The 72,089-nt window shown below is 35.2% G+C and overlaps 1 protein-coding gene and 3 pseudogenes across 1 annotated transcript; all 4 read left to right on the top strand.

Moving 5' to 3' along the window:
• Positions 1–34,936: 34,936 nt before the first annotated feature.
• On the top strand, positions 34,937–35,876 carry LOC105179163 (adenylate isopentenyltransferase 5, chloroplastic pseudogene; annotated as a pseudogene).
• A 3,789-nt stretch (positions 35,877–39,665) lies between these two features.
• Positions 39,666–40,424, top strand: LOC105179161 (adenylate isopentenyltransferase 5, chloroplastic pseudogene; annotated as a pseudogene).
• Positions 40,425–51,108: 10,684 nt separating this feature from the next.
• On the top strand, positions 51,109–51,540 carry LOC105179160 (adenylate isopentenyltransferase 5, chloroplastic pseudogene; annotated as a pseudogene).
• Positions 51,541–51,555: 15 nt separating this feature from the next.
• Positions 51,556–53,449, top strand: LOC148786622 (adenylate isopentenyltransferase 5, chloroplastic-like). Its single transcript, XM_088886198.1, has 2 exons — positions 51,556–51,731; positions 53,128–53,449. Exons 1-2 carry the CDS (start codon positions 51,556–51,558, stop codon positions 53,447–53,449), a joined length of 498 nt encoding a protein of 165 aa, XP_088742324.1.
• The last annotated feature ends 18,640 nt before the right edge of the window (positions 53,450–72,089 follow it).

The raw sequence follows: 72,089 nt of genomic DNA on the forward strand, positions 1-72,089 counted from the left end.
ATCGTTTGTCTTAGCCTTCTACTCCTTTACAGCAGCTGCAAACCATTTGCATATTTGAGCTTTACAATTGGTATCCAATACCCAAGAAGTGTAGTAATAGTCTTGTTAAGACTCAATAACAAATTATACCTTGATTATAGAGGATGAACTCTCTCTCTTCTATTGCCCCTTTTCATGGAAATTAATGCAAACATCTTTTGGAATCCATGACCGCAGAACCGCCTTCCTCTTCCCTTCGCCCATGTCCAGCTGGGCAATAGGAGCGCTCTGAGCGCTTGCAATAGCTGATTCTGTCTTACCCTTCTCCCTCTTACAGCGTCTGGCCCATTTGCCTTTCGCTTCTAAGGTGGAAGCCTCCTTTACCAATACCGATGGCACAGACTTTTCAATCGTTGCCTCGTATTAGACAAACATGTTTATCAACTCATGAAGGTCTTTCTTAAGTCCAGTCATGTTATAGTTCATGATAAACGGGTCAAAGAAAGGAGGAAGAGACTGAAGGATCACTTCAACATACGTCTCTTTTTCAAGATCAGCTTTGAGGTCCTTGAGCTTCTCCACAAGGGATAGCATCTTCACCCCATGCTCTCGTACAGAAGACCCTTCAATCATCTTGACATCGAAAAATACTTTTGTCTTAGTATATCAGATATGCAGGTCCGATAGCCGCATAAACCTGACTTATGCGGAGCATTATTACTTGGACATCATCATGCCTATTGTACTATTTCCGGATGTCATTGGTCATTGACCCCAGTATGTTACTGCGAACATGTCGGTTGTCCTCATGCCACTACTAGAATGTCAAACGTTCTTTGCATGTGGACCCTTTCGACAAATTTCGAGAAGAGACCTATCTAGAACATAGTTTTGGTTCTCAAAATCTAAGACAATCCTAAGATTTCATAGCTAATCATTTGTAGTTTGTTCCATTATATTTATTAGTCTCAAGAATTGCAGTGAGTGGATTCTTAGACATTAGCATCAAATGTAAACAAAAATTTAGTAGATTATTGTAATATTATATATCAAGTTTAAAACTTGGTCTTCAGTCATTAACCCGTCCCAATACTTTTTCAAAAAGCCACCATTCTCAAGTAGGATTTTCGAAAAATCATTCCTAGTGGGCTTGGAGTCCACAAATGCAATTGTCTATGCCCTGCTTTTACGATTCACACGGTAAAAAGGATTTTTGGGAGCTAACCTGTATCATTCTCATCCAATGAGATCCCCAAGTTATTTTGCCTTGCCTCTTCACGTGATCCTGAGAACTCTAAGTGAATCACACTACTCAGCGTTAGGCCCGACCCATCAACCAAATGAGTATCTCAACTGCTGCCCCCCACGACTCGTGAGACAGGGAAACAGGGTTATATTCCATTCGTTCACAAAAATAGTGTAGCTTTATTTCATTTCAAACATGCCAAGACTCGTGAGACCATGAATGAGTGGAAGTAGCATCCACACCACATTGCTGTGGATGGTAGGCTTGGATTTAATCAAACCATTTGAATTTTAATCCATTATGTGCCAAATATTTAACTTGGCCATCTAAGTAAGAGTTAAGTTTGTTGTAATCGAGACATCGTCATTATGAGTGGAAGTAGCATCCACACCACATTGCTGTGGATGGTCAAATATTTAACTTGGCCACCTAAGTAAGAGTTAAGTTTGTTGTAACCGATACATCGTCATTATAAGATTTTGCATGCATCAGTTTTAATCACTGACTAGAAATAGTTGCATTCCAAACACATCATACTCCGAATATTAAAACATACAGCACATGCAAAACAAGCCTAGCGCGCCCCTGTTGGATGATCACAAGAGCAATTCTTAGTGACCCATTAAGCCCGTAATGAGTCTATGGTCAATATAGAGTGTGGCCCTAACTATTACAAAATAGTAACCCATTATCATTTTAAGGGGCCTTCCTCTTCGATCTTCTTCCGTCGTGAGTTTCCCCGAGCATAGTCCAACGGGCCTAGGCCTTCCTCTCCTTGAAACCTTACATTTATTCAAAATGAATGAACCTCACAATGCTAACTAATCTCATTACAACTGAATTTGAAAATCCCAATCAAAAGTTGTGGGGAGTACAAAAGGAGGAAGAAATCAAGCCTTATTATTTCAAGACTAAAAACGAAGGACGAAATTAAAATAATGAGGCGCGCAGGCCTTACCCAACATAACATAAACCATACATTCCGCCAATGGGCTTTGTTATCATCCCCATTGTTTATCCAATAAACAAACACATTTATATCAAATATAAAAATGTTATCCAAATAAATACAATCCATGTATTTAACAATCGATATCCAATATCTAATACCCAAAAATATAATTAAATGCAAAAAATAACATACTAATAATGCAATTAGAAAATGAATATCAACCATACATCCAACTTATAATTTATTTTGTTTGTTTGGAAACTATTTTCAAATTAATTAAGGCACAATTTAATTTTAAATTGTAGAAAACAGGAAAATTCAATTTTTCGTAAAAACAGCACAAAACAGTCCAGCCGTTCGGACAGCAGACAGCCATCTGTTGCTGGCCGCACACACGCACGTGACCATGCCGACACGCTGCGCGAGCGCTACCCTGCCGGCAAGCACGCGAGCGGGCGCACGCCCTACTAGCCAGTGACCGGCTGGCAGGGCAGCAACGGCAATACAACTCCGTTTTACAATTTTTATTTTTTTTTTAATTTCTGCAATTAAAAACCTAAAATAAAACCATGCATTTACACCTGGGGGAACAAGAGCTCTCAAAGCGCTTGTAGCGGCATTTGCCTTACACTTCTTCCTCTTCCAACATATGGCCCTTTCCTTTCGCTTTAGAGGTCGAAGCTTCCCCGACCAACACCGACGTGTCAGACTTTATGGTCGTTGCCTCGTATTGGACCAACATGTTAGTCAACTTGTTTATGGTCTTCGCAAGCCCATTCATGTTGTATTTTACTACAAACGAGTTGTAAGAGGGAGGAAGTGACTGGAGGATCACGTCAATATATGTGTCTTTATCAAGTCCAGCTTGAAGATCCCATACTCTTGCACAAAGGATCCCTCAGTCATCTTGGTGCCGAGAAATGCTTTTGTGTCGGCATATCTGATATGCCTATCCAGAATCGTATAAACCTCTTTCATGCGGAGCATTATGGATGCGGCATCATCATGCCTATTCGTACTGTTTCCTGGATATCATTTATCATCGATGCCAGTACGATGCTGCGGACCATCCGATTGTCCTCATGCCACCTTTCAAACGTCACACGTTCTTCAGATGTGGACCCCTCCAAGAAGGTCCTAGGAAGAGACTTATCCAGAATGTAAGTCTGGTTCTCGAAATCGAGGACAATCCTCAGATTTCTAAGCTAATTGTTGTAGTTCATTCCATTAAATTTGTTTGTCTCCAAAATCATGGTTAATGGATTCTTAGACATCTACATTCAGAATGTAAAGCAGAAATTAGCAATTGATTGCAATATGAATACAAGTTAAGATTTGGTCTTTAGTCATTAATCGCTCCTACTATTTCTTAAAAATCCCACCACTTTTAAGTGGAGTTTCGAAAAACCAATTCCTAGTGGGCTTGGGATCCACAAACACAATTCTCCATGTCCCGCTTGTACGATTCACAAGAAAAAAGTTTTGTGGGAGGTAACCGTTACCATTCTCGTCCAATGAGATTCCCAAGATATTTTGACCTCGCCTTTTCATATGATCCTGAGGAATCCAAGTGAATCACATTACTTAGGCCCAACCCATCAACCAAATGAATATCTCCACTGTCGGCCCCCATGACTTGTGAGACAGGGAAAGAGGAACATTTTTGTTTGTTCACTATAATACTGTAGCTTTTTTCTATCCCAAATGTGCCACGACTCGTGATACCACAAAAGGGTAGAAGTAGCATCCACTACATTATCATCGATGGAAGGCTTCGAATTATCAAACCATTTGATTTAATTCTATTTTTGGCCTAATATTTACTTGGACCATCCAAGTCAGAGTTCAAGTTAGTTGTGATAGAGACCTCATCATTATAACTTTTTACATGACAACTTTTAATGAACGAGTATAAACACATTCCAAGCACATCATACGTTAAAAATAAAAATATTTACCACATGCAAAAAAATATCCTAGGACGCCCCTGTTAGGTGATAACAAGCCCAATCCTAGTTAACCCACTAAGCCCCAGTGAGTCTATGGTCAATCTATGGTGTGGCCTAACTATTACAAAATAGTAATTCATTGTCATTCTAATGGGTCTTCCTCTTTGTTCTTCTTCCATCGTGAGCTCCATCCAATAGGCCTAGGCTTACATTTATGGTGTTCTTCTCCTTTGAAGCTTACATTTATTCAAAATCAATAAAACCTCACATTGATTTCTTACTACACTCATTACAATTGAAAATGAAAACCCCAATCAGAAGTTGGAGGAGTACAGAAGGAGGAGAAAGCAATCCTTATTATTCCAAGCTAAAAAACGAAAGAAGGAATTAGAGTAAGGAGACATGTAGGCCTCACCCAACACAAAATAAACCATACATTCGGCCAATGGACTTTGTGATCATCTTCATTATTTATCCAATAAACAATAATGAACACATTTATATCAAATATAAGCATGTTAAACAAATAAAGACAATCCATGTATTTAACAGTTGATATCCAATATCAAATACCAAACAAAACATAATTATATTCAGAAAATAACATACTAATAATGCGATTAAAAATGGATATCATCCAAACATCCAATATACAAATTTTCTTTTGTTTGTTTGAAAACCATTTCTAAATTAATTTAAGGCACAATTTAATTTTAGAAAATCCAAGTTAACTAAAATTAAAATTTGTCAAAATTAATAATTTAAGAAAAAGACAGAAAATAGGAAAATACAATTTTTCGAAAAAAAAACGGCACAAAACAACACACCCGTACGAAACAGTAGACGACTGTCTATTGCTGGCAACATGCGCACGCGCCCCTGCCTTGCACACCCCGCGTGTTGGTCATGTGCCTGTGCGCTGCTGCCCTGTCATTCACGCCAGCGGGCCAGCACGCCAAGAAGTAGTCTGCATGCTCTCGGCCGGCAGGGCAGCAACGACTGTAGTGCTTCATTTTTCAATTTTTTTTTTGAATTTCTGCAATTAAAAACTAAAATAAAATCATGCATTTACAAAAAATCCAATTTTAAAAAATGCATAGATATCCATAATTCAAAAGCAAAATTAATACATATTTTCTAAATATATAATCATGCTTTAAAGCCATAAAACATACTTTCCAAAAGTGAATTAAACACGTTTGTTCATGCTCAACACATAATAACATGCTAATCTTAAACCACAACACCGGACCGGGTTCTGATACCACTGAAAGAATCGGTATGGCCCGAGAATGCAATGGAAGCGTGAAATAAAAAATTTTAAAAATCGGTTCAAAGGGGTGTTCGCTTTGAAATTCTCGGGCGTTCGGTGTTTGTTAAAGGCATAATAATAACCATGTAAACGTGCTAGATATGTGGCTAGAGGATGAAACAAAAAGTGCAGAAACATAATATTAAACTTTACCTTTTGTTTCTTTAGAAAACTGCAACATGAGTTGTTTCTTTCATGTTCTCCCATTCCATTCACTTGAGAATTCAAACTAGAATTCCTCTAAGTTGTCCACACCTCAAAATGAAAAGGTAAAGTTTTTGTTCTATTTCTTGATAGAACAAAGAACCAAGAAGTAAACCAACTCCAAACACAACACTATTGATTATTGCTTTTGGATTATTTTGTGTTCTACTTTGAATCCTATTCAAAATAGAACCAAAAGGAGAATATTTTTTAGAGAAAATTTATGGCTTTTGTGGTGGTTATGATGGATATGTGTGTGGTTTTGTATATCACAGACAATTAAATTCAAAATTCAACAACTACTAAGTTTGCCTCCAAGGCAACCTATACAACCATATTCATATAACCTCCAACCAAGATGAAATAACTCCCATCATGTTCATTATGGTGAACAGTTTCAACTCCTTAACTTGCTAAACCACCCTCAAATGGGCTTGGACTTCAAATATGCATCAGGCTCGATTTAATCAAATTAAATAAAGCCCAACCAAAGTCCATTGATTCATTTAGTCCAATTCAATAAATTTAAGCCCAAATACTAATTAATTGATCCAATAAATTAATTAAGTCAAACCCAATAAATTAATCCAATTAATTAATTTTTGAGCCATCAATCAAATGGATTGCTAAATAAATGATCCAATCATTTGTATATATTCTCTTTGAATTAATTTAAATTAATTCATTTCTTCTTAAATTAATTCCAAATCAATTCCACCAATTCCATAGTGGTATGTGTGTGACTCTTTAGGTTCACCTTCACCTAGATTTAGGCTTGTGTCCAACATAATGATTAATTAAATCCAATGTAATTAATTTATTTCCAATTAACTATTAATTGGAAATTCCCGTCAGCATGGATGGCCGTCTATCACGGTCCATGCCACTAGAGACTAGGTAAATGTTGGCGTGAACATTTAGGCTCCCAGATACCATACGGGTATAGTTCTTCCATCATCTGTCTACCAATCTAAGTCTAGGGTATGGAACTGGGCATCAGTTCCCATCCTAGACTAGATACTATACTTGATAACTTGAGATGCGTTTGCTCTATTGATTGACATAGGAAACCATCCCCTACTCGACCAATCGCTGTGGTCACAGACTCTAAGAGCACCAACCATCTCAAAGCTCATAGGAGACTCGAGCGTCATATAGTGATAGGTGACGGATTCTATCTTGGAACCGATCATCCTCACTACATTTTCTAATTACACTGAGCAAGACTTGTAATGACCACATCCAAGATACGATCATCTATCGTCAAATCCAAGATACAACCATCACATGCATGCAACTGCCATGGTTCCTCAAGTCTAAGGACTAATCCCGTACTATCGGAGCCAGGAAGATCTAGTCATACCGACCATGCCTCCAAGGCTTTCGTATGGCGACTTACCGTGAGTCAGTTCAGTTGGCTTGACAACCTTGTCAACCGCCCATTAACATTGCATAGACGTCTAACATCTGTCGCTAATGAAACACGACACTCATCCAATGAATACAGTTTTAGAGCAAGTCTCAATAGGACTCTTGGTGCCCAGTCTCGAGGTCCTTGACATGAAACGTTTCAAACCTAATCTTCAGAAATATGTTTCATGGCCACCATCCAATGCGCAGCCAACTACAGAGGTTGTACAATTTGATTTGTGGGCTTTATTGTGATGTTAAGCCTATAAAAATAATCAGTGAGCGCAACAAATACAATTGTCAGATAAAGTATACTCACTTTATTAATAAATAATGCTATAATTATACCGAAATTTTCGGAAGAGATTACATAAAGGCCAATCTATTGGTCACCTATTCTAATAAGGATGAGAAAGTTGGTAGAGCCAAAGAGTCTAGAGGTAGACGATTTGGATAGCCCACTTACTTGTGAATCCTGTCTGAAAGGAAAAATGATCAAAAAGTCGTTTGTTGGACAAAGATGCGCTTGCAAATGGTCTTTTGGATTTGATCCATACAGAAGTCTGTGGACCATTAAATACTCCGGCTGGAGGAGGATTCCCGTACTTCATAACATTTACCAATGATCACTAATAATATGCTTATGTTTACCTAATGAGGTACAAGACTGAGGCCTTTGGAAGGTTCAAGGAGTGTAGACTTGAAGTCGAGAATCAAACTGGTCTTAAAATTGAAGCCCTTTGGTCGGATCGAGGTGGAGAGTGTTTATGTAGCACCCCCTACTCACTACATTAATTATAACTATTTCTTCCTTTCCTTAATTAGAACTTATTCTATAAGTAATTCCCATTCAACACGTAAAATAAACTCTAATTTATCAATATAATATATATATATCACAGAAGATAATATATACCACCAAAAATTTATATTTACCCTAACTAGATGTCCTCATGTACATAACCTCAAGGTAAGTAGTACCACAATTTTAAACACAAACCCGATAAAAGACTAGAATATTTAACAACCAAACAGCCAAAAACTCCGGCTTCAGATGTCACGGCTAAAAAACCTAATAAGAACGATGGCACGGCTCAAAGTCCAATGTGGCTAGTCTGTGTGACCTAATCCCTAAAAAGTATGTGGGAAAGAATTAACTGCCTACTCACTAAGTATAGCTAACCAGTCAATATATATACATAGAGACTGCAAATTACGTACAATACAATCACATCAATCTACGTATATAAATATAAATCCAAGTTCATAATCACATCTAAGAAACCAATATATATATATATATATATATAATATACAATACTACACATGTGATTGTATATATAAATCCAATTAGCTATACTTATCTTAATTCCCTAAATGCTACGATTTCACGAGGGACTGCTCAATCCTCTACTTTCTCGTCACGTCCTATAATAGAATATTATACGTATAATCAATATATTTAGAATATTATAAACTCTAAATAAAAATATTGTATAATGTTCGTATATTTTCCATCAATCTTTTAGTATTCCATTTATATTGAAGTTCAATCTCTGTTCCGTTTTATTTTAGATAACTACACTTTCTAAGCTTCTCAAATATATATTTAATTTATCAACTAATTCATAAGAATTCATTTGATCAACCACCTTATATATTTATAACTATCGTTTTTAATAACATCCCCAAATGAGATTATCATTAAAGCCTCTTTGTTCCTTTTTAATAATATAATATTTCTTAAATATAATTTCTAAAATAGTTTTATGAATTTTCTATCAATTTATGTTACAATATCATTTAATTAAACAAAAATGCGTAGAGTTATGATTTGATTAATCATTTCGATGGAATTATATAAATTAGCTATAATAATAATTAAATCTAACGAATCTAATAATTTAATCATCCAACTATATCATTTTTATATCAAATGTGATATTTAATTCGACACTGATTTTAATAGTCAAAATCGTAAAATACACTAATGAAATAATTCATCGATCAATATAAACAACATTTAATAAACGAACTGATTAAATAATATAATAATATAAATTAACAAAAGTTAAAATATATTCTTACTTCTTTGCGCGTCAATTGAAGAAGAAAAGGGCAATTACACAAGTTGTATTGAATTGTGCTTTGTGTATGTATATATATATAGGTATTTCTATCATGGGGGATTGGGGCGGTGAGTGATGGCCCACCTCTCCCCAAATTCATTTTTCCTTTCTTTTTATTTTGTATTCTCTTTCGTTCTTCTTCTTTTTAAATTTAATTTAAACTTTTTTCAAAATATCCATTATGTCCTTTCTAAATTTCTTAATTAATATTATTTACCCCCAAATATTATAACAAACTTTAATTAAATTCGTTCAAATTTTATTATATTCCAATTTTATTTACTAATTAATTTTAAAATTTCTAAATTACCAATTAGTGTCACAATTATGTGAAAAATTATACGGACGTCACAATTCTCCCCTCCTAATAAAAATTTCATCCCCGAAATTTAACCGACTTACCCGTTCAATGGAGTAAATAGGGATATTTGTCTCACATATGCTCCTCAACCTCCCAAGTTGCCTCTCTCGGGGAATGATGACTCCATCTTACTTTTACCATAGGTGTCTCCTTATTTCTCAATTTCCTTATATTCAAAATCTCTGTTGGCTCCTCCATGTATGCAGCTCCTCAGAAATCTCTATCTCCAGCTGACGAATAATGTGGCTAGGATCAGATCGATATCATCACAACATCAAAACATGGAAAACATCATGTATTTGTGACCACTATGTCGGTAACGCTAGTCGACACGCTAGTGGTCCGATTCTTTCAATAATTTCATACGGCCCAACATATTTCTGACTCAACTTCCCTTGCCTGCCAAACCTCAATATTCCTCTCCAAGGAGATATCTTTTGGAAAACCTTATCACTTACTTCATACTGCATTTCCCTTCGGTGTTGATCAACGTAATTTTTTTGTCGATCTTGTGCTGCCTTCAAGCACTTCTTAACTACTTGTATCTTTTTTACAATTTCCTGCACCAATTCAGGACCTTCTAGTTGTCTTAATCCTTCTATATCCCAACAAATCGAACTGCGACACATTCTTCCATATAAAGCTTCATATGGGGCCATACCGATACTAGAGTGAAAACTGTTAATATATGCAAATTCCATTAGAGGTAGATGATCATCCCGATTGCCCTTAAACTCCATTGTACAAGATCTCATCATATCTTCTAGGGTTCGAATTGTTCTCTCTGACTGTCCATCTGTTTAAGGACAAAACGCAGTACTGAAATGTAACTTTATGTTCAATGCCCTTTGTAAAGTTCTCCAAAAGCGTGAGGTAAGTTGAGAATCTCTATCTGACACAATCAAAACAAGCACTCCATGCAATCTCACTATCTCGGAAATGTATAATCTAGGCTAACTTATCCAGAGAATCAGTTATTTGTACTGGCAAGAAATGAGTAGATTTTGTCAATCTATCCACAATTACCCAAATAGAGTCATGCTTTCTGAACGTACGTGGCAACCCTATGAGAAAATCCATAGTGACCTTCTCCTACTTCCATTTTTGGTATTGATAGAGGTTGAAGTTTACCTACTGGTGCCTGATGTTCTGCCTTTACTTGCTGACATGTCATACATTTAGCTAGATATTCAGTCACATCCTTCTTCATTGTCTACCACTAATAGTATGGTCTTAAATTTCGATACATTTTTGTAGTACCAGGGTGCATGGCATATGTTGCATTATGAGCTTCGAATAAAATCTCTTCTTGTAACCCATATATTTCAGGCACACAAACTCGTTCCCCATTCTCTATCACCCCATCAACTCTCATCAAAAAAATTATTTTCTTACCTTGTCTTATCCTTTCTAGCATCCGTAATAAGAAAAGACCTCGGGTCTGTGCTTCTTTGATTTGATTTACAAAGTCTGGTCTAAGTTGCAAGGCTGCTAATAAACCCGCTACCTGATCAACCTCCAATTTCGTATTCATTGACCTCATCTCCAGTAGCAATGTCTGATTGTGACTCCCGAAATTGGCTAATGTACCTGAACTCTTTCTACTCAAGGTATTTGCTACCACATTTGCTTTCCCTGGATGAAAGTCAATTGTGCAATCATAATCCTTCGGCGTTCTATCCATCTTCTCTATCTCGAATTCAATTCCTTCTGCGTCAAGATATATTTCAAACTTTTATAGTCAGTAAGGATCTGAAATTTTTCTCCGTACAAATAATGTCTCCAGATCTTCAATGCATGCACAATCTCAGCTAACTCCAAGTCATGTGTGGGATAATTTAACTCATGGTTCCTCAATTGGCGGGATGCATAAGCAATTATCTTGCCATATTGCATTAACACATATCCCAAACCCTATTTAGAATCATCCGTATATACTATATACCCACCGTTACCAGACGGAAAAACCAAAATCGGATTGGAGGCCAGTCTCTTCTTCAACTCATCAAAACATTGTTGGCACTGTTCCGTCCACTGAAATTCTATCCATTTTCTCAGCAACTTGGTCAGAGGACTGATAATTATAGAGAAGCCTTCAACAAATCTCCTGTAATATCCAGCCAACCCCAAGAAGCTTCGCACCTCAGTGGCATCTTTGGCACTCTATTCCATAATAGCCTTTACTTTTGAAGGGTCTGTCATAACCCCATCACGTCGAAAACCACCTAATTTACCCAAAATTCACATTTGCTTATCTTGGCATATAACTCCTCCTCTTTCAATATCCGTAACACTATTTTCAGATGTTGCTCATGCTCTTCTCTATTTTTCGAGTATACTAAGATGTCATCCATAAAAACAATAACAAAGTGATCCAGATACTCTTGAAATGTTCAGTTCATCAATGCCATGAACGCTGGTGCATTTGTTAACCCAAAGGGCATCACCAGAAACTCAAAATGACCGTAACGAGTACGAAAAGTTGTCTTCGGTATGTCATTCTCTGCTACCCTCAGCTGCCAATACCCAAACATTAAATTGATTTTTTAAAATGTTGTAGCTCCCTTTAACTGGTCTAGCAGGTCATCAATCCTCGACAATGAATATTTATTCTTCATTGTTACCTTATTCAATTGGCGGCAATCGATGCATAACCTCATACTCCCATCTTTCTTCTTCACAAACAGCACAGGTGTTCCCCATGGCTAAGAACTCCGCCTGATAAACCCTTTTCCCAGTAATTTTTCAATTTGCTTTTTAAGCTCTTGTAATTCCACTAGGGCCATTTTGTACGGTGCAATAGAAATTGGGGCAACTCCTGGGAGAGTTTCTACGGCAAAATCCACTTCTCTATGCGGTCGCAAACCTAGTAAGTCATCCGGGAATACTTCAGGGAAGTCTCTCGCTACCAGGATTTCCTCTAATATGGGATTAACCCTTTCGGTATCTACCACATGGGCTAGATATGCTTCACAATCTTCTAGCATTAATCGTCTTGCCTCTATGCCTAATATTACAAAAATTTGTACTACTTGACGATCCTCCACAAATATTACTTTCGATTCGCCGGGGTATTTGATCATCACTTCCTTCTTATAACAGTCAGTTATTACTCTATGTTATGCTAACCAAACTCCTCCAAATCCAGCACTACAAGGTCTACAGGTAAATTTACATCTTCGATTCTCACTAAGCTCCCTTTCCTCACACCTCCTCCCATGGGCAAATAAACCATCAAATTATATCGCAATGGGTTATTCTCGCCCGTCATTTTAGATGCAAGTTCTGATGAATTATATGAATGTATAGAGCCAGGATATCAAAACATAAGTCACAATGTCAAATAACAATATCGTACCTGATATCACATTATTCCATGCTAGGGCTTCCTCTCTAATCATGTTATATATCCTTGCTTGAGTCTGCCTTTGAGTAACTTGTGCTCCAACCCCTATCATACTGCTACCAATAGTGTAGCCATTATCTCTATTGCCAACGCCTCTACCTATACCTCTGCTTCTCTCCACTCCCCTGCCACTACTCCGAACACTACTTTGACTCTAGGTCCCACTAGCACCACTTTGAAGCCCACCTATAGTGTGACTGGGATAATTCCTGGCTATGTGTCCTCTACCTCCACTGTGATAACAGGTCATAGCTATATCATCTCGTCATGGACCTTGATGTTGTGTAAAGTTTCCACTTCCTGCTAAGAATGAACGGTCGGTTCCCCTCTTGGTCAACCTACTCGATTCTCCTACTATATACGTTGATTTCCTCTTTTCTTCCCCCTTTTTCATGTTCTCAATTGCTACTTCTTTCATCCGGACCGCTGATTCAATGAGAGTTTTAAAATTCGTAATTCTGACTGTGAAGCCTCTCTTGATCTCCTATCGTAGCCCCTCCTCAAAATGGTAACAATAATCCTCCGGTGTCACTATTGCTTCCGGTGCATACTTGGCTAATGCCACAAAACAGAGTTCATATTCTGCCACCGTCTGATCATATCCTTGCACTAAATTAAGAAACTCCATCCTCTTCCTATCATGATACATCTTGGGTTTGTGTTTATCATCAAACTCTTTCTGAAACTCCTCTTACGTTATTTCTTTTGGCTCATGTCCCCTCTTTACAGACCTCCACCAAATCAAGGCATTCCCCAACGAATAAAGAAATAACATACTTAAGTTGATTCTTTGGAGTGCAATTTACTAAGTTCATCGTATCTTCGACTTTTTCCCACCATCTCCCAGCAATATCTGGGTCTAGGGTACCCTTAATTTCTATAGCTCCTATCTTCCTGATTCTTTCATAATTATGATCAATTGCATGGACTACTGGTCCTGGCACTTGAGTGGATGCACGTGCCTGTGTAAGTAACTGTGCTTATCCTTGTGCTGGGCCTAAAAGGCCATTTGAAATACCTGTGCATACTCTGGTGGTAATCCTGTCACTGGAACACCATCAGGAGGAGTTGGAGCATCAGCACCAACACTCTATCGACCTATCTTCGCCCCACCTACACTTCCAGGTACCCTTGAGCCCACTACGGACTTCGCTGACTCTTCCCTACTAGCTACTGGGTCAGTATGTGCACCTTGAGAAGCCATCCTAGATTAAACAATTGGGACATCTCACAATCAAACCATTACCTTAGAAACATAGACATGCTCTGATACCACCCAATTTAACACCCCCTACTTACTACATGAATTATCACTATTTTCATTCTTTCCTTTAATTAGAACTCATTCTATAAGTAATTTCCTTTCAACCCGTAAAATATATTCTAATTTATCAATATAATGTATATATATCATAGAGATAATAGATACCACCAAAAGTTTATATTTACCCTCACTAGATGTCCTCCTCAAGGTAAGTAGTACTAAATTTTTAAACACAAATCCAATAAAAGACTAAAATATTTAACAACCAAACAGCCAAAAACTCTGGCTTCAGATGTCACGACTGACCCACCTAATAAGAACGACGGCATGGCTCAAAGTCTAATGTGGCTAGTCCGTGTGACCTATTCCCTGAAAAGTACGTGGCAAGGTATGAACTGCCTACTCAATAAGTATAGCTAACCAGTCTATGTATATACATAGAGACTGCAAGTTACGTACAATACAATCACATCAATTTAACAAATATTCGCAATACAACAATAGCAGTTGTAAGGAATAACGCATACCTGCGATTGTACATCAATCCATGATACAATATTTAATGTAATCGCTTATTAATAAGCATCGTACTTGCTCTAATTGGAGTACATTAGTTAACGATTTTGCCAGCCATGGTAACTAGCTTAATTCATATATTTTTCATATTACATCATCAATCACATCATCATCAATCACATTATCGCAAACTATTGAATATGTGCTTAATTAGGTAATCACCATCTTTTATTTTAGTTCACGATCATCATTCTATTCTCTATAATAGTTACTTCCTCAACAGTAACATTTCGATTTGATTTCATACACAATCAATCATACGATCCTCACATAATCATATCTCGCACGTCCCTACATAACAATCACATATATCACATACTAACCATTTCACCGATAATAAGATAATACAACAAGTAATCCACAATTAAGTATATAAATAATTAATATACAAAATCCATGTATATAAATATAAATCCAAGTTCATAATCACATCTAGGAAACCAATATATATATATATTTAATATACACAATACTACACATATGATTATATACATAAATCCAATTAATTGTGCTTACCTTAATCTCAAAATGTTTCGATTTCACGAGAGACTGCTCAATCCTCTACTTTGTCGTCACATCCTATAATAGAATATCATATGTATAATCAATATATTTAGAATATTTTAAACTCTAAATAAAATATTATATAATGTTCGTATATTTTCCACCGATCTTTTAGTATTCCATTTATATTGAAGTTCAACCTCTATTCCTTTTAATTTTAGATAACTACACTTTCTAAGTTTCTCAAATACATATTTAATTTATCACCTAATTCACAAGAATTCATTTAATCAACCACCTTATATATCTATAACTATCGTTTTCAATAACATCCCTACATGATATTATCATTACAACCTCTTTTTTTCTCTTTAATGACATAATATTTCTTAAATGTAATTTACAAAATATGAATTTTCTGCCAATTTATCGTTACTATATAATTGAATTAAACAACAATATATAGAATTATGTATTTGGTTAATCATTCAGATGAAATTATATAAATTAGCTTTAATAATAATTAAATCTAACAAACCTTGTAATTTAATCATCCAACCATATCATTTTTATATCAAATGTGATATTTAATTCGACATTAATTTAAATAGCCAAAGTCGTAAAATACTCAAGCTAAATAGTACATCGCTCAATATAAACAACATTTAACAAACAAACTAATTAAATAATGTAATTATATAAATTAATAAAAACTAAAATACAAATTCTTACTTCGTTGCGCGTCAACTGAAGAAGAAAAGGGCAATTGCACGAGTTGTATTGAATTATGCTTTGTGTATATATATATAGGTATCTTTATCCTGGGAGGTTGGGGTAGTGGGTGATGGCCCACCCCTCCCAAATTCATTTTTCCTTTCTTTTTCTTTTCTTTTCTCTTTGTTTCTTCTTTCTTCTTTTTTTAATTTAATTTAAACTTTTTTCAAAATACTCATTACGTCATTTCTAAAATTCTTAAATAATATAATTTCAAATATTATAACGAACTCTTATTTAATCCGTTCAAATTTTATTATATCACAATTTTGATATACACTTTATTTACTAATTAAATTTAAATTCCTAAATATTTACCTAATAATCTCCCAATTATGTGAAAAATTCCACAGACGTCACAATTTAAGTGGTGAATTCATTGATTATTTAAAGGAGAATGGAATTATCTCTCAATGGACTCCTCCTTGAACGCCACAACTGAATAGCATGTCTGAAAGGAGGAATCGAACCCTATTGGATCATTTATTTAGCAATCCATTTGATGGATGGCTCAAAAATTAATTAATTGAATTAATTAATTTTTGGACTTAACACCTTTAAATTAATTGAATTAATTTACTAGGTTTGGCTTAATTAATTGATTGGATCACTTAACTAGTATTTGGAATTAATTGGATTAAATGAATCATTGGACTTAGTTGAAATAAAATTAATTTAATTGATTATTTTGCAATGAACTTTGGTTAGGTTTGATTTAATTTGATTAAATCGAGCCCGGTGCATATTTGAAGTCCATGCCCATTTGAGGCTGGTTGGAGCAAGTTAAGAAGGAGTTCAAATTCCTCACCATGATGAACATGATGGAGGAGTTATTTCATCATGATTGGAGGTTATATGAATATGGTTGTATCGGTTGACTTGGAGGAAAACTTAGTAGTTATTGAATTTTGAATTCAATTGTATGTGTTATACATAAACTACAAACATATCTAACATAACCACCACAAAAGCAACGAATTTGCTCTCAATTTTTTCTCAAAAGTATTCTCCTTTTTTGTTCTATATTGAATTGGATTCAAATTAGAACACAAAACAATCCAAAAGCACTAAACGATAATGTTGTGTTTAGAGTTGTTTTTCTTCTTGTTCTCTGTTCTATCTAGCAATAGAACAAGAACTTTACCTTTTTAATTATGTGGTGTGAAAAACTTAGAGGAATTCTAGTTTGAATTCTTAAGTGAACGGAATGGGAGAACATAAAGGGAACAACGCACGTTGCAGTTTTCTAAAAAGGCAAAAGGTAAAGTTTCATATCATGTTTCTATACTTTTTGTGTCATCCTCTCGCCATATGTCTATCATGTTTATGTAGTTATTATTCTGCTTTTGACAAACACCGAATATCCGGGAATTTCAAAGGGAACATCCCTTTGAATCGATTTCAAATTTTTTATTTCACGTTTCCATTGCATTCCCGGGTTATACCGATTCTTTCAGGCTGGCTGTCTAGCAACGGTCCATGGCAATATAGACTAGGTGAACGTTGGCAAGAACGTTTAGCCTCTCGACTTCCATACAGGTATGGTCCTTTCGTCGACTATCTCTTGGCCTTAGTTTACGACATGGAATCAGGCATCGATTCCCAACCTGGACGAGGTAGTTGGAATAGGTGATCAAAAGCTAATTAGATTAGCAGTTTAGAGAAACATTCAAGCAATCTTTATTTAAGCAATATTGTACCGACGAATATCGTAGGTTTTCGTCTCTGGCACATGTATCTATTGTTCTAACCAAATCATTGGTTTGACGTTACAACAGATGCTCACAGACCACTAATAACCATGTAGTTGGGTTGCGCATTTGATGGTGGCTATGAAACCAAGTTCTGAGGGTTGGTCTAAAATATTCCGAATTGAGGAGCTCGAGACTGGGCATCAAGAGTCCTACTGAGACTTACACTAAGTATTTGATTCAATTCATAAGTTCTGCATTTTATCGGCGACAGATGTTAGACGTCTATCCAATTTCAGTGGGTTAGTTGGCAAGGTAGACAACTGACTGAACTGACTCGCGAGGATTGTTATATAGAAGCCTTAGAGAATTGGCCGGTGTGACTTGTGCCCGAACTCCGATACTACGGGAGTGCACTCCAAAGAATCGACTTAAGCATGTTGTTTCTTTATTTGTGGGGAATGCACTGATTTGGTGGAGGTTAGTAAAGAGAGGATATGACCCAAGAGATAACTTGGGCTGAGTTTCAGAAAGCGTTTGATGATAAATATAGACCCAAGATCTAACAAGATAAGAACATGAACAATGTTTTATTGCACTAGCCAAGTATGCACCAGAAGTAGTAGCAACACAAGAGGATCATTGTTACTGTTTTGAGTAGGGGCTACGACCAGATATAAAAGAGGGCCTCGCAACAAGAATTACAAATTTAGATTGTGAATCAGCAGTTTAGATGGAAGAAGCAGTTTATTAAACAAGAAGAATGGGGAAGAAAAGAGAAAGTCAACATATACAGTAAGGGAGTCGAGTTGGTCGACTAAGAGAGGAACTAGCCGTGCATTTTCTACAGGAGGTGGGAACTTTTTGCGTGCTGGTCCTGGCTTTTGCGAAAGATCGGGCTGAGGTTTGGGGGATTGATGGGCTCCAATAGAGGTTCAATTGCGCGCAGTTCATCTACTATGCCTTCTATTAGATTAGGTAAGGGAGTTAGATAGAGTTATTGTTAGAATAGGTGACCAGAAAGACAATTGAATTGGCGGTTTTGAGAACTATTTAACAATCTTTATGAATATGATATTATCTTGATGAATGTAGTGGGCATTCATCTGTGGTGCTATGTGTTTGTTGTTCTTACTATTTACATTGAACGGTGTTTTAACGTCACAATAAATGCCCATAGACCAACTAAATTACCCAGGCAGTTGGGTTGCACATTGGATGACAGCAATGAAACAACCTTCATAGGGTTGGTTTGAAACGCTCCAGGTCGAGCACCTCGAGACTAAGCATCAAAAGTCCTTAAGAGACTGGCACTAAGTATTACATTTATTGCATTACTGTCGTGTTTCATCGGCGACAGACATGGGGTGTATATGCAATATTAGTAAATTAGTTAACAAGTTGTTAAATGATTGAACTGTCACATGGGAATTAATTTGAAATCAATGAATTCGAGTAGAAAACGAATTAATTGAATTTGATTAAATTAATTCATGGAGAACACGTATAAATAATTAAATTATTTATTTAGCAATCCAATTGATGGATGTCTCAAGAATTAATTAATTGAATTAATTAATTCTTGGGCTTACCACCACCAAATCCACGAATTTGCTCTTAATTTTCTCTCGAAAATATTCTCCTTTTTGTTCTATATTGAATTGGATTCAAATTAGAACATAAAACAATCCGAAAGCACAAAACAATTGTTTTGTGTTTGGAGTTGTTTTTCTTCTTGTGTTATTTTTCTATCTAGCAAAAGAAAAAGAACTATATCATTTCCATTTTGTGGTGTGCAAAACTTATATGATTTCTAGCTTGAATTCTCAAGTGAACAGAACGAGAGAACATAAATGGAACAGCGCACGTTGCAGTTCTTTTAAAGAAACAAAAGGTAATGTTTCATATTATGTTTCTATACATTTTGTTTCAACCTCTAGCCACATGTCTAACATGTTTATATGGTTATTATTATGCTATTGACAAACACTAAATGCCCAGGAATTTCAAAGGAAACACCTCTTTGAACAAGTTTTAATTTTTTCTGATTTCCCGCTTCCATCGCATTTCCAAGCCATACCAATTCTTTCAGTGGTATCAAAGCCCAATTCGGTATTTTGGATTTAGGATTAAGATATTGTTATGTGTGAAACATGAACATGTTTAATATGCTTCTGGAAAGCATGTTTTATTGCTTTGTAGCATGATTATATATTTAGAAAATATGTATTAATTTTGCTTTTAAAGTATGGATATCTATGCATTTTTTAAAATTGGATTTTCTATAAATGCAATGAAATTATTTAAGTTTTTAATTGTAGTAATTCCAAAATAAAAAATTTTTGAAAAACAGAGCAATATAGTCTTTCCTGCCATGCCGACTGGTCACTGGCCAGTAGGGCGCGGCTGAGCGCGCGCGTTTGCTGCTGTGTGTGCTGGTAGGGTGGCAGCGTGTAGGCAGGTGCACCTGTGCATGCACGCGTGCAGCTGGCAGCAGACGGTCGTCTGCTATTTCGAACAATTAGGCCGTTTTGTGCCGTTTTTCAAAAAATTAAATTTTTCTGATTTCTGTAGTTTTCTTAAAATTATTAATTTGGCTAACTAAAATTAGTTTTTTTAAAATTATTAATTTGGCTAATTTTAATTTTAGTTTAATTAGATTTTTTTAAAATTAAATTATTCCATAAATTAATTTAGAAATGGTTTCCAAACAAACAAAAGTAAGTTTGTGTATTGAATGTATGGATGACATCCATTTTCTAATGGCATTATTAGTATGATATTTTCTGCCTTTAATTATGTTTTAGTTTTGGTATTTGACATTGGTTATCAATTCTTAAATACATTGATTGTATTTATTTATTTGACATGTTTATAATTGCTATAAATGTGTTAATTATTGTTTATTGGATAAATAATGAGGATGATCAAAACGCTCATTGGTCGAATGTATGATTTATTTTTATGTTGGGTGAGGCTTGCGTGCGTCTTTTTTTTAATTCCTTCTTTTATTTTTTAGCCTTGGAATAATAAGAATTGCTTGCTCCCTCCTTTTGTACACCCTGCAACTTCTAATTGGGATTTTCATTTTCATGTAATGAGTATAGTTAGGAATTAATGTGAGGTTTTATTTATTTTAAATAAATATAAGCTTTCAAGGAGATGAAGGCCTAGGCCTATTGGATGGAGTTCAAGATGGAAGAAGAACAAAGAGGAAGGCCTATTAGAATGATAATGGATTACTATTTTGTAATAGTTAGGCCACACCCTAGATTGACCATAGACTCACTGGGGGCTCAGTGGGTTACTTAGGATTAGCCTTGGATCATCCGACAGGGGCGTGCTAGGCTTATTTTTGCATGTGGTAAATGTTTTAATTTTTTACGTATGATGTATTTGGAATACGTTTATACTCAATTATTAAAACCTTTTTATGCAAAATGTTATAATGGTGAGGTCTCGGTCACAACTAACTTGAACTCTCACTTGGATGGTCCAACTAAATATTAGGCCCAAAGTGGAATTAAATCAAATTGTTTGATAATTCTAAACCTTCCATCCACGGTCATGTAGTGTGCATGCTACTTCTACCATTTTGCGGTCTCACGAGTCGTGGCACATTTGGGATAGAAGAAAGCCATACTATTATCGTGAACAAATGGAACAATTGATATATTCATTTGGTTAATAGGTTGGGCCTAATGTTGAGTAATGTGATTAGCTTGGAGTCATCGGGATCACGTGAAGAGGCAAGCAAAATATCTTGGGGATCTTATTGGATGAGAATGGTAATGGTTACCTCCCACAAATCTTTTTTCTTGTGAATCGTAGGAGACGGAGAATTGAGTTTGTGGATCCCAAGCCCACTAGAAAATGGTTTCCCGCAACCCCACTTGAGAGAGGTGGGTTTTTGAAGAACTAGTGGGAGCGGTTAATGACTAAAGACCAAGTCTTAACTTGTATTTAATGTTATAATCAATTTGCTAATTTCTACTTTACATTTTGAATATAGATGTCTAAGGATCCATTAACCATAATTTTGGAGAGAAAGAAATTTAATGAAATGAACTATAATAGTTGGCTTAAACATCTGAGGATTGTCCTTGATTTTGAGAACCAGAATTACATTATGACAAGTCTCTTCCTAGGACCGTCCCAGAGTGGTCCACATCTAAAGAATGTGTGACGTTTGAAAGGTGGCAAGAGAACAATCGGAAGGTCCTCAGCATTGTACTGGCATCAATGACAAACGATATCCATAAGCAGTACGATAGGCACAATGATGTCGCGTCGATAATGCTCCGCGTCAAAAGATGCTTATGCAGTTCCGTATAGGTATATTAGATATACTTCTACAAAAGCATTTTTCGACACCAAGATGACTGAGGGATCCTCTGTGTAAGAGCATGGGATCAAGATGCTTTCCCTTGTGGAAAATCTTGATAATCTTCAAGCTGGGCTTGATAATGACACGTACATTGATATAATCCTCCGGTCACTTCCTCCCTCTTACATCCCGTTTGTTGTAAACTACAACGTGAATGGGCTTGAGAAGACCATACACGAGTTGATTAACATGTTGGTCCAATACGAAGGAACGAGAAAAAAGTTTGCGTGGTCGGTGTTGGTCGGGGAGGCTTCAACCTCTAAAGCGAAACGGAAAGGGGCCAAACGCTGGAAGAGAAAGAAAGGTAAGATAAATGCTGTTGCAAGCGCTTTGAGCGTTCTTGTTGTCCCTATGGGGATGGGCAAAGGTAAAGGGAAGGTGGGTTCCAAGTCAATAAGGGAAATGATGTTTGTATGCATTGCCGAAGAAAGGGTCTTTGGACGAGGGAGTGCCCTAAGCTCCTCCGCAGTGCAGGTACATTTGTTATTGAGGTTAATATGATAACTAACTCTACTTCTTGGGTATTGGATACCAGTTGTGGAGCTCACATCTCCAATGATTTGTAGGTTCTGGAAAGAAGTAAAAAGCTAAGTAAAGACGAGGTAGTCCTGAAGCTTGGCAATGGCAAGGCTGTTGCTACTGAAGTTGTAGGGATAGTCCACTTAGGTGTTAGTGATCAAGGTAGGATAAAATTGAAAAATTGCTATTATGTACCTAGTATAATCAAGAATATCATTTCTATTTCATTGTTGGACAATGTTTGTTTTGAGTTTATGATCAATAAAAATTATTTTTATTTGTTGAAGAATGGTTCTTCACATCTGGTAGGCAAACATCATAATGGTCTTTATATTCTCCAACAACATGATTTCGTCATGACTACTCACAACAAACGTAAAATAGAAGATCAAAAGAACGCACAGATCTGTCATGCAAGGCTAGGTCACATCTCTCAAGATAGGATTAAAAGGTTCGTAGACTCAAAAAGTCTAGAGATAGATGATTTGGATCACCTACCAGCCTGCAAGTCTTGTCTAAAATGAAAGATGACCAAGAAGCCTTTTGTAGGACAAAGTATGCTTACTAGTGGTCTGTTGGATTTTATCTATTCAGACATCTGTAGGCCACTGAATACACAAGCCAGAGGTGAATTTTTCTGCTTCATAACCTTTACTGATGATCACTCATGGTACGGTTATGTTTACCTAATGAAGTACAAATCTGAGGCCTTTAGATGGTTTAAAGACTTTAGACTTGAATCTGAAAACCAAACTGATCACAAAAATTAAAACCCTTCAGTTGGACTGAGGTGGTGAGTATTTAAGTGGGGAATTCTTAGATTACATAAAAGAGAATGGAATTCTCTCTCAATGGACTCCTCCTAGAATGCCACAACTTAACCTTGTTGGACATGGTTCGGTCCATGACGACTTTTACCGAACTACCCTTATCCTTCTCAGGATATGCTCTTGAGAAGACAACCAAGTTGTTGAACATGGCGTCTTCTAAGACTATGGCCCAGAGGCAAGCCTGCGTCCTACAAGTATTTGAGAGTGTGGGGTAGCCCTACATAGGTCAAGAGACTAGTGGGAGACAAACTGGACTCAAGGTCTAGCTTGTGCAGGTTTGTGGGTTATCCTAAGGAAACTGAGGGGTATTATTTCTTTGATCCCTCCAAACAAAAAGTTTTTATCTCGCGAAACGTAGTGTTCTTCGAAAATAGTTTCCAGCGGGTACCCAATGTGAGGAATTGCTCCTTGAGGAATCCAGTGAGGCAACACCTCAAATGGATGTAGTGACATTATCTGCTCCTATAATTCCCACTGATGATATTCCTGTCCTCTGAATGTCAGCCAGATTGTCCCAATAGCTTGAGATGTATGGCTTTTTAGGTTTGATTGGTCAATTGGATAATGATCTAAAGATCTATGGACAAGCGTTGTCGGACATTAATTTGGGAAAATGGGTTGAGGCCATGAAATCCGAGATGGACTCTTTGAGTTCAAATAAGATTTAGATCTTGGTAGACCCACCCAAGGGTATTAAACCTGTTGGGTGTTAATGGATGGGGTCTACAACCGTAAGCTTGGAGCTGACGGAAAGGTTACTATCTTTAAGGCCAGGCTTATGGCGAAAAGGGTTACTCAACGACCTGGGGTCAATTTTGAGGAATAACCTATTCGTCCGTAGCTATAGCCAAGTCCATTCGGATTATGCTCGCCATAGCTGCATGGGTGACTATGAAACATGGAAAATGAACGTGAAAACAACTTTCCTTAATTGGTTCGTTGAGGAAGAGATCTGTATGGATCTACTGGTAGGTTTCACATTTGTTGGAGAAGAGCAGAAGGTCTGCCATCTCCAAAGGTCCATCTATGGTCTGAAACAAGCTTCCTGAAACTGGAATATCCATTTTGATGAGGTCAGATAGGGTTATGATTTCATCAAAAATGATTTTGACCCTTGTGTATACAAGAAGGTTGGTGGGAGCTCAGTTGCATTCATAGTGCTTTATGTGGATCAAGTCTTGCTCATTGGTAATGTTGTCAAGATGTTATGTGGCACTAAAGCATGGTTGTGTACACAATTCTCCATGAAAGATTTGGGTGAGGCTTCCTACATCCTAGGCATCAAGATTATCCGGCATAGATCTAAAAGGATGTTAGGAATGACCCAAATCAAGGATATATTACTAAAATAATTAGTGTTATCAATAAAATATTAGTAAAAATACTATGGGTGTGCAGGTGGATATATATGTACGCATATGTATCCGGAGTTCTTGAATAAAGTTGATAGTTAAATCAAATTATTCGTGATTGGATTTGAGGTTGATGAATAAATGTGTATATGAATATATTAGTATAAGAACACTAACACGAATTGTGATTGCATGTTAACATTTATGATATCTATAGAAGCGTATTAATCATCGCTATATTCTTGAATACGAACGAGGAATAAGATGTGTGATTAATTCTTGTAACATTTATCTAAGTTAATAAAACTCATATATGTACATTTATGGTGCTTCCATCAATGAAATATTTAGTCCTAGTTACAAAATTAAACTTTGTTTATAAAATTATTTTGAAATATAATCCTACTTATATCAATTTAAAGCTTATGTCAGTACAATCAATATGATCAAGAATAGTTCCAAATTATCTTAATTATAAATGTGAATATATTAATGATGTTTGTATCAATAAAGTATAATATAGTCTTGTGCAATCTTATTTATACCAAGTAAAAATTCATGTTCCCTGCATTTATTATGATCATCAAGTGTAAAATCGTGTACTCGCAATTACTGTGCTCTACCAAAGAAGTTATTATGTTGATCCAGTTTAAAAACCAATGTCCGTACAATTAGTGTACAAGGATGATGTGATGCTTTTACTAACAAAATGTAAATGTACCTTCCTCCATATGAACAATTAGTATGATCAACAAAATTATGTAATCCTACTGATATACTAAGTTAAAATTTATGGCGGTACAATTAATATGAAAGCATGAATATTCATTACTTTGGTCAACGAAATATATATGTAATACTATTTATACCAATTAAAACTCGTGTCCGTGCGATTATCATGATCAACAAGAAATATATATAATCCTATTTGCAACTAGTTAAAACTTGTCGATACATTTAGTATGATCAATAGAAGATGTAATCCCTACTTGTTAAAATTGGTAGCCCATTGACTTCTTAAAACGCCGACCTTGTCAGCCCAATTACCTGACCCACTTGGCAGCCCACAACTGACCCGGTAACCCGACTTATTCCTATCTACCTACTTATTCCTAAATCTCACTTTCCATCTTCTCTGTTTCTTCTGCATCATCTACTTCCTCTCCTCTCCAAATTCTCTCTATGATTTTCTTCTTTCTTTTTTGTGGAAGCCCTAGCCACTTTCCTAGACCAATCTAATGATTTTAGGAGCCACCAAGGTTTTCCTTATCTACCACAGTCTTCACCCCTTTAAATAGGGGATTCTCCTTTTCGGCTAAAACATGAATCAAGTTATTTTCTCCTTCACCATTCACAAAAGTTCTTTGTGAAATATTGAATTGGGGTCTTTGTGACCGTGTGATACTGAGATCTGAGTGATCGGAGTTGTAGTCGGTTTTTTTATTTGTGGAGTTACCATGAGTCAGTTCATAGTGAAAACGGTGCCTTGTGACCATATTCCTTTATCGAGATATTGGATCTGGCTACTTTGAGCCTGTTAATCACTATACTTTTAATTTAATTATTTTCTTATTTTTTTCATTTGTTATTATCATTTAAGTTGTATATTGGCCTGTAATAATCTTAAGAAATTTCGTACTCCAATTTTTGTAAATGTTGGATAGTATTTTCTGGTGATTTCCACTCTACACTACTCAAACTAAATTAATACTGACTTTCATATGAGTATGATCAACGAAGGAGGTAATCCGTACACAAACTAAATTTATACTTACTTCCATATGATGCTTCAACATATGTATGAACAAAATTTATAATTTTGATAATTTTAGTAATTTATACTAACTGCTCGAACACTATTTTAATTGGTATAAGTAGAGATAAGAAATTTTGTTCGTATATATATAGAAGAATGATATGGAAGTAAGTATTAATTTAGTTTGAGTACGGATTACATCCTTCGTTGATCATACTCATATGGAAGTGAGTATTAATTTAGTTTGTGTAGGAATTACATCTTTTGTTGATCGTACTAAATGCATCGGCAAGTTTTAACTAGTCGCAAATAGGATTATATGTATTTCTTGTTGATGTGCATAGGGATAAATTAAATCAAATTGTTCACGATTGCATTTGGGATTGATGAATAAATGTATAATACAAATATATTAATATAAGATGACTAACACGAATTGTGATTGCATGTTAACGTTTATGATATCTATAAAAGCGTATTAATAATTGCAATATTCTTGAATATTAACGAGGAATAAGTTGTGTGATTAATTCCTACAACATATAATGAAGGATTCATGTAAAATAATTCAGGAAACTAATTTACTACTGCATACATAAGTGTTATTACAAAACTAAAACAAAAAAAAATATAATAAATGGATGCAATCAGTATCATCAAAGGATGTCCCAATACATGAATCAATTTTATATAGTAACAATTACAAGAAAAGTGTAATTAACATTCAGAATTTGCCCCATTTAAATTTCAGTAAATCTAAATAAGATATAAAATCTGTAGACCACATTTATTAACGTTCAATTAATATAGATTTTGTCATTATAAAATATGTTTTCACATATATAGTAGGTTGACGAATTAACAAGAACACTTTTTCAGATTCAAAATTCAATTTTGTAAACTCACTCGACTTTACTCAAAAGCAAATCCTACGTAAGATATGGATAATCACTAAGTACTTCGTCATTATCTTTTAATTTCTTATAATTTTTTTCTCATTCGATATAGTAAAATTACTCATTATACATCCCAAGAATAATTTTTTTACAAAAAATAATTATCGATAAATTTATTGCATCTCTTATGGTACCTGCATGGTGTAGATTTTGACATCTTAATTATGAATAATATATATCTTATCTTTTTACGACAGCTTCGCAATAATTAATGATTCTTTTCCTATTTCATAAATACAATAAAAAATACAGTAATTTGGACAGAGCCTTGCTCATGATTTATTTGAATTGTTATATAGTAAGTGGATAGGGGTAGGGGTGAAGTTATGAATGGCTTGATTTGTTCCATATTGTTTGTACTTACGTATGTATAAATACCCCCCTATACATCCTATGTTTCTTCACGTTTCAAAGAATTGTCTAGGTAATTTCTTTCACATCAATGAAACTTGTTCGTAATTCTCTCTAGAGGCCACAAATGTTTAAAGTTTTTCTTCAAACAAATCCTTTTGAAGAAAAGAAATTAATCCAAGAATTGAGAAGGGCTTGTCAATCTATCATAGATAGATATTCTAAAACAGTAGATTGTACTTGGTACATGTTTTGTTTGTTTTGTTTGAGAGTATTCTAACACGTGGCCTTTTCCTTTTTTTATTTCTGTGACGAAATTGACAGGTGTTAAAAAAAGTAAAAGTAATTACCAATTAGAATGTCGATATCCGCCTGGAAGCTAGCACAATCTAGCATGATACCGTTTCAGTTCGGGGCATGATGAACAAGCACCAAGGAAACAAAATAAGGTGGTGGTGGTATTAGGTGCCACTGGCACAGGCAAATCCCGCCTGGCGATCGACCTGGCCACCCGATTCGGGGCAGAGGTCATCAACTTGGACAAAATTCAGGTCTACAAGGGCCTAGACATAGTAACCAATAAAGTGAGAAATGAGGAATGCCACGGCGTGCCACACCATTTGCTCGGAATCATTGATCCCGAGGTGGATTTCACTGTACATGATTTTGTGTATCATGCATTGCTGGCTGCTGATACCATCGTGCAAAAGAATCGGTTGCCAATCATTGCTGGAGGGTCCAATTCCTTCATACAGGCACTTGTCAGTGACAACACTAAGTTTCCCTCCAGGTACGAGTGTTGTTTTCTCTGGATGGAGAAGGGCAAGGAATTTTTTGACCAAAAAATTTGTGACTATGATTGTGGGATTAGGCGTGCCAATGGGGTCCCCGAGATGGATGAGTTCTTCAGGAGTGAGGGTGTTGTCGATGGTGAAGCTAGGGCTAAGATTCTTAAAGCAGCTATTGATGAAATTAAGATGAGCACTTGCAAATTAGCTTGCCGTCAAGTTGAAAAGATTTTGAGGATGAGGGAGGAATTCGGGTGGCGGATCCATTGGTTGCACGCGACAGAGGTATTCCTTCGACGTGGTGGAGATGCCAATGAAGCATGGGAGAAATTGGTGCTGGAGCCTAGTACGAACATTGTGGCTCTTTTTATTTGCAAAGAAAACATAGATCCAAAATTGACTGCATATGAACAATTAGTATGATCAATTATGTACCTTCGTGCTATAAACAATATGTATGAGCAGCAAAATTTTGTAGTCCTACTGATATACTGAGCTAAAATTCATGGCGGTACAATCAGTGTTAAAGCATTAATATTCAATGCTTTGATCAGTGAAATATATATGTAATCCAATTTATACCAATTCATACTCATGTCCGTGTGATTAGCATTATCAACAAGAAATATATATAATCCTATTTGCATCTAGTTAAAACTTGCCGAATCATTTAGTACGATCAACATAAGATGTAACCCCTACTCAAATTAAATTAATACTCACTCCCACATGAGTATGATCAACAAAGGATGTAATCCGTAATCAAACTAAATTAATACTTACTTCAATATGATGCTTCTACATACGTACGAACAAAATTTATTATCTCTACTTATACCAATTAAACTAGTGTTCGAACAGTTAGTGTGATCATTTAAATGTTAAATCCTACTTATTTGTATAGGTATAAAAATACAGTTTCTATCTTGTAATTTATGAGGGGGTATCATTTTTTGTGCTACACAAATTATAAAAATTAGTTTTTACAAGACTAAAATTGTCAAAATTATATTACTAAAATAATTAGTGTTATCAATAAAATATAAGTAAAAATACTATGGGTGTGTAGGTGGATATATATGTACACATATGTATCCGGAGTTCTACAATAAAGTTGAAAATTAAATCAAATTATTCTTGATTGGATTTGAGGTTGATGAATAAATGTGTATACGAATATATTAGTATAAGATGACTAACACGAATTGTGATTGCATGTTAACATTTATGATATCTATAGAAGCGTATTAATCATCAGTGTATTCTTGAATACGAACAAGGAATAAGATGTGTGATTAATTCTTATAACATTTATCTAAGTTAATAAAACTCATATATGTACATTTATGGTGCTTCCATCAATGAAATATTTAGTCCAAGTTACCAAATTAAACTTTGTTTATAACATTATTTTGAAATATAATCCTACTTATATCAATTTAAAGGTTATGTCAGTACAATCAATATGATCAAGAATAGTTCCAAATTATCTTAATTATAAATGTGAATATATTAATGATGTTTGTATCAATAAAGTATAATATAGTCTTGTGAGATCATATTTATACCAAGTAAAATTTCATGTTCCCTATATTTATTATGATCATTAAATGTAAAATCGTGTACTCGCAATTACTGTGCTCTGCCAAAGAAGTTATTATGTTGATCCAGTCTAAAAACCAATGTCCGTACAATTAGGGTACAAGAATGATGTGATGCTTTTACTTACAAAATATATGTGTACCTTCTCCATATGAACAATTATTATGATGAACAAAATTATGTAATCCTACTAATATACTGAGTTAAATTTTATGGCGGTACAATTAGTATGAAAGCATGAATATTCATTGTTTTGATCAACGAAATATATATGTAATACTATTTATACCAATTAAAACTCATGTCCGTGCGATTATCATGATCAACAAGAAATATATATAATCCTATTTGCAACTAGTTAAAACTTGTCGATACATTTAGTATGATCAACAAAAGATGTAATCCCTACTTGTTAAAATTTGTAGCCCAATGACTTCTTAAAACGCCGACCTTGTCAGCCCAATTAAATGACCCACTTGGCAGCCCACAACCGACCCGGTAACCCGACTTATCCTATCTACCTACTTATATCAAATCCTTAACACTAAATCTCACTTTCCATCTTCGCTGTTTCTTCGGCATCGTCTACTTCCTCTCCTCTCCAAATCCTCTCTGTGATTTTCTTCCTTCTTTTCTGCGGAAGCCATGGCCACTTTCCTAGACCAATCTAATGGTTTTAGGAGCCACCAAGGTTTTCCTTATTTACCACAGTTTTCACCCCTTTAAATAGGGGATTCTCCCTTTCGGCTAAAACATGAATCAAGTTGTTTTCTCCTTCACCATTCACAAAAGTTCTTTGTGAAATACTGAATTGGGGTCTTTGTGACCGTGTGATACTGAGATCTGAGTGATCGGAGTTGTAGTCGTTTTCTTTATTTGTGGAGTTACCGTGAGTCGGTTCATAGAGGAAACGGTGCCTTGTGACCATATTCGTTTATCGAGATATTGGATCTGGCTACTCTGAGCCTGTTAATCACTATACTTTTGATTTAATTATTTTCTTATTTCTTTCATTTGTTATTATCATTTAAGTTGTATATTGGCCTATAAGAATCTTAAGGAATTTCGTACTCTAATTTTTGTAATAGTTGGATAGTATTTTCGGGTAATTTCCACTCTACACTACTCAAAATAAATTAATACTCACTTCCATATGAGTATGATTAACCAAGGAAGTAATCCCTACACAAACTAAATTTATACTTACTTCCATATGATGCTTCAACATATGTATGAACAAAATTTATAATGTTGATAATTGTAGTAATTTATACTAACTGCTCGAACACTATTTTAATTGGTACAAGTAGAGATAATAAATTTTGTTCGTATATATGTAGAAGAATCATATGGAAGTAAGTATTAATTTAGTTTGAGTACGGATTACATCCTTCGTTGATCATACTCATATGGAAGTGAGTATTAATTTAGTTTGTGTAGGGATTACATCTTTTGTTGATCGTACTAAATGTATCGACAAGTTTTAACTAGTCGCAAATAGGATTATATGTATTTCTTGTTGATGTGCATAGGGATAAATTAAATCAAATTGTTCGCGATTGCATTTGAGATTGATGAATAAATGTATAATGCGAATATATTAATGATGTTTGTGTCAATAAAGTATAATATATCTTGTGCGATCTTATTTATACAAAAGTAAAAATTCATGTTCCCTGTATTTATTATGATCAACAGGAAATATTTATAATCTTCTTTGCAACTAGTTAAAACTTGTCGATACATTTAGTACGATCGACAAAAGATGTAATCCCTACTTGTTAAAATTTGTAGGCCAATGACTTATTAAAACGCCGACCTTGGCAGCCCAATTACCTGACCCACTTGCCAGGCCACAACCGACCCGGTAACTCGACTAATCTTATCTACCTACTTATATTACATCCTTAACCCTAAATCTCACTTTCCCTCTTCTCTGTTTTTTCTGCACCGTCTACTTCCTCTCCTCTTCAAATCCACTCTGTGATTTTCTTCCTTCTCTTCTCCGGAGGCTAGGGCCACTTTTCTAGACCAATCTAATGGTTTTAGGATAGCCACCAAGATTTTCCTTCTCAGCCACAGTTTTCACCCCTTTAAACATGAATCATGCTGTTTAAGTGATCGTGTTTGGTCGGTTTCTTTATTTGTAGAGTTACTGTGAGTCGGTTCATAGTGGAAACGGTGCCATGTGACCATATTTCTTTATTGAGATATTAGATCTGGCTACTCTGAGCCTGTTAATCACTATACTTTTGATTTAATTATTTCATTATTTCTTTCATTTGTTATTATCATTTAAGTTGTATATTATCATGTAATAATCTTAAGGAATTTCATGCTCGAATTTTTGTAGTTCGATAGTATTTTCTAGTGATTTTCAATCTACACTACTCAAACTAAATTAATACTCACTTTCATATGAGTATGATCAACGAAGGAGGTAATCCGTACATAAACTAAATTTATACTTACTTCCATATGATGCTTCAACATATGTATGAACAAAATTTATAATTTTGATAATTTTAGTAATTTATACTAACTGCTTGAACACTATTTTAATTGGTATAAGTAGAGATAATGAATTTTGTCCGTATATATGTAGAAGAATCATATGGAAGTAAGTTTTAATTTAGTTTGAGTACGGATTACATCCTTCGTTGATCATACTCATATGAAAGTGAGTATTAATTTAGTATGTGTAGGGATTACATCTTTGGTTGGTCATACTAAATGTATCGGCAAGGTTTAACTAGTTGCAAATAGGATTATATATATTTTTTGTTAATGTGTATAGGGATAAATTAACTCAAATTGTTCGCGATTGCATTTGAGATTGATGAATAAATGTACAATGCGAATATATTAATATAAGACGACTAACACGAATTGTGATTGCATGTTAAGGTTTATAATATCTATTAAAGCGTATTAATCATTGCTATATTCTTGAATATTAACGAGGAATAAGTTGTGTGATTAATTCCTGTATCACATAATGAAGAATTCATCTAAAATCAGGAAACTGATTTTTTTGGGTAAATGTAATTTTCATTCAGTAAAAAAAATTGTATCGTACAACAATTTGATCATCAATTGGTTTCTCCCTCGACAGGCCAAGGGATACGCCATAGTCTATATAATGCTCGTGTACTAACTGACAAGGCAATGTTGATACTGAGGATCCTCTGTCTGACGTCGTCGATGATCATCATACCAATGGTGTTCGTTGTCCGTTCAGTATGTTCAAATCGCCTCAGGTTCCTCTCTCTCCAAATGTGATAGACACATGCTGCTAGTAGTGAACGGTAAGCTATGTTGACAATGTGCTTTCCTCTCCATTTTTTTGTCGCCCATTCAATGTCTGTTTCCCAATCCCTATTGGGCTATTGGAACCAAATTCTTCTGCGTATTTCTGTAAGGCAGTGCCGGCTAAATTTGCATTGGAAGAATAAGTGAGAGTGGGTTTCTGTACTTCCGTCGTCACATAGGATGCAGGCTCCCAAATGGGATAGCCATGGTTTAGGAAACTGATTTACTGTTGCATAAAATAGCGTTATTACAAAACTAAAACAAAATAAAATAAAATAAATGAATGCAATCAGTATCATCAACTTAATTACTTTCATATTAATCATGGACCACAAAACGTCCAAATAAATGAATCAATTGAATATAGTAACAATTACAAGAATAGTCTAATTAACATTTAGAATTTGCTCCAATTATATTTCAGTAAATCTAAATAAAAGATAAATTCTGTAGTCTAGATTTATTAACGTTACATAAATATAGATTTTGTCATTATAATATATATTTTTTCATAAATGACTCACTCGATTTTACTCAAAAGCAAATACTACGTAAGATATGGATAATCACTAAGTACTTCATCAATATCTTTTAATTTCTCATAATTTTTTTCTCATTCGAAATAGTAAAATTACTCATTATACATGCCAAGAATAATTTTTTACAAAAAATAATTATCGATGGATTTATTGCATCTCTTATGGTACCTGCACGGTGTAGATTTTGACATTTTATTTATGATTAGTATTTGTATTATCTTTTTGACGACAACTTCGCAATAATTAATGATTCTTTCCCTATTTTGTAAATAAAGTAAAAAATGCAGTAATTTGGAGAAAGCCTTGCTCAAAATTTATTTGAATTGTTATATAGTAAGTGGATAGGGTTAGGGGTGAAGTTGTTACTATGCATGGCTAGATTTGTTCCACATTGTGTGTAAGTATGTATGTATAAATACACCCCTACGCATCCTATGTTTCTTCATGTTTCAAACAATTGTCTAGATAATTTCTTTCACATCAATAAAACTTGTTCGTGATACTCTCTAAAGCCCACAAATGTTTGAAACTTTTCTTCAAACAAATCCTTTTGACGAAGAGAAATTTATACAAGAATTGAAAAGGACTTGTCTCTCTATGATAGATAGATATTCTAAAATAGTAAATTGTATTTGGTACATGTTTTGTTTGTTTTAGATGAGAGAATTAACATGTGGCCTTTTTCTTTTTTTTTTATTTGTGTGATGAACTTGACAGGTGTTAAAAAAGGTAAAAGTAATTATCAATGAGAATATCGATCTCCTCCTGGAAGATAACACAATCCAGCATGACGAAGTTTTCAGTTGGGGGCTTGATGAACAAGCATCAATGGAAGGATAAGGTGGTGGTGGTATTGGGTGCCACTGGCACAGGCAAATCGCGCCTAGTGATAGAACTTGCCACCCGTTTCAGGGCAGAGGTCATCAACTCGGACAAAATTCAGGTCTACAAGGGCCTAGACATAGTAACCAATAAGGTGAGAAATGAGGAATGTCGCAGCGTGCCACACCATTTGCTCGGAATCATTGATCTCGAGGTGGATTTCACTGCACATGATTTAGTGCATCATGCATTGCTGGCTGCTGATGCCATCATACAAAAGAATCGGTTGCCAATCATTGCTGGAGGGTCCAATTCCTTCATACAGGCACTTGTCACTGACGACACTGAGTTTCCCTCCAAGTACGAGTGTTGCTTTCTCTGTATGGACATGGCGATCCCCTTTTGCATTCGTACGTGTCGAAAAGAGTTGATCAGATGGTGGATAGCGGGTTAGTGGAGGAGGGTAAAGCATTTTTTGACCCAAAAATTTGTTACGATCGTTATAGGATTAGGCATGCCGTTGGGGTCCCCAAGATGGATGAGTTCTTCAGGAGTGAGGGCCTTGTCGATGGTGAAACTAGGGCTAAGCATCAAAAGGCAGCTATTGATGAAATTAAGATGGACACTTGCAAATTAGCTTACTGTCAAGGTGAAAAGATTTTGAGGATGAGGGAGGAATTCGGGTGGCAGATCCATCGGTTGACAGAGGTATTCCATCGACGTGGTGGAGATGCCAATGAAGAATGGGAGAAATTGGTGTTGGAGCCTAGTACGAATATTGTGGCTTGTTTAATTTTCAAAAAAAACAGAGATCCGAAACCGATTGCATATGATCAATTATGTAACTTTGTGCATATGAACAATTTGTATGATCAGAAAATGTTGTAGTCCTACTGATATACTGAGTTAAAATCCATGGCGGTATAATTAGTGTGAAAGCATTAACATTCAATGCTTTGATCAGCAAAATACATATGTAATCCAATTTTTACCAATTTAAACTCATGTCCATTTGAATAGCATTATCAACAAGAAATAAAAATAATCCTATTTGCATCTAGTTAAAACTTGCCGAATCATTTAATACGATCAACGAAAGATGTAATCCCTACTCAAACTAAATTAATATTCACTTCCATATGAGTATGATCAACAAAGGTTGTAATCCGAACTGAAACTAAATTAGTACTTCAATATGATGCTTCTACATATGTATGGACAAAATTTATTATCCCTACTTATACCAACTAAACTATTATTCGAGCAGTTAGTGTGATCATTAAAATTTTAAATCCTACTTATTTGTATAGGTATAAAAATACAGTTTCTGTCTTGTAATTTATGAGGTGGTGTCATTTTTTGTCCTACACAAATTATGAAAATTAGTTTTCACAAGACTAAAATTATCAAAATTATAAAATTAATAGAATTAAAATTACTAAAATAATTAGTGTTATCAATAAAATATAACTAAAAATACTAGGGTTGTGTAGGTGGATATATATGAACACATATATATCCGGAGTTCTTGAATAAAGTTGAAAATTAAATCAAATTATTCGGGATTGCATTTGAGGTTGATGAATAAATGTGTAATACGAATATATTAGTATAAGACGACTAACACGAATTATGATCGCATGTTAACATTTATGAGATCTATAGAAGCATATTAATCATCATTACATTCTTGAATATGAACGAGGAATAAGATGTGTGATTAATTCTTGTAACATTTATCTAAGTTAATAAAAGTCATATACGTACATTTATGGTGCTTCCATCAACGAAATATTTAGTCCTAGTTACCAAAATAAACTTTGTTCATAGAATTATTTTGAATTGTAATCTTACTCATATCAATTTAAAGCTCATATCAGTATGATTAATTTGATCAAGAATAGTTCTGAATTATCTTAATTATAAATGTGAATATATTAAGGATGTTTGTATCAATAAAGTGAAACATAGTCCTGTGCGATCCTATTTATACCCAGTAAAAATTCATATTCCGTGTATTTATTATGATCATGAAGTGAAAAACCGTGTACTTGCAATTACTGTGGTCTACCAAAGAAGTTATTATGTTGATCCAGTCTAAAACCAATGTCCGTACAATTACGGTACAAGCATTATATGATGCTTTTACTAACAAAATATATATGTACCTTCCTGCATATGAACAATTAGAATGATCAACAAAATTATGTAGTTCTACTGATATACTGAGTTAAAATTCATGGCGGTACAATTTGTTTTAAAGCATAAATATTCAATGCTTTGATCAATGAAATATATATGTAATCCTATTTATTCCATTTAAAACTCTTGTCCATGCGATTAGCATGATCGACAAGAAATATATATAATCCTATTTGCAACTAAGTAAAACTTGTCGGTACATTTAGTACGATCAACAAAAGATGTAATCACTACTTGTTAAAATTTGTAGCCCAATGACTTATTAAAAGACTGACCTTGGCAACCCTATCCTAACTACGTAGTTATATCACATCCGTAACCCTAAATCTGACTTTCCCTCTTCACTGTTTTTTCTACACCATCTACTTCCTCTCCTCTTCAAATCCTCTCTGTGATTTTCTTCCTTCTCTTCTTCGGGACCCATGGCCACTTTCCTAAATCAATCTAATGGTGTTGGGAAAGCCACCAACATTTTCCTTCTCTACCACAGTTTTCACCCCTTTAAATAGGGGATTCTCCCTTTTGGCTAAAACATGAATTAAGTTGTTTATCTCCTTCGGCTAAAACATGAATTAAGTTCTTTTTTACTGTGTGATACTGAGATCCGAGTGATCAGAGTTGTGGTCGGGTTCTTGGTTTGTGGAGTTACCGTGAGTCGGTTCATTATGGAAACGTTGCCTTGTGACCGTATTCCTTTATTGAGATAAAGGATCTGGCTATTAATCACTATATTGTTGATTTAATTATTTCATTATTTGTTTTTTTTGTTATTATCATTTATGTTGTATATTGGCCTGTAATAATCTTAAGGAGTTTCGTACTCCAATTTTGTTAATAGTTGGATAGGATTTTCTGGTGATTTCCACTCTACACTACTCAAACTAAATTAATACTCACTTCCATATGAGTATGATCAACGAAGGATGTGATCTGTACTCAAACTAAATTAATACTTATAAATTTATTTCATACATCAACGAAGGATGTAATCTGTACTCAAACTAAATTAATACTTATGGAAGTGAGTATTAATTTAGTTTGAGTAGGGATTACATCTTTTGTTGATAATACTAAATGTATCGGAAAGTTTTAACTAGTCGCAAATAGGATTAAGTATATTTCTTGTTGATGCACGCATAGGGATAAATTAAATCAAATTGTTCGCGATTGTATTTGAGATTGATGAATAAAATGAATAATGCGAATATATTAATATAAGCCGACTAACACGAATTGTGATCGCATATTAACGTTTATGATATCTATAAAAGCGCCTATTAATCATTGCTATATTCTTCAATATTAACGAGGAATAAGTTCAGGAAACTGATTTATTATAAACTAATTTTAGGAAGCTGATTTATTGTTGCATACAATAGCGTTTTTACAAAACTAAAATTAAATGAAATAAAATAAATGGATGCAATCAGCATCATCAACATATCGATGATGCAACTTAATTACTTTCATATTAATCATGGACCACAACCAAATACATGGATCAATTGCATATAGTAACAATTACAAGAACAGTGTAATTAACATTCAGAATTTGCTCTAATTAAATATCAGTAAATCTAAAGAAGGGATAAAATCCGTAGACCAGATTTATTAACGTTCAATTAATATAGATTTTTTCATTATAATATATGCTTTTTCATATATAGTAGGTTGACGAATTAATGAGAATATTTAAAGTCACTTGATTTTATTCAAAAGCAAATCCTACGTAAGATATGGATAATCACTAAGTACTTTGTCATTATCTTTTAATTTCTCATAATTTTTTTCTCATTTGATATAGTAAAATTACTCATTATACATCGCAAGAATAAATTTTGTACAAAAAAAATTATCGATGGATTTATTGCATCTCTTATGGTACCTACACGGTGTAGATTTTAACATTTTAATTATGATTAGTATTTGTATTATGTTTTGACGACAACTTCGCAATAATTAATGATTCTTTTCCTAATTTGCAAATACAGTAAAAAATACAGTATTTTGGACAGAGCCTTGCTCATGATTTATTTGAATTGTTCTATCGTAAGTGGATAGGTTAGGGGTGAAGTTATTACTATGCATGGCTTGATTTGTTCCACATTGTGCGTAAGTATGTATGTATAAATACCGCACTACACCTCCTATGTTTCTTCATATTTTGAACAATTGTCTAGGTAATTTCTTTCCAATTAATGAAACTTGTTCGTGATTCTCTCCAGAGCCCACAAATGTTTGAAGTTTTTCTTCAAAAAAGTCCTTTTGAAGAAGAAAATTAATCCAAGAATTGAAAAGGGCTTGTCTCTCTGTGATAGATAGATATTCTAAAATAGTAGATTGTATTTGGTACATGTTTTGTTTGAGAAAATTCTAACATGTGGCCTTTTTCTTTTTATAATCTGTGTGATGAAATTGACAGCTGTTAAAAAAAGTAAAACTAATTACAAATTAGAATGTCGATCTCCTCCTGGAAGCCAGCATAATCCAGCATGACGAACTTTTCAATTGGGGGCATGATGAACAAGCACCAAGGGAAGGATTAGGTGGTGGTGGTATTAGGTGCCACTGGCACAGGCAAATCCCGCCTAGCGATAGACCTGGCCACCCGTTTCGGGGTAGAGGTCATCAACTCGGACAAAATTTAGGTCTACAAGGGCCTAGACATAGTAACCAATAAGGTGAGTAATGAGGAATGCCGCGGCGTGCCGCACCATTTGCTCGGAATCATTGAACCCGAGATGGATTTCACTGTACATGATTTTGTGCATCATGCATTGTTGGCTGTTGATGCCATCGTACAAAAGAATCGATTGCCAATCATTGCTGGAGGGTCCAATTCCTTCATATAGGCACTTGTCAATGGCAACACTTAATTTCCCTCCAAGTACGAGTATTGCTTTCTCTGGATGGACATGGCGATCCCAGTCTTGCATTCGTACATGTCGAAAAAGGTTGATCAGATGGTGGATAGCGGGTTGATGGAGGAGGGTAAGGCATTTTTTGTCCCAAAAATTCGTGACTATGAGTATGGGATTAGGCGTGCCATTGGGGTCCCTGAGATGGATGAGTTCTTCAGGAGTGAGGGTTTTGTCGATGGTGAAACTAGCGCTAAGGTTCTTAAGGCAGCTATTGATGAAATTAAGATGAACACTTCCCAATTAGCTTGCCGGCAAGTTGAAAAGATTTTGAAGATGAGGGAGGAACTCGGGTGGCAAATCCATCGGTTGAACGCCACAGAGATATTATGATGGGTGTCGATTCCACCAAAAATAATTCCTAAGAACACTTTTGTAGAAGTTTGAATAGGATCGAATCCACAGGGAATGGTTTTAAATTAATTCCTTCAAAACATAAAAATAAAAATAATTGGGGGGGTTAAAGAATGTGAAAAAGAATAAAATAAAAACTAAATTAAACTAAAAAGTTAATAAAATTAGAAGTGATAAATATAAGAGAAAAGTATTCCAGTAAAAGACAGGATCATGCTTAATTCTACGGTCGATCATAGATGTAAAGATAACAATCATTCAAGATAGATAAATTGGTTATGGCCATTGGTACGACCTAGCGGCCTCACCTTTCCTTACCTTGTGGATAGTTAAGGAATGTCCATTGACTAAATCCCTAATCAGTACACAACCTTGGGAACGTTCTCAAAATTTAATTTATCGACAACATGAAGAACTAGAAAGGCCCAATGTTAACCAATAAATTTCTACGAGGATTTATGTAAGTTAGAATGTGAATGCCCCACAACATAAACGAAAACTTCTACCTAATCAATTATGTTATGTTACCACTAGTTACTGAACTAAACAAACAATTATAGATTTGCAAGTTCAATTGGCTAGGCAAATATTCTTGACAATAAATCAGATTATTTGTAATAAAAGCACAGAGAACAACACAAATTCCAATATGAATAAAAGTAGAAAGTATAAATTAGATCTCACAAGTCATTAGATTTAAGCATTCACCAAATCTTCAATCAGAATAAGAAAACTAGCTAGCCATGCTAATGGAAGAACGCATGAAAAGCAAAGTAAGAAAATATTATAAAAATGTATAGATATAGAAGAGTTCAAAAGTGGTCTCTTAAACTAAATTAGATCGCCTATTTATAATAGCTAGATACCTAATTCTATTAGGATTAAAAGTAGGTTCCTTATTGAACTAAAGGACATATGAAAATAAAATTATAATCCTAGTTAAACTCCTCATTCATCGAAAGGAAGTCCATGCATCTCCAAATTCTTGTCAAAAATTGAGTTTGAGTCTTGTCCGAATTTTCAATTTGGTGCTTTTCTTTATTTTCCATTTCATTTGTCCTAATGCTACAAAGTAAAATTTAATAGGAGCATTTGGCCACAAAATAGGTCAAAATATGACATGAAATAAGCATAAAATGAGATCATATCAAGTATCTCCCCACTTAACCCTTTGCTCGTCCTCGATGCAAAGAAGTAGAGATAAAATAGGTTCAAGAATTTAATTCCAAAGTTTATGGATCACAGACGAAAGTACCCAATCAAGAATCTAGTTAAGTGTTCAAAGAATGGTACACGATATGATAAAAGACAACTCAACAAGCTTCAAACAAGTTTTCACAAGATGATTTTCATCAAAACTAAGCATGAAAAACAAGTGGACTGTGCTCTCATGTCTCCCAATCTCTCAAGTATTTTTGGTTGAGTGTTTCGCTCAAATGCTTGCTATGAAAATGATTCACCATAGGCTTGATTATACACCAAAATCTCCACCACTTTTAAATATACACACATTTGAATCAAGAGTTCTTATAGTTTGGTTGTAATGGGGCATTGGTTTAGGGGTAGGAAGAATAAGGAAAAATGAGGTGGAAATCCAAGAAACTAAATTAGAGCACCAAGTAATAGATATAAGAATCCAAGCTTCTCAAAAATTGATCTATCTTATACTCTAACTTCATGTCCCACCTTCCTCGACTTGAGCTATGTCTTTTTTAAGAGAAAGAGTATTTTTTTTCTTTGCCTTCCTCGATTTTGTTATTTTTCCTTTTCCTTTTGAAGGTATTCTTTTTTGTTTTCTCTTTCTTTGTCTATTAAGGCATAGAACAAGGTTGTCACGTGACAAGTTAGCTCATAAATCTCCTTTACAAAAATTGAAATATCCCCACATTTATCGTCAAAACACATACATAGAATACATTTTTGTTTTCTTGACACTCTACTAATCCTTAGAAGGGCCAAATAAGGGTAATAAAGAGACGGTAGAGTTTGTTTATACTTGGGATTTCATAACAAGAAATTAAGGCTTATAAGGCTCAAATGGGCTTACTAAGGAGAATTGCATGTGGGTGGTCTTTTAAGCTAAAGGAGTTTTTATCCTAGTGCCTTTATCATTTTGAAGTGTATGCATAGAGATGTAGTCTCGATATGGTCCAAAGCAAGTTCTAGGAAGACAAAATCATGAAGCATTGTCTCTCAAGATAACAAAAATTGTAGATTTTCATGAGTGTATAGGCTAAAAATTCCTCTCTAGGTAGGTTATGTCCACCAATTTTCCACATTTAATTTTCAATTCAAATCACCATTTGCAAAACAAGTTCTTAACCGTAAGTTGTCAAGAGTCATTAGATGCACACCCTTATCACACATTACCAAATTATTACTTGATTAGCCTGGTCTTTGATCATAATGCTAACATGAGGACAAGAAAAAAATATATGGAAGGGGTAGCAAGAATCAATCAAAACAATTAATCCACCAAGACTCATTTCTCTATCAAAACAATCATCAAAACACCCTCCCCCCATTTAATTCCACATTGTCCCCAATGTGGTAAGCATGCATATCTAGAACGATAAAATAAAAGAAAGGAGAAAGAGAACGTCCTTTAGTGATTTGTGGGTAAGTGATGGAACTGCGGCAGCTCAAGAATTGTGAGATTTTGAATGAGAGGGAGAGTCCCTTATGGATGCTCATACATCTTGATGAATTAGTTGCCCGAATTACGTGTGGGCACGCCTAACTGTAGGGTTGATGCATGTTCACCTTGACCTGCAAAAATTGATTGTAGTGGTATCACAACATTCACAAGAAGTTAGAGGGAAAAAAAATTGAGAAAAAGAGAAGGACATGAGTTGCCTCCCGAGAAGCGTCTTTCTTAACGTCTTTGGCTAGATGTTGTTGTGCCTCAACTTAAATGAGTTAGACACTCTAAATCCACTTCTTCTATGTAATGCACCCAGTGATGGTGTGGATTTAGGAGGACTTGACGGTCCATGGATGACTTCTTCCTTGAACTTATTTTGTCATGAAAGACTTTGTTCATGTAAGTTCTTGGACTCGAGGTGAGGCATTTGGTAATTGTTGTCTTAAATGCTCCTCCAGCATCGAACATAGCATTTTTTTGCACCGAAGGATGAATAAAAATCAATGAAAAAAATAGAATGCACATCATTAGAATATTTCATGGCACCACAAATTCTAAAACTCATAACCTCATTATCAAATTCCATAGAGAGAATTCCGACATCAACATCAATTTTTGTTTTTGAGGTTATAAGGATTGGTCTTCCTAAAAAGATGAATGTAGAATTGGGAGAAGTATCACCCCTCATGTCAAGCACATAAAAATCAGCAGGAAACACCAATTCATCAGCTTGTACAAGTACATCCTCAAGAACTCTTTCGGGGTAAACTACGGAATGATAAGCAAGTTGAAGAACGACCCTCATTTCTTTTAATGGGCCAACATTCAAAGATTCATAATCGGTAAGATGCATAATATTGATAGAAGCACCCAAATCAGACATTACTTTTTCTATTCCAATCTTTCCAATTTTGCAAGGGATAGAAAATGTACCTGGATCATTGCATTTAGGAGGTAGTTTCTTTGAAGAATGACAGATACATTTTCTCCCATACTTACCCTTTCATTATCTCTCAATTTGGATTCTGGTGCACAATTCTTTGAAAATTTTGCATAGCGAGGTATTTGTTTAATTGCATTGAGTAGGGAAATATTTACCTCAACTTTGAGTAAAGTTTCAAGAATCTATTTTTCCTCTTCCTCCTCTTTGGACTTGGCGAATCTCTCCGGGATGGGAAGTTTGGGCACGAACACCTTGGGACTTTCCTTGCTGACTTAGTTGGATTTTTCAGCTTGTTTTGGAAGAATTTTGAGGTCATCCTCTATTTTGTCATGCTGTGCATGCCCACGCCTAGTGTTATTTTCGAGTTGTAGCTCTTTCCCACTGCACAAGGTAATAGCACTAAAGTTTTGTTTAGGCTTAATAATAGTTTGGGAGCGAAACTTACCTTGAGATTCCAAGCGGCTGACAGAGGAGGCCAGTTCGCTCATTTGAGATTTCAAATTTTGTATGCTCAAGCGGGTTTCTTGTTGGAATTGTTTGGTGCTCAAGGCGAGTGTTTTCACGATATCTTTCAGGGGCATACCATTATTGGGAGGTGTTGGTAGTGGTGGTGGTTGGTGTGGAACCCTTTGAAAGTTTTGAGGTTGATTGTCATACCTCAAATTTGGGTAATCTCTCCAACCATTGTTATAGGTATTGGAAAATGGGTCATATCTCCTTTGTTGTTGCTCAAAAAATCCATCGACGACGTCAGCATGTTTGGTTGATTTTTCGTGAAGTGTAGGACAACCGTCGGTACAATGTCCCAAAGATGTACATATCCCACAAGTCTTGACTTGTTGAATACTTCCCCCTATAAGCTTTTCAACAAGAAAAGTAAGTTTATCTAACCGTTCATTAATAGAAGTACTTACCTCGTTTACCCTTCGTGGGGGGTTGTCATTTCTACTACTGAATTTTTGATTATTAGCCGGCATGGTTGTGATTAGTTTGCGTGCTTCGGTAGGAGTTTTGTCATAGAAAGCACCTCCACTAGCTGCATCCACCAAGCTTCTATTTGCCTCAGACAACCCTTCATAAAAATATTGAATTAGAAGATGGTCGGGACTCCACCAATTGCTTGAATCTCCCCTAATACTCAGAAACTTTCACCGGAGAATTGGTGTATTCCACTTATTTCCTTCCGGAGTTTTGTAGTCCTTGAAGCGGGGAAGTAGTTCTCAAGAAATTGTTTATCGAGCTCGTGCGAACTAACAATAGATCCTGAAGGTAAGGAGTAGAGCCAATCTTTTGCTTCATCGCCCAATCAGAATGGAAAGGCTCTTAGCTTGACTTGTTCTTCGGTGACTCCTTGAGGTCTCATGCCGGAACACACCACATGGAATTCTTTAAGGTGCTTGTGCGGGTCTTCACCTGCAAGGCCGCGAAAAGAGCGAACTAAGTGGATGAGACCCGATTCAAGTTCACAATCAACATTTAAATTAGATTATTCAATGTAGAGTGGTTGTTGATTTAATTCAAGACAAGTCATCTTTTTGATCGTTCATTCCAAATTTTGAGCCATGATTTCATACTGAGAGTAGCTAGACGCGCGCACGTCTAACTTAGAATTTGCTGCTGGTTTGGAAGAAGTAGAGGCCTCTTCCTTGTGTTGCTTTGTTTCTTTTTGGAGTCTATGAGCCTTCTTCTCGATCTCGGGGTCAAATTCAAGTTTACCTATACGAGAAGAACGCAGCATAAAACCAAGTAACAAGAAAAAAAAATTAATTTAATAACACCAATCCCAGGCAATGGCGCCAAAATTTGATGGGTGTCAATTGAAGAAAAAATAATTTCTACGAACACTTTCATAGAAGTGTGAGTAGGGTTGAATCCAGAGAGATTGGTTTTAAATTAATTCTTTTAAAAAATAAAAATAAAAATACTTGGGGGGGGGGTTTATGATTATGAAGAAGAATAAAATTAAAAACTAAATTAAACTAAAATATTAATAAAATTAGAAGAGATAAATATAAGAGAAAAGTATTCTAGTTAAAGATAGGATCATGCTTAATTCCACGGTCGATCATAAATGCAAAGATAACAATCATTCATGATAGATAAATTGGTTATGGCCATTGGTACGACCTAACGGCCTCACCTTTCCTTACCTTGTGGATAGTCAAGGAACGTCCGTTGACTAAACCCCTAATCAGTAAAGAATCTTGAGAACATCCTCAAGATTTAATTTACCGACAGCATGAAAAATTAGAAAGACCCAATTCTAACCAATAAATTCCTACGAGGATTTATTTAAGTTAGATTGTGCATGCCCCACAACATAATCGAAAACTTCTATATAATCAATTATGCTATGTTACCACTAGTTATTGAACTAAACAAACAATTACGGATTTAATAGTTTAATTGGCTAGGCAAATATTCTTGACCAAAAATCAGATTATTTGTAGTAAAAGCATAGAGAACAACACAAATACCAATATGAATAAAAATAGAAAGCATAAATTAGATCTCACAACTCGTTGCATTTAAGCATTCACCAAATCTTCAACCGGAATAAGAGAACTAGCTAGACATGCTAATGGAAGAACGCATGAAAAGCAAAGTAAGAAAATATTATAAAAACATAGAGAAATAGAAGTGTTCAAAAGTTGTCTCGTAAACTGAATTACATCACCTATTTATAATAGCTAGATACCTAATTCTATTAGGATTAAAAGTAAATTCCTAATTGAACTAAAGGACTTATGGAAATAAAATTATAATCCTAGTTAAACTCCTCATTCATCGAAAGGAAGTCCATGTAGCTCCAAATTCTTGTCAAAAATTGAGTTTGAGTCTTGTCCGAATATCCATTTTGGTGCTTTTCTTTATTTTTCATTTCATTTGTCATAATGCTGCAAAATAATATTTAATTATGAGCATTTGATCACAAAATAGTTCAAAATATTATATGAAATACGCACAAAATGCGATCCTATGATATTCCTTCGACGTGGTGGAGATGTCAATGAAGTAAGGGAGAAATGGGTGCTGGGGCCTAGTACGAACATTGTGGCTCGTTTCATTTGTAAAGAAAACATTGATCCGAAACCGACTGCATATGAACAATTAGTATGATCAATTATGTACCTTCGTGCATATGAACAATTAGTATGATCGGGAAAATTTTGTAGTCCTACTGATATATTAAAATTCATGGTGGTACAATTAGTGTGAAAGCAGTAATATTCAATGCTTTGATCAGCAAAATATATATGTAATCTAATTTATACCAATTTAAACTCTTGTCCATTTGTGTAGAATTATAAACATGAAATATATATAATCCTATTTGCATGTATTTAAAACTTGCCAATTCATTTAGTACGATCAACAAAAGATGTAATTCCTACTCAAACTAAATTAATATTCACTTCCATATGAGTATGATCAACGAAGGATGTAATCCGTACTCAAACTAAATTAATACTTACTTCCATATGATGCTTTACATATGTACAAACAAAATTTATTATCTCTACTTATACCAATTAAACTAGTGTTCGAGCAGTTAGTGTGATCATTAAAATGTTAAATCCTACTTATTTGTATAGGTATTAAAATACAGTTTCTGTCTAGTAATATATGAGGGGGTGTCATTTTTTGTCCTACACAAATTATGAAAATTAGTTTTTACAAGACCAAAAGTATCAAAATTATAAAATTAATAGAATTAAAATTAATAAAATAATTAGTGTTATCAATAAATATAAGTAAAAATACTATGGGTGTGTAGGTGGATATATGTACACATATATATCCGGAGTTCTTGAATAATGTTGAAAATTAAATCAAATTATTCGCAATTGCATTTGAGCTTGATAAATAAATGTGCAATATGAATATATTAGTATAAGACAACTAACACGAATTGTGATCGCATGTTAACATTTATGATATCTATGGAAGCGTATTAATCATCGCTATATTCTTGAATATGAACGAGGAATAAGATGTGTGATCAATTCTTGTAACATTTATCTAAGTTAATAAAACTCATATAAGTACATTTATGGTGCTTCCATCAACAAAATATTTAGTCCTAATTACCAAATTAAACTTTGTTTATAGAATTATTTTGAAATATAATCCTACTCATATCAATTTAAAGCTCATGTCAGTACAATTAATATGATGAAGAATTGTTCCAAATTAACTTAATTATAAATTTGAATATATTAATGATGTTTGAATCAATAAAGTATACTATAGTCTTGAGCGATCCTATTTATACCAAGTAAAAATTCATGTTTCATATATTTATTATGATCATCAAGTGACAAATCGTGTACTTGCAATTACTGTGGTCTACCAAAGAAGTTATTATGTTGATCCAGTCTAAAACCAATATCCGTACAAATAGGGTACAAGCATTATGTGATGCTTTTACTAACAAAATATATATGTACCTTCCTGCATATGAACAATTAGTATGATCAACAAAATTATGTAGTCCTAAGGATATACTGAGTTAAAATTCACAGCTGTACAATTAGTATGAAAGCATGAATATTCAATGCTTTGATCAACGAAATATATATGTAATCCTATTTATACCAATTAAAACTCATGTCCGTGCAATTAGCATGATCAACAAGAAATATATATAATCCCTACTTTGTAATCCCTACTTGTTATAATCCGATACATTTAGTACGATCAACAAAAGATGTAATCCCTACTTGTAATAATTTATAGCCTAATGACTTATTAAAAGGCCGATCATGGCAGCCCAATTACCTGAGCCACTTGGCAGCCCACAACCGACCCGGTAACCCAACCCATCCTGTCTACCTACTTATATCACATCCGTAACCCTAAATCTCACTTTCCCTCTTCTCTGGTTTTTCTACGCCGTCTACTTCGTCTCCTCTCCAAATCCTATCTGTGATTTTCTTCCTTCTCTTCTCTGGGAGCCTTGGCCACTTTTCTAAACCAATCTAATGATTTTAGGAAAGGCTATCAGGTTTTTCTTCTCTTCCATCACCCCAAGTTGTTTATCTCCTTCACCATTCACCGAAGTTCTTTGTGAAGTATTGAGTTGGGGTCTTTGTGACCGTGTGATACTGAGATTTGAGTGATCGGAGTTGTGGTCGGGTTCTTGGTTTGTGGAGTTACCATGAGTCGGTTCATTGTGGAAATGGTGCCTTGTGACCGTATTCCTTTATCGACATAAAGGATCTGGCTACTCTGAGTCTATTAATCATTATTCTGTTGATTTAAGTATTTCATTATTTCTTTCATTTGTTATTATCATTTAAGTTGTATATTGGCCTGTAATAATCTTAAGGAGTTTCGTACTCCAATTTTGTTAATAGTTGGATAGGATTTTCTGGTGACTTCCACTCTACACTACTCAAACTAAATTAATACTCACTTCCATTTGAGTATGATCAATGACGGAGGTAATTCGTACTCAAACTAAATTTATACTTACTTCCATATGATGCTTCTACATATGTATGAACAAAATTTATAATTTTGATAATTTTAGTAATTTATACTAATCGAACACTAGTTTAATTGGTATAAGTAGAGAAAATAATTTTGTTCATACATATATAGAAGCATCATTTGGAAGTTAGTATTAACTTAGTTTGAGTACGGATTACATCCTTCATTGATCATACTCATATGGAAGTGAGTATTAATTTAGTTTGAGTAGGGATTACGTCTTTTATTCATCGTACTAAATGTATCGGCAAGTTTTAACTAGTCGCAAATAGGATTATGTATATACTTGTTGATGTGCATAGGGATAAACTAAATCAAATTGTTAGCGATTGCATTTGAGATTGATGAATAAATGTATAATACAAATATGTTAATATAAGACGACAAACACAAATTGTGATCGCATGTTAACGTTTAGGATATCTATAAAAGCCTATTAATCATTGCTATATCCTTGAATATTAACGAGGAATAAGTTGTGTGATTAATTCCTGTAACATATAATGAAGAATTCATGCAAAATAATTGAGGAAACAGATTTATTGCTGCATACAATAGCGTTATTACAAAACTAAAACAAAATAAAATAAAATAAATGGATGCAATCATTATCATCAACGGATGGATACTGCAACTTAATTACTTTCATATTAATTATGGACCACAAAATGTCCAAATACATGAATCAATTGCATATAGTAACAATTACAAGAATAGTATATTTAACATTAAGAATTTGCTCCAATTAAATTTCAGTAAATCTAAAGAATAGATAAAATCTGTAGACCAGATTCATTAACATTTAATTAATATAGATTTTGTCATTATAATATATGTTTCTTCATATATAGTAGGTTCACGAATTAATGATAATACTTAAACTCACTTGATTTTACTCAAAAGCAAATCATATGTAAGATATGGATAATCACTAAGTACTTCGTCATTATCTTTTAAGTCCTCATAATTTTTTTCTCATTCGATACTGCATCTCTTATGGTACCTGCACGGTATAGATTTTGACATCTTAATTATGATTAGTATTTATATTATGTTTTGACGCCACCTTCGCAATAATTACTGATTCTTTCCTATAATGTAAATACAGTAAAAAATACAGTAATTTGGACAGAGCCTTGCTCATGATTTATTTGAATTGTTATATAGTAAGTGGATAGGGTTAGGGGTGAAGTTATTACTATGCATGGCTTAATTTGTTCCACATTGTGTGTAAGTATGTATGTATAAATACTCCCCTACACATCCTATATTTCTTCATGTTTCAAACAATTGTCTAGGTAATTTCTTTGACATCAATGAAACTTTTTCGTGATTCTCTCTAGAGCCCACAAATGTTTGAAGTTTTTCTAGAAACAAATCCTTTTGAAGAAGAGAAATTAATCCAAGAATTAAAAAGGGTCTCTCTATGACAGATAGATATTCTAAAATTATAGATTGTATTTGGTACATGTTTTGCTTGTTTTCTTTGAGAGAATTCTAACATGTGGCCTTTTTCTTTTTTTTATTTGTGTGAGGAAATTGACTGGTGTTAAAAAAAGTAAAAGTAATTACCAATTAAAATGTCGATCTCCTCCTGGAAGCCAGCACAATCCAGCATGACGAACTTTTCAGTTGGGATGAACAAGCACCAAGGGAAGGATAAGGTGGTGGTGGTATTGGGTGCCACTGGCACAGGCAAATCTCGCCTGGCGATAGACCTAGCCACCCGTCTCGGGACAGAGGTCATAAACTCGATCAAAATTTAGGTCTACAAGGGCCTAGACATTGTAACCAATAAGGTGCTCAATGAGGAATGCCGCGGTGTGCCACACCATTTGCTCGGAATCATTGATCCTAAGGTGGATTTCACTGTACATGATTTTGTGCATCATTCATTGGTGGTTGTTGATGCCATCGTACAAAAGAATCGCTTGCCAATCATTGCTAGAGGGTCTAATTCCTTCATACAGGCACTTGTCAGTGACTACACTGAGTTTCCCTTCAAGTACTAGTGTTGCTTTCTCTTGATGGACGTGGCGATCCTGGTCTTGCATTCGTACGTGTCGAAAAGGGTTGATCGGATGGTGGATACCGGGTTTGTGGAGGAGGGTAAGGCATTTTTTGACCCAAAAAATTATGGCTATGATTATGGGATTAGGCGTGCCATTGGGGTTCCCGAGATGGATGAGTTCTTCAGGGTCTTGTCGACGGTGAAACTAGGGCTAAGCTTCTTAAGACACCTATTGAGGAAATTAAGATGCGCACTTGCAAATTAGCTTATCGTCAAGTTGAAAAGATTTTGAGGATGAGGGAGGAATTCGGGTGGCAAATCCATCGATTGAACGCCACAAATGTATTCCTTCGACGTGGTGTAGATGCCAATGAAATAGCGTTATTATAAAACTAAAAAAAATGAAATAAAATAAATGGATGCAATCAGTATCATCAACGGATGGATACTGCAACTTAATTACTTTCATATTAATCATGGACCACAAAATGTCCAAATACATGAATCAATTGCATATAGTAACAATTACAAGAATAGTATAATTAACATTTAGAATTTGCTCCATTTAAATTTCAGTAAATCGAAAGAAGAGATAAAATCTATAGACCAGATTTATTAACGTTCAATTAATATAGATTTTGTCATTATAATATATGTTTTTTCCATATTAGTAGGTTGACGAATTAATGAGAATACTTAAACTCACTCGATTTTACTCAAAAGCAAATCCTACGTAAGATATGGATAATCACTAAGTACTTCGTCATTATATTTTAATTTCTCATAATATTTTTCTCATTCGATATAGTAAAATTACTTACTATCCATCCCAAGAATAATTTTTTTAGAAAAAATAATTACCGATGGATTTATTGCATCTCTTATGGTACCTGCACGGTGTAGATTTTGACATCTTAATTATGATTAGTATTTGTATTATCTTTTGACAACAGCTTCGTAATAATTAATGATTCTTTTCCTATTTTATAAATACAGTAAAAAATACAGTAATTTGAAAAGAGCTTTGCTCATGATTTATTTGAATTGTTATATAGTAAGTGGATAGGGTTAGGGGTGAAGTTATTACTATGAATGGCTTGATTTGTTCCACATAGTGTGTAAGTATGTATGTATAAATACCCCCTACACATCCTATGTTTCTTCATGTTTAAAACAATTGTCTAGGTGATTTCTTTCACATCAATGAAAATTGTTCGTAATTCTCTCAAGAGCCCACAAATGTTTGAAGTTTTTCTTGAAACAAATCCTTTTGAAGAAGAGAAATTAATCCAAGAATTGAAAAGGGCTTGTCTCTCTATGATAGATAGATATTCTAAAATTGTAGATTGTAGTTGGTCAATGTTTTGTTTATTTTGTTGGAGAGAATTCTAACACATGGCCTTTTTCTTTTGTTTTGTTTGTGTAATGAAATTGACAGGTGTTAAAAAAAAGTAAAAGTAATTACCAATTAGAATGTCGATCTCCTCCTGGAAGCCAAGACAATCCAACATGACAAACTTTTCACTTGGGGGCATGATGAACAAGCACCAAGGGAAGGATAAGGTGGTGGTGGTATTGGGTGCCACAGGAACAGGCAAATCAAGCTTGGCGATAGACTAGCCACCCTTTTTGGGACAGAGGTCATCAACTCGGACAAAATTCAGTTGTACAAGGGCCTATACATAGTAACCAATAAGGTTAGCATTGAAGAATGTCGTGGCGTGCCACACCATTTGCTTTGGATCATTGATCCCGACATGGATTTCACTGTACATGATTCTGTGCATCATGCACTTTTGGCTATTGATGCCACCGTACAAAAGAATCGGCTGGCAATCATTGCTGGAGGGTCCAATTCCTTCTTACAGGCACTTGTCAATGACGACACTGAGTTTCGCTCCAATATCTAATGTTGCTTTCTCTGGATGGACGTGGTGATCCTGATTTTTCATTCATACGTGTCGAAAAGGGTTGATCAGATGGTGGATAGCGGGTTGGTGGAGGAGGGTAAGGCATTTTTTGACCCAAAAATTCGTGACTATGATTATGGGATTAGGCATGCCATTGGGGTCCCGAGATGGAGGTGTTCTTTGGGAGCGAGGGTCTTGTCGATGGTGAAACTAGGGTTAAGCTTCTTAAGGCAGCTATTTATGAAACTAAGACGAACACTTGCAAATTAGCTTGCCGTCAAGTTGAAAAGATTTTGAGGATAACGGAGGAATTCGAGTGGCAGATCCATCGATTAAATGACACAAAGGTATTCCTTCGACGTGGTGGACATGCCAATGAAGCATGGGACAAATTGGTGCTGGAGCCTCGTATGAACATTGTGGCTCGTTTCATTTGCAAAGAAAACATAGATCCGAAACCAACTGTCGGTACTCCATCCAATGCCATTGAAGTAGCTACTACAAACAACTAATGGATCGGAAGATTCTTGGTGGCATCATGGTTTGTGTTAGTCGGTTTTTGGATAGGTAAATGGATGGTGGTCTTTGGATGAATCGTTCGATGAATTGTTCTAGACTGCTAGATTTGTAGGAACTTACATTACGTTGTTAGATATGAGTAAACATAAGGAGGAATTGTAATGGCATTTTGTGGTTTTGATAATGAAATTGAAAGCCTCAAATTTGACGCTTTTGTGAATTTTGTGTTATGTTGATAAAGAATTCTGGTAATAAATTTTAAGAATGAAACTGCAAGCTTAAAATTCCAGTTGTTAATTAATTTAGTAATAGAATAAAAATGAAAATAAATTTTCAGCCGTTTCTGCACCCTTTTCAACAATATAAGGAATTTTCAACAACATTTGTGCATCCTTTTCAGCCATTTCTGCACCTTTTTCAACAATATAAGGAATTTTTTGCATTATAATGAAAATGAAAACATTCATTTCTGCACCATTTTCAACATGTTAATAAGGAACATTCATTTCATACTAATATCAACAATTTACAACATCCTGTCCACAATTTACAGCCTGTCTTCACCAAAAACATGAACATCCAGTTACAATATTTCTTCAACAACAACCTATCCACATAACTCCCTAACTCATAACATATGCAATCATAGCTTATTCCTCAAGTTTCTCAAGTATCTTGAGATAACAAACAAAAAATGTTTCAATCAAAATAAAAAACTTAAACAAAAGGTGAATTCCTCCCATCTTTCTTCTTGCCTTTGTCTCCATTGTCCTTCGATTGTGATAACACATTGTTCAATCGTGATAATGTAATATACTTCTTTTCATCCTTCTTAAAAAATGTACATATTGACAGAAGAGATTTGGTCTCTGGTTGTAAAGCCTGTTTTGGAAATATCTCCTGTCTCACTGTCCATCGTGGTGAAGCTCTAATATTAACTTTTGGGAATGGTGGCTGCATATGACTTGGTTGAGTTGGTGGAGGTAGCCTAGAGCTTTGAGCTGCATCTTGTTGGTGGGATGTGGAAGACTTGTATGATGACTTCCATGGTTGTTTGTGTGCAATTTTTTGTTTATACCTGGGTGGCTTGAATGGTTTGGGTATTACCTATAAGGAGAATGAAATAAACTGAATAAGTGAATGATAAATAAAATTCTTGAAATTATTTGAGAATTACTTACTGAAGCTGCAGTTTGTTGGCCTGTATGATGGACTACAATACTTGAAAGCTCTTGTTACTTCATTCCTTGAAAAAATAGTCCATATCAAGTATTAGATGATGTATAATTAAAATGGAATGTATGGGTGCTGAAGTTTTCTTACCACAGACTTGTTCTACTAAAATGCATCAGATTTAGTCATCTCGTCAGTTGAAATTTGTTCTTCCAACCCTGGAAAAAAGTTATTTAGTAATAATGAATGGCAACTTAAAATGGAATGGATACTGATGTTTCTTACAATAGAGTTGTCTCCCTGAAATGCAACATTTTTAGTCAAAATGTCCTCTTCACCTGCTTCCTTTTCAACCTGCAACAAAATCAGATTTAGATAAGTATGAAATCAACACACACAAATCAGATTTATATATTCAGTCTTGCCCTTCTTTTCTTGCTTACATGAGCCTCTTTTTCTTGACTAAATGCATCAGTGACTTGTGTATCTTCGTCCAGGTTCTTCAATGAAAATTTTCGGGCATTGTGTTTCTCCTTACCGCATTTGCTGCACTTGACAGTTTTCTGCACTCTTTTCTGCGGTTTTCCCTTACCATTTTTCTTCTACTTTAACACTATCTCATCAGGTTTACTCTTTCTAGATTTTGGAGGCCTACCAGCCCCTTTAAAAACTTTTGGTGGCAAATGATGGATGAATTGTGTAGCAGTCCACAATTCTCTACCAACCATAAGCATAATTACAGTCTTATAAACGTTATTATAAGATGCCATACTATAGCATTTATTCACATACTGAATAGGATCATCATCTTTACACAATATGGCACTACAAGCATGTTTACATGGGATGCCATTCAAATCCCATTTCCTAGAAGAACAACTTCTCTTGTCCAAATCAACTCAATGTTGTGAACCATCAAAACAGTTTAATTGATGATGAGATGAATCAGCCTTTATGGGAATCCAATCTGTGGACTTTTCAATATTTTTCTCTACAATTTTCAGAATCCTAGGACATATAACACCTATCAACTTCAATTTTGCCCTATCGCTGTTCTCCTACAGTCTGCTCATTAAATACTCTCTGATCCATTCAAGCATAGTGACAATAAGCTTTTCCCTAGCCTCCAAAATGTTCGAGTTAAATGTTTCACAAAAATTATTCAATAAAACATCACATCTAATATCAGTTTTGAAGTGTGATCTACTCCACTGTGTTGGGGGTTTATCATCAAACCATTCTATAGCAGTTTTTATCAAGTACTGACATTTGTTTCATATACAATCTAAATTCATTATGGGTAGTAGCAATTGCAGCCTTCCACAAACAGTATTTAAATGCCAAACCCCTGAAGGGCCACCCATTTCAGGGCAGAGGTCATCAACTCGGACAATATTCAGGTGTACAAGGGCCTAAACATAGTAACCAATAACGTGAGCAATGAGGAATGCCGCGGCGTGCCACACCATTTGCTCGGAATCATTGATCCTGAGGTGGATTTCACTGTGCAGCATGCATTGCTGGCTGCTGATGCCATCGTACAAAAGAATCCATTACCAATCATTGCTGAAGGGTCCAATTCCTTCATACAGGCACTTGTCAATGACGACACTGGGTTTTCCTCCAAGTACGAGTGTTGGTTTCTCTGGATGGAACTGGCGATCCCGATCTTGCTTCCGTACGTGGCTAAAAGGGTTGATCAGATGGTGGATAGCGGGTTGGTGGAGGAGGGTAAGGCATTTTTTGACCCAAAAAATCGTGATTATGATTATGGCATTAGGCGTGCCATTGGGGTCCCCGAGATGGATGAGTTCTTCAGTAGTGAGGGTCTTGTCGATGGTGAAACTAGGGATAAGCTTCTTAAGGCAGCTATTGATGAAATTAAGATGAACACTTGCAAATTAGCTTTCCGTTCAAGTTGAAAAGATTTTGAGGATGAGGGAGGAATTCGGGTGCCAGATCCATTGGTTGAATGCCACAGAAGTATTCCTTCGACGTGGTGGAGATGCCAATGAAGCATGGGAGAAATTGGTGCTGGAGCCTAGTACGAACATTGTAGCTCATTTCATTTGCAAAGAAAACATAGATCCGAAACCGACTGTCGGTACTCCATCCAATTCCATTGCAGTAGCTAATACAAACAACTAGTGGATCGGAAGATTCTTGGTGAGCTTCGGGGTTTCAAAACTCTCAGTTTGGAATAATTGCTACTCTTCATTTATAACATATATGTTCGTGAATCCCATGTGAAACAAAGGAATGTGATATCACGAGAGTTGAATCCCAAAGCTCACCAAGGACTACATAGTGAGATTCTTCGCGATCATCTTACCAAAAACCCGCATCATTTCATTTGAATTAATAATAATTATGCCTGTAATCTCTGTTTCACATTGTATGTTCGAGATATCATTAGAACATATTTGGAAAATACATGTATTTTTAAGTTATTAATGAATGTCGGTACATTTATTTCTATTAAAGTCCCATGACGATTGCGTGCAATGACACATGGGCTTGGATCTAACTTAATATACTTCCCAATAAATTTGTCCAAAATTTCAATTTTTTTTCCAAAAACATGACATGACATCCACGTTGGATATAGTTTGAAGTTTTTTAATCCTATGTGTCACAAGAAATGACTTGATAGTAATATTGGGCATTTCTTGTGAGATGGCAAGGTGATATGGCAACAAATAAACAAACTTTCAAATATTTGCTACAAAATTGATTAAACCCTAGTCCACCCACTTACTAATTACCAACTATTGCCATTTTAAACTACCTATGTCAAGTATTAATAATTTTCAAGAACTTTTACATATAATTCCTAATTTGAAATATAAAATATCTATTCATATATCTAACAAGTATGTAAAAAAAGATGTATTCTTTATATATTTTATGTTTTTATAGAGTATAGTCAACGATGGATGTAATCCGTACTCAAACTAAATTAATACTTACTTCCATTTGATACTTCTACATATGTACAAACAAAATTTATTATCTCTACTTATACCAATTAAACTCGTGTTTGAGCTGTTAGTGTGATCATTAAAATGTTCAATCCTACTTATGTCTATAGGAAAAAATAAAGTTTCAGTCTTGTTATTTATAAGGGGGTGTCATTTTTTATCCTACACAAATTATGAAAATTAAATTTTACAAGACTAAAATTATCAAAATTATAAAATTATACAATTAAAATTACTAAAAATAATTAATGTTATCAATAAAATATAAGTGAAAATACTATGGGTGTTTAGGTGTGTATATATGTACATATATATATATATCCGGAGTTCTTGAATAAAGTTGAAAATAAAATCAAATTGTTTGCGATTGCATTTGAGATTGATGAATAAATGTGTAATACGAATATATTAGTATAAGATGACTAACACGAATTGAGATTGCATGTTAACATTTACGATATGTATAGAAGCATATTAATAATGCTATATTCTTGAATATGAACAAGGCATTAGTTGTGTGATTAATTCTTGTAGAATTTATCAAAGTTAATAAAACTCATATACGTAATATATGGTGTTTCCATCAATGAAATATTTAGTCCTAGTTACCAATTAAAACTTTGTTTTTAAAATCAGGCAAAATTGAAATATTGGTCCCGTAAGTATGGGGGGCTGGCAGAATTGGGATTGTAACTACAGGACTGGCCATTTTAGTCCTTTAAGTACTAATTTTTTAGCAATTTTGGTGAAAAGGCGGTGGAGAGATTTGGGGCTTAGGGTTCCGACGTTCACGTGCGCAACTTAAACACGTAGGAGCTTACGTGGCGAATGATGTGGCTAATTACGTGGCTTTAGGCGGGAAAAAGAGCCTTTCTTCCCACTTTTTTCACCGTATGTAAGAGCTCTCTCTCTCTTTCATTTTTTCTGCTGCAAATGAAGTTACAGGTAAAGAAAAATAGTGAAAATGTCTTCTTTATCGTCGCGCAATTACTCCACCATTGTGGTAAACTGATTTTGTGGCATTAGGGCTCCATTGAGAACCTCTTGGTCCAATGACAATCTCGGTAGAAGGTTTTATTCTTGCGCAAATTATAAGGTAAGGATTGAAGTTTAAGTTTAAGTCCTATAGATGTTGGCTTATTTTTTGTTCAATTGCAGAGTGTAGGATGTCCATTTTTTACATGGGATGACCCACCTATGTGTGCTACAGCTTTGTGTGTCATACCCAATTTGCATCGCAAGCTTCAAGCAATGCAAACCGAAGCAAAACTACTGAAGAAGAAGATATTTTGGCTTAAAGTTTGCTTGGTGACATCATGGCTTGTGTTGATCGGTTTTGGATGGGTCAACGGATGGTGGTCTTTGGACGAATCGTTCCAGGTTGCTAGATTTGTAGGGACTTACATTATGTTGTTAGATATGGGTAAACATAAGATGGAGGAATTATAATGGCATATTGTGGTTTTGATAATGAAATTGGAATCCTAAAATTTGATGCTTTTGTGAATTAATTAATTCAGTAATGGAATAAAAACGAAAATGAATTTTTGGTTATTTCTGCATCATTTTCAACAATATAAGGAATCTTCAGCAATATTTCTGCACCCATTTAAACAATATCAGGAATTTTCATAAATATAATGAAAATGAAAATATTCATTTCTGCACCATTTTCAACATTCATTTCATACTAACATCAACAATTTACTACATCCTATCCACAATTTACAGCCTGTCTTCACTAAAAACATGAACATCCATTTACAACATTTCTTCAACAACAACCTGTCCACAAAATCCCCTAATTCATAACATATTCAATCAGAACTGATTCCTCAAGTTTCAAACTAAATTAATACTCACATCCATATGAGTACGATCAACGAAGGATGTAATCTATACCCAAACTAAATTAATACTTACTTCCATATGATGCATCTAAATACGTACAAACAAAATTTATTATCACTACTTATACCAATTAAACTCGTCTTTGAGCAGTTAGTGTGATCATTAAAATGTTAAATCATACATATGTGTATAAGGATAAAAATACAGTTTTTGCCTTGTAATTTATGAGGGTGTGTCATTTTTTATCCTACACGGATTATGAAATTAGTTTTTACAAGACCAAATTATCAAAATTATAAAAGTATAGAATTAAAATTACTAAAATAATTAGTGTTATCAATAAAATATAAGTAAAAATAGTATGGGTGTGTAGGTGTGTATGTATGTACACATATTTATCCGGAGTTCTTGAATAAAGTTGAAAATTAGATCAAATTATTTGCGATTGCATTTGAGGATGATGAATAAATATATAATATGAATATATTAGTATAAGACGACTAACACGAATTGTGATCGCATGTTAACATTTATGATACCTATAGAAGCGTATTAATCATTGCTATATTCTTGAATATGAATGAGGAATAAGTTGTGTGATTAATTCTTCTAACATTTATCTAAGTTAATAAAAGTCATATACGTACATTTATGGTGCTCCCATCAATGAAATATTAAGTCCTAGTTACAAATTAAAACTTTGTTTCTAGAATTTTTGTGAAATATAATCCAACTCATATTAATTTACAGCTCTTGTCAGTACAATTAATATGATCAACAATAGTTGCAAATTATCTTAATAATAAATGTGAATATATTAATGATGTTTGTATAAAAAAAGTATAATATAGTCCTTTGCGATCCTATCTATGGAAAGTAAAAATTCATGTCTCATTTATTTATTATGATCGTCAAGTGAAAACTCGTGTACGTGCAATTACAAAAGATGTTATTATTTTGATCCAGTTTAAAACCAATATCCGTACAATTAGTGTACAAGCATTATGTGATGCTTTTACTAACAAAATATATATAGCTTTGTGCATATGAACAATTAGTATGATCAACAAAATGATGTAGTCCTATTGATATATTGACTTAAAATTCATGGCGGTACAGTTAGTATGAAAGCATTAATATTGAATGCTTTCATCAACGAAATATATATGTAATCCTTTTTATATTAATTATAACTCCTGTTCGTGTGATTAGCATGATCAACAAGAAATATATATAATCCTATTTGCAACTAGTTAAAACTTGCTGATACATTTAGTATGATCAACAAAAGATGTAATCCCTACTCAAACTAAATTAATACTCACTTCCATATGAGTATGATCAATGAAGGATGAAATCTGTACTCAAACTAAATTAATACTTACTTCCATATGATGCTTCTACATATGTACTAACAAAATTTATTATCTCTACTTATACCAATTAAACTAGTGTTCGAGCTGTTAGTGTGATCATTAAAATGTTAAATCCTACTTATGTTTATAGGTATAAAAATACAGTTTCTGTCTTGTAATTTATGAGGGGGTGTCATTTTTTTATCTACAGAAATTATGAAAATTAGTTTTTACAACAGTAAAATTATTAAAAATATAAAATTAATAGAATTGAAATTACTAAAATAATTAACTTTATCAATAAAATATAAGTAAAAATACTCTGGGAGTGTAGGTGGATATATATGTGTATCCGGAGTTCTTGAATAAAGTTGAAAAATAAATCAAATTATTCGTGATTGCATTTGAGGTTGATGAATAAATGTGTAACACGAATATATTAGTATAAGACGACTAACACGGATTGTGATTGCATGTTAACATTTATGATATCTATAGAAGCGTATGTATCATCACTATATTCTTGAATACGAACGAGGAATAAGATGTGTGATTAATTCTTGTAACATTTATCTAAGTTAATAAACCTCGTATACATACATTTATGATGCTCCCATCAACGAAATATTTAGTTGTAGTTACCAATTAAAACTTTGTTTTTAGAATTAGAAAAAATTTCAAAATTGGTCCCGTAAGTATGGGGGGGTGGCAGAATTGGGACTGTAACTACAGTACTGGCAATTTTAGTCCTGTAAGTATTGAATTTTTTGCAATTTTTGTCCTTCTGACCAAAATTGCCCAAAAACGCGGCGGAGAGATTTGGGACTTAGGGCTCCCATGTCCACGTGCGCAACTTAAACAAGTAGTGGCGAATGACGTGGCTTTAGGCGGGAAAAAGAGCCCCTCTTCCCACTATTTTCACCATATGTAAGAGCTCTCTCTCTCTCTTTCATTTTTGCTGCTGCAAATGAAGTTGCAGGTGAAGAAAAACAGCAAAAAATGCCTTCTTTTTCGTCGAGCAATTACTCCACCATTGTGGTAAACTGCTTTTGTGCTATTAGGGCTCCATTGAGAACTTCTTGGACCAATGACAATCCCAGAAGAAGGTTTTTATTCTTGCGCAAATTATAAGGTAAAAATTGGACTTTAAGTTTAAGTTTTGTAGATGTTGGCTTATTTTTTGTTCAATTGCATAGTGGAGTGTGTCGATTTTTACATAAGATGACCCACCTATGTGTGCTAGAGCTTTGTGTGTCATACCCAGTTTGCATATCAAGCTTTAAGTAATGGAAACCGAAGCAAAACTGCTCAAGAAGAAGATATTTTGGCTTAAAGTTTGCAACGGATGGTGGTCTTTGGATGAATCGTTCGATGAATCATTTCAGGTTGGTGGATATGTAGGGACTTACATTATGTTGTTAGATATGGGTAAACGTAAGATGGAGGAATTGTAATGGCATTTTGTGGTTTTGATAATGAAATTGAACGCTTGAAATTTGAAGATTGTTTGAATTATGTGCTATGTTGTTAAACAATTATGTTAATGAATTTTAAGAATGAAACAAAAAGCCTAAAATTGCAGTTGTTAATTAATTTAGTAATAGAATAAAAATGAAAATAAATTTTCAGCCATTTTTTCACCCTTTTCAACAATATAAGGAATTTTTAGCAACATTTCTGCACCATTTTCAGCCATTTCTGCACCCTTTTCAACAATATACGGAATTTTCAACAGTATAATGAAAATGAAAACATTCATTTCTGCACCATTTTCAACATCTTAATGAGAAACATTCATTTCATACTAACATCAACAATTTACAACATCCTATCCACAATTTACAGCATGTCTTCAGAAAAAACATGAACATCCATTTACAACATTTCTTCAACAACAACCTGTCCACAAAACTCCCTAATTCATAACATGTGCAATCAGAACTGATTCTTCAAGTTTCTCAAGTATCATGAGATTACAAACTGTAAAGAAACCATGGTGACAACATCTGCAATAGAAGCCTAGTTGCGAAAACTCTGATGAAGAAGTTAGCCGTTGTAGGAAGTCACACTTGTAGTCCCACCCGTTTGCCTTTGACTGGAGATTGCACTTTTATTTTTCTTTACGCTTTCTTTAGCTCAGTTTACTCTGAGAAGCGCATTGGCGCTTCTGTAATTCATTAACGACTTTCTTTAGTGAAGAAAGAAGAAGAGTGTTGGTTATGGCAGTTACAGTATAAACGTGTATATATATATGCACTTTCCTGTTCTTCAAAACAAAAAAGGACAGAGCATTCCTTTACAGAAATTTTGTGAGCTAAGTTCCTTTACTTTCACCGCTGATTCATTTTGCTATCTCTCGAAATGAGTTCCTACTCTATCTTTGCTTCCGCTTGAAATTTTACATGGTATTAGATCCATCTTTGATGGTCTTTGATTTATCTGATAAAGAAATCCAAAACCTCATGGATTATTGAAATTCAAGAATTGTGCACAAGAAACAAGATATGGCTTAGGCTCAGAGATCTTGAAGCTGCAACCTGGAGACAACCTCGATTTGAGCCTTGTCACTACCTTACTCGATGGCTCGAACTTTCTTTCTTGGAGTAGATCCATCAAAATGGCTCTAAGAGCTAAAATAAAGATCAGCTACATTAATGGGGATGGACAGAAACCACAAGAAAATACAAAAGACCTTGAACAATAGATTAGAATAGATTGCATTGTGTCTTCGTGGATTCTAAATTCCATCTCAAATGAAGTTGTTGAAACTTTCATGTATACCAATACATCTAGAGACCTTTGGGTGGAGCTGGGAAACAGATTTGGACAAAGTAATGGTCCTCTAAAATATCAGTTGAAAAAGGAATTGGCCTCCACTTCTCAAGGATCTATGACAGTGTTAACATATTTTGCAAGATTGAAGACGCTTTGGGACGAACTGGCGTCTATCACACGAACACCTAAGTGCACATGTGAAGCAGCCAAAGAAACTGCAGAAATCAAGATTCATGATCAATTCATTCAATTCCTCATGGGATTCAATGAAGTGTATGATCATGTCAGACGACAAATTCTAACAACGGAACCCCATGCTGATATTAATAAGGCCTATGCCATGGTCCCAGAGTGGAGAAACAAAAGGAAGTCAACTCCAGGCAACAATACACCGTTCCTAATGTGGCTATGCAGGCATTCAAAAGACTTGAGACACAAAAACCTTTCCAGAATAAGAAAACCACAGTGGATGAAAGAAATGAAATCTATAAAGAATGTGGTAAATAAGGGCATTTGAAGGAGGTCTGTATTGAAATCCATGGTTACCCAGATTGGTATAAAAATCTCTTACAACAAAGGAAGAAAACCATGTCTAACAATGCAAGGGCAGCTACAGTGAGTGATCTTAATGAAAGTGCTAATAATGTTGTTGACAGTAATGTCATTGCTCAGGTACTGAAGACAGAAATGAACAAGTTCCTTGGTGGATTCAAGCCACAAACCTTGGCACTAACTAATATAGGATGCAATGATTTTTTAGGTATATCTTGTGACTCTTTATGTTTGAACTCCAGTCTACTTGATAATTGGATTATGGACAATGGCTCTACCAGTCATATGTGTAACAATGAACTATTATTCACTGATAAAAGAACGTTAATTCTGATATGAATGTCCATCTTGCTGATGGAACTGAACACAAAGTGAAATATTTAGGTACTATTAAACTGATTGATGGCATAATACTAGAAAATATTTTATATGTGCCAGATTTGCATTTTAACCTCCTATCTGTGAGTAAATTATGTAATTCATCTCACATTTAATTCAAATTCATGAAATCTTGCTGTATCATGCAGGACAACAGGACTAGAGATGTCATTGCAGTTGCATGTTTAATAGGAAAACTATATGTCTTGAATAGACAAAGTTTTGACAACAAACATGTACAAGAAACACTGCATAACTGTACTGACTTTGGCCTTATTTCCTCACATATATCACCAGAATTATGGCATAGAAGAATAGGGCATTTTTCATAGAATGTTATGTTACATACTGGATTGGTTAAAAGGAATAAAGATCAATCTATTCATTGTGAAATTTGCCCCCGAGCAAAGCAACAAAGATTGCCTTTCCCTTTAAGTTCTTCTATTTCAAGTGAATGCTTTGATCTATTACATGTGGACATATGGGGTCCTTATAGTGAATTTTCTATATCAAAATGCATGTTTATGTTGACTGTTGTAGATGATAAAAGTAGATGTATATGGACCTATTTGATGCAACATAAATAACAGACTGCAGAACTTCTAAGAAATTTTTTCATAAAATGGTTCTAACACAATTCAATAAAAGGATTAAGGTAATAAGGAGTGACAATGGTACAGAATTTCTAGGAGAACAAGCAGAAAAACTGTTTAGAGATGAAGGCATCATACACCAAACAACATGAACATATACTCCACAACAAAATGGAGTTGTAGAACAAAAACATAAATACTTACTTCAAATGGCTAGATCATTAATGATTCAAGCCAACTTCCCTAAGATGTTCTGGAGTGAGGCTGTTTTAACCTCTACTTTCATAATAAATAGAATACCTTCTAGTGTGTTGAATTGGAAAACCCCTTACGAAATATTGTTTAAAAAACCTGTCAATTATTATGTCTTTAAAACCTTTGGATGTTTGTGCTTTGCCACTAATAATATCCCTCATAAATCTAAATTTGATGCTAGGGCCTCAAAATGTGTATTTGTTGGATATGCCCCAAACCAAAAAGGTTATAAGGTTTATGATATAAACAAAAGAAATATAACTGTTTCTAGAGATGTCACTTTTGAAGAGAACATATTTCCTTATGGAAATCAGCTGACAAACCTTGTTACTTGCACTATTCCTAAACCTGTGACAGATTTAGATTCTGAAGAGGATGATGATGTAGAACCAACTACAGAAGGTGCAGATGACATAATGAATCCTCCTGACCCTGAACATAATGAAAACATAGTCCCTAGAAGATCCACTAGACAAACCTGCAGACCAACTAGATTAGATGACTATGTATGCTCTTTCAACACTGACTTACCTAGCATAACTTATTCATCCTTAGTTCATAAATGTTTTGTTGCTGCTACTGAAAATCCCTAAGAACCTACATGTTATGAAGATGCTGTAGAAAATGAGGAATGGATAAAAGCTATGAACAATGAGATGAAAGCACTAGAAACCAATAAACACATGGAAATCACTCATTACCAAACAAAAAAAGAGTGATAGGATGTAACTGGATGTATAAGTTGAAACAAAACCAAATGGTGCTATAGATAGATATAAGGCTAGACTTGTAGTCAAAGGATACAATCGAATTGTAGGGATAGACTATATAGATAGTTTCTCACCTGTTACGAAAGTTGTAACCATCAGAATCCTATTAACTTTGGCTGCAAAACAACATTGGCACTTGCATCAGTTAGATATTAATAATGCCTTTTTACATGGTTCCTTAGATGAAGAAATTTATATGAATCCCCTAAAGGGTATTCTGCCCCTAAGAATCATGTTTGTAGATTGAAAAGATCATTGAATGGCCTTAAACAGGCATCTAGACAATGGAACCAAGAATTCACATCACAATTAGAGAGGTATGGCTTCAGTCAGTCCAAATTTGGTTACTGTCTCTTTACAAAAACCACTGGAAAGGGATTATTTGCCTCCTAGTCTATGTAGATGATGTATTGCTCACTGGACCATGTCAAAGTATAATAACAGAAATAAAAGCTCACTTACATAGCCTATTCACCATGAAGGATATGGGAAGGGCCAGATTTTTCTTGGTTTGGAGATTTGCAGGTCTGAATCATGAATTGTCATATCCCAAAATAAATACATTAGGGACATCATATCAGACCTGTGATTAAATCAAGCAAAACCAACAAGCACTCCACTGCCAGCAGGTATAAAGTTGAATTCAGTTGAAGGAAAAAAATTGACAAATCAAGGTCCATATAGAAGGCTGCTGGGAAGATTGTTGTACCTTGGATTTCTAGACCAAACATATGCTATGGAATGCAACAGTTAAGCCAATACATGCAGTCTTGTTGCAAAGGACACTGGAATGCAGCAGTACACTTCGGGTATTGTGTTTCTCTTTGCAGTCTCCCTTGAAAGGTTACTGGAATACATGCAGTCTCCTTGACAGTCTTATGAACTCTTTTCAACCTATTCTGCGGTTTCCCTTTAACATTTTTCTTTTGCTTTGACACTATCTCATCAGGTTCCCTCCTTCTAGATTTTGGAGGCCTACCAGCCCCCCTACCAAAGTTTGGTGGCAAATGAGGGATGAATTGTGTAGCAGTCCACAGTTCTCTACCAACCATAGGCATAATTGCAGTCTTATAAACATTCTTATAAGATGGCACACTATAGCACTCATTGACATACTTAATCGGATCATCACCTTTACAGAATATGGCACTACAAGCATGTTTACATGGGATGCCATTCAAATCTCATTTCCTGCAAGAACAGCTTCTCTTGTCCAAATAAACTCAATTTTGTGAACTATCAAAACAGTTTAATTGATAATGAGATGAATCAGCATTTATGGGAATGCAATCTGTGGACTTTTCAACATAATTTCTCAACAATTTTCAGAATCCTAGGACATAGAAACACCCGTCCATTTCAGTTCTGCCCTATCCCTGTTCTCTTGCAATCTTCTCATTAAATATTCTCTGATCCATTCAAGCATAGTGACAATAAGTTTCTCTCTAGCCTCCAAAATGTTTGAGTTAAATAGTTCACAACAATTATTCAATAAAACATCACACTTAATATCAGTTTTGAAGTGTGATCTACTCCATTGTGTAGGGGGTTTATCATCGAACCATTCTGCAGCAGTTTTATCAAGTATTGACATTTGTTTCATACAAAATATGAATTTATTAAGGGTAGTAGCCCTTGCAGCCTTCCACAAATAGTTTCTAAAAACCAAACCCCTGAAGTCTGCATTCTTCAAGTTAGAATGTAGATGTCTTACACAAAACCTATGATCTAAAGCAGGAAACACTTCCTCAAATGCTTGAACTAACCCCCTTTGCTTATCAAAAATGAAACACCACTGATCATATCTAACCACCCCCAAATCAGATTTCAGAAGCCTTAAAAACCACACCCAAGTAACCATCATTTCTTTTCCAACAACAGCATATGCAACAGGATAAATATTTTTATTCTGATCAATGCCTACTGCTATTAACAGAACACCCCCAAAAGGACCATTAAATGACATCCATCAACACCTACCACCTATCTACACCCCCCATTAAACCCAATTTTCAAGGCACCAAAACACACATAAAATTTATCGAATTTCTGATCAGTATCTACGCCTACCACCATTGTGGAGCCTAGGTTAGATTTCCGCAATTCATGTTCATAATCTTGCATCATTGAATACTGTACCTCAGGAGCACCCTCTATTGATTTTAGTGCCTTTCTTTTGGCTCTATACGCTTGATCTCGTGATACGTTGACTCTTAAATCCTGAATGAAATCAACCCTAAAACCCTTGAGATTTCTTTTTCGATCACTTCTGAATTTTTTAATGTACTTCTCTGCAAGCCACTTTGACTTTAAATTTTTAACATGATAGTCCCTTCCACAAGTGTGATTGGAATTGTATTCTCTTATCTGAAATGTGTATTCATCAGTCACTTTGTCCGTATTTATCCTCCACTGATTTTATTGCATACATTCTATTCTTATCATTCTTGGAAATTTTCAAATGCCTTCTTGATTTTATTGCATGACTGTGAATGGCATTTCTAAATTCAGATTCAGTGCTAAAGTTCATACCTAATTCAAAGTTAGGATCATATTGTTCCACAGGATTGAAAACATTATTTGGCTCTCTTGTTCCATCATTAGCAGACCCCTTTTCACTCTAAAAGTCATCCTCACTCCGAAACAGGTCATCTTCTCCCTCTTCAATGCTACCCTTGTCTCACGAGACGCCTTCCGCAAAGCGCAAAGCGCAACGTGTTGCTAGTAGTCTGCTAACTACGTCCGCCAATCTCCACACACACCTCCGCTCGACACTAACGCAGTGCGCCGAAAGGAATCACAATAGGGAGGAACAAATCACACAACAGTAAATTGCACATGCAATTTCAGAAAGGAGCTTGTATTATTGCTGAAAAGTGCATATACAATAAACAATGATGCTAGAGCAAGGGGATCGTTTGAGGGGGACTCTAACACGTCACTAAACCAAGCTTCTTGAACTCATTCCCCCCCCCTATAATAGGCTTAAAAAAATAAATCCTATTGTCTACACTAGATAATCGAAAACCTGAAAATTGCACCTCAGGAGGTGTAACGTCCCCCTGAGCAATCTAAACAACAGAAAGCGAATAACAAAGCAGTAAAAGACCAACTCCTAGGACTCTAAGACTGCGGATGTCCATCGTTTGTTGGTTAAGGTTGATTGGTCGGCCACGTAGAATGGTTGAGTGGCCAAAGTGCACGTCAAGGGTAAGTACGCGGGCGGCCCTTAACATCCTCCCCCACCTGAGATAGCAACGTCCCCGGTGCTATGGAAGCATCGTACGCTTCCACAAGAGGTAGAAACGCCTTTAGGTTCGTCACTCGCTCCCAAGTATTCTCCTCGCTGCTGCATCCCCTCCATTTCACCAGGTACTCTGTGTGGTCTCTCTTCCCTGTACTCGTGACTCGGTGATTTAAGATTACTTCAGCCACCTTCTCCTTCGTCTTCGTCAATTCAAGCTGGGGCGGCTAGGTTGATTGTGTGTATCGTCCTACTTATCTACTGAATACTTCTTTTATTAGCTCACATGGAAGACATTGTGGATCTTCCACCACAGCGGCAACTCCACCTTGTACGCCACTGTCCCAATACGCCTAACGACACGCAAAGGGCAAACATACTTCTGCATCAATTGAGGATCTCTCCCCCTTGATGACTTTGACAATCGCGGATCTGGGACCTTCACAGCACCAGGTCTCCCGCATTGAACTCGATGAAGCGGCGATTCTGATCTGCATACTTCTTCATTTGCTTCTGAGCTATCTCCAGGCAACTTCTATCGATATTAACATTATGCTTCCACTCTTAGGAGAAACTTCGAGCAAGAGGGGGGATCTCACACTTTGTGGGTTGTCAAGAGTGTGAGGAAGGAGCGGTTGTTGCTCAGTAACGATTTCAAAAGCGCTTTTGTTGGTGGAAGAGCTATTTTGAGCATTGAAACACAACTGAGCGACATCCAGGAGCTTCACCCAATCCTTCTGCGTACCTCGCACAAAGTGCCGAAGGTAGTCCTCCAACATAGAATTATAGCGTACCGTCTGACCATCGGACTGTGGATGATAACTCGAGCTCATGGAAATGTGGACCCGAGGAGTTTGAACAACTCGGTCCTGAAGACGTCAGTGAAACGGGAGTCTCAATCAGTGACAATATCCTTTGGCAGTCCCCAATACTTGACGATGTGCTTGAAGAAGAGATGAGCCGTCCTTTCCGCTATAACTTGTTTGGGTGTTGTGATGAAAGTAGCATATTTCGACAAACAATTTACCACGATGATAATAGAGCCTAAGTCCCCGACTTTAGGCAATCCAAAGATGTAATCTATGGAGACGCTCTCCATGGACGCTTTGGGATGGGAAGTGGTTGTAGCAAACCGGCCTTCTTCTAATGGTCTGCCTTGTCGTGCTGACATATCAAGCAAATGCGGACATACGTCTCGACATCGTCCCGCATCTGTGGCCAATAGTATGCCCTCTGCACCAAGGCATACGTACGCTCCTTCCCTGGTGTCCCGCCCAAAGAGTGTCGTGGCATTCTGAAAGGAATGATTTCTGTAGGTCCCCGCCTCTCGGAACATATACGCGGTTTTCCTTGGTCATCAACAATCCATCCTCGATCCAAAACTATCGAGCCTTGCCCTGCTCGACTGGCTAAATCAAGCTTTGTGCTGCGGGATCTCTCGGTAGTAACTCCCACATCTGATCCTTCATAGAGATAGCAGCCGCGCTAGAGGAGAGCGCTGCTATCGACTCTAAATTCGCCAAATCCGCCCTACGGCTCAAGGCATCTGCTGCGTTGTTGCTGGAGCCGGCCTTGTACTCCAACATAGAGTGAAATTCTGATAGTAACTCGTGCCAACGTGCCTGTCTACTGGTCAGCTTTGGTTGCGACATGAAATGACTCACTGCAGTGCTGTCCGTCCTGAACACGAAGGGAGAGCCTAACATATAGTGCCGCCATAATCGAACGCAATGAACTATGGCCAACAACTCCTTCTCGTGTACTGAAGAATGTTATTCAGCATCCTTCAACTTTCTACTCTCAAAGGCAATTGGATGGCCGTCTTGCATTAGAATTCCACCACCAATGGCTTTGACATATCTGGTAAGGCCAACACAGGATCTGTCACCATCGCTCTCTTCAAATCATCGAAGGCTACTTGGCATTGGGGCGTCCAATTCCAAGTCTCTGTCTTCTTCAGTAAGTCCGTCAAAGGCCGTACTATCGCGGAGTAGTCCTTCACAAATTGCCGATAATTATTCGCCAAGCTAAGAAATGAGCGCAAGTCATGAACATCGCTCGGCGGTCTCCACTCCTCAATAGCCTGTACTTTCTTGGGATCCATCCGAATGAGTCCTCTCTCCACGATGTGCCCCAAGAAACTGATACTCTCCCGAGCAAAATAGCACTTTGACACCTTCACATATAGCTCGTG

This window comes from Sesamum indicum, linkage group LG10 (assembly GCF_026168435.1).
Source record: "Sesamum indicum cultivar Baizhima isolate 11 linkage group LG10, ASM2616843v1, whole genome shotgun sequence".
Classification (NCBI taxonomy): domain Eukaryota; kingdom Viridiplantae; phylum Streptophyta; class Magnoliopsida; order Lamiales; family Pedaliaceae; genus Sesamum; species Sesamum indicum.

Excerpts from the sequence above, each read along its gene's own strand:
- LOC148786622 (XM_088886198.1), top strand. The coding sequence starts at position 51,556 with ATGGACGTGGCGATCCTGGTCTTGCATTCGTACGTGTCGAAAAGGGTT. Across the intron at positions 51,732-53,127 it reads GATGAGTTCTTCAGGGTCTT|GAACAGGCAAATCAAGCTTG; the intron begins GTCGACGGTGAA and ends TGGGTGCCACAG.